This window comes from Nicotiana tabacum, chromosome 4 (genome assembly GCF_000715075.1).
Source record: "Nicotiana tabacum cultivar K326 chromosome 4, ASM71507v2, whole genome shotgun sequence".
In the NCBI taxonomy this organism is placed as follows: Eukaryota; Viridiplantae; Streptophyta; class Magnoliopsida; order Solanales; family Solanaceae; genus Nicotiana; species Nicotiana tabacum.
The window spans coordinates 109,190,864-109,262,952 of NC_134083.1; the positions used below are offsets into that span (position 1 = coordinate 109,190,864).

Below are 72,089 nucleotides of genomic sequence, written 5' to 3' on the forward strand. Positions count from 1 at the left end.
CGGTTGAGCACCGGTCGCGCTCCCCTTGTTCGAGGCGTGACAAACTTGGTATCAGAGCCTAAGGTTTTAAAGTGTCCTAGGATGTCTTGGAGCCGTGTCTAGTAGAGTCCTTCTTATCAGTGTGTTATCGACCACATCTATAATTAGAATGCTAGTTGGGCATTTAAGAATAACACCCTTCTTTCATGTTCTCGATCGTGCGATAAAGCTGATTGTAAGATTGTTCCTCCTTTAACTCATGCTTTGCTCTAACTTTCAGCAAAAGGCACCTAAGAAGAAGGCAAGAACTGGCCAAGGAGCCAATGTCACCCCAGGAGTGGCAGTTGATTATATATTTGATGATACGGGTGAGCACCCGAGGGGTGAGGATATTCCCCCAATTACTACACTGCCTGATTTTACTACAACTGATCAGACCGCACTTGTCCCTACACCTACCGAGGGTGCAACGGTCCCTCCAACTGATATTCCAGTTCTACCTCCAGCTTTCGATTCTGGTGTTTCTGGTGGGGATCTTAGGGGAGCCATACAAATATTGGCTTAGATAGTGGCTTTCCAGACCCAGAGATCGAATGTTGCACCTACTTCTTCTAGTCCGCAAGGGGGTTCCACTAGTTCCAAAGTGAACATGTTCATTCAGTTAGATCCTCTGGTGTTCACGGGTACTAACCCCGAGGAGGATCCCCAGGACTTCATTGATGAGATGCACAAGACTCTCTGAGTTATGCATGCTACTGAGATGGAGGCAGTGGAGTTGGCCTCCTACCGCCTGAAAGAGGTGGCATATTCTTGGTTTGAGCTATGGGAGGAGTCACGTGAGGAGGGAAGTCCTCAGGCGAGGTAGAGTGAGTTTACCGATGCTTTCATTAACCATTTCTTGCCTGTCAAGACTAAGGTGGCCCATGCCGCTGAGTTTGAGAGCCTGAGGCAAGGTAGCCTGAGCGTGTGGGAGTATCATATGAGGTTTGCGCACCTGTCCAAATATGTTATTTATATGTTGCCCACTATGGAGGCTAGAGTGCACCATTTTGTGAAAGGCCTTAGCCCCTTGGTTATTAATGGGGCCGCTACGGCTGCCTTGAATTATGGAAGAATGGTGGCGTTCTCTCAAGCTATGGAGGATCGAAAATTAAAAAGAAAGACGGGGCAAGATAATAACAAAAAGACATGATCTGCGGGCAATCTTAGTGGCTCATACAGTGGGGGTAATGGTGGAAAGGCATTACATAGGAGAGTGTCATCCGGACCCATGCAGTTAGTTGCTCAGTCTTCAGCTAGAGCACTACCATCAGGGCCTGATCAGTAGCGGTGGGGCCATAGTAACCAAGGCAACCATGGATCTAATCAGCATGTCTAGTCAAACGGGGATTATCAGCTACAGCAGAGGCACCCATGTCCCAAGTGTAGGACGCATCATTTTGGGGTGTTCCGATGTGGCACTGATGAATGTTTCGGGTACGGAGTCAAGTGCCATCAGCTAAGGCATTGCCCCAACAGCCAAGGGACAGCAAGTAAGTCCCTCAACCCCCTTTTCCCTTGTTTCATAATGTGTGTGAATGTGTGTGACCATAGCGTTTTTTGCCATGTATGCTTGATCATGGGATGGTACTTCCTTATATGTTTGGACATTCAACCACGGTAAGTTTAACTCATACAGTAATGATGATGTGCGATGGCAATAGGTTTTAGTAGAGAGGGGATTAAAGGTGTTAACCCAAGGTTATAACGCGACTTAAGTGATCAGAAAGGATGTCTAACATGGGGTGATCATATAAGAGAAAGATGTGGGTGAAGGTGTATGCCCTTAGTCACTCTATAGGCGTATGTGCATAAGCTTTCACATATAATAAAATGCGATTTGGTTGTCATATTTCAATATCTAAGTGTGGGAAGACGTGTTCAGAATATTGCACGAATATTGCATGAGGCTAAAGGTCGATGCTAGAAATTTGAAGATCATGTTTCGTATTATCTCTTAAAAGTAGTGATTCAGGAAGAGCAAGAAAAGTTTTGAGGTTCCCACAAGGATGTACTCTATTATGTCGAATCATGACTAGGTCAAGGAGTGGCTACAAGAATGTATTTTTAGGAGTATAGGGCAAAGGAAGGCCGTGATTGTCATGTATTGGGTTATTATTCCACTGGGTGGTGTGTCGTGTGGCGGGAGATGAAAGTTGCCCATGGATGGTCCAAAGTTGGTGTGGCAGAGTTGATAGGGACCAGAACGCGTTCACTAATTTATGAAAAAAGTCAACATCACCACGGAATTGTTGTGTTAAAAGAATGCTAGGAGTTTACTTTCTACGAGTGGCGTCCAAACTTGTACAGTAAATGCAATGCTCTAACTGATAATATAATGCCTAGGATGTCACGGTTGGTATTGTTTTCAAGTCTGTGGTACAATGTGGTGTTATCTATATATTGTTAGGATTGGTTTTTGGGATTCTCTGATAGGTGGATAGGCCCAGTTACATGGGTGCTCTGGAAAAAATTTTGGGAATTTAGGGAGTTAGTCAAAAATTTGGAACTGCTGGTGTATGTTATAGCAGCTAAGTCACATTGAATGCAAATGACGGATTTTGACCCTCATTCGAGGACGAATGATTCTAAGTGGGGGAGAATGTAAGGCCCCGTAAAATTTCGTAAAGGAATTTAAGGTTTTGAGGTGCCGAGGTGGGTTTACGTGTTTGAGGATTGTAGAGGAAAATGTTTTGGCAGAAAAATACATTTTTGCGGCCCACTATGCGGTCGTAGAATCACTCTAGGGGCCGCAGAATGGCCGCATAGTGAAGCAGTAATTGGGCAAGTTTGGAGGAAAGTCTACGGTGCATTATGCGACTGCAGAACAGGTCTGCGGTGCATTATGCGACCGCAGAACAAGTCTGCGGGCCGCAAAACTACCACAGACCTAACCCGTATGTTCCAGTTCAGGGGCACCAATTATACAGCCGATTTGCGGACCGCATATCCATTCTATGGTCATTATGAGACCGCAGATTTGTGTTTTGAAGCTTCATTTTTCTTATTTTTATACCCGACCCCATTTTGATAAATAGCCTTTGGGGCTTGTTTTGGGGCATCCATCTAGTGATTTTAGAGAGAGGTATGAGTATTTTAGAGAGAGAAAGAGGAAACCTAATATTCTAATCATCCATTCTTGTCCCAATCTTCAAGAATCAAGGAAGCCAACCACAAAATCTTCATCTAAGAGGTAAGATTCAAACCCTAGTCTTCAATTTCGAGTTTAGGTACGAGATGGGTAATTTGGGAGTATGATTTTTGGGTATGGGAATTGTTATTTATCACATGCATGAGCTAGTAGGGAATGTGGGATAGTTGTTGAACAATCTTGGGTGGTTTTGGTGTTGAATTAGTTATGGTGTGAAGGAAATCTTGTGGATGAACCTTGTAGTGTAATTTGCACACCTAGTGTTTGATAAAATGCTCAAGTGAGTTGGAACTATGAACTGCTTCCTAATTTGGGTTAAATTTTGCTAGTGGCTAAGTTTTTCAGAATATTGTAGTAAATTAAAAGGCTCGAAGCAAGGTATGTTGGCTAAACTTCTCTTATAGAATCGAATCCATGATGTCCTCGTAAGTTGTAATTATGATTGGCTCAAGCTTTTATATCTCATGTTCCGAGTTGTTCTTTATAAGCTTGACTATTCCAAACAAACTCTATGTCAAAAGATATATGTTCAAAATGTGTTCTGAACGCTCTTATCCTATTGTCTTATCCTCCGAGATTGTATTTAAATGTGACCATGTGTCGAAATATTATGAATTCAATTATGTCTCAATTGCTAGATATCATGCCAAATTGTTGAAGAAAGCTCAATGTGCCTAAGATTTCTTATTTGCTCATATGTGAACTAAAAGTCATGATTTAGAGATGCTTTGTTGTTGATAATCCATGATGAAGTGTGAAAGTGAAAGGGGTGAACATGAAATATGAAATACGGCCGACGTACCAAGAATGATATTACCTTTGTGGCCACTAGTGCCAATGAAATGAAAAGATGCGTAAAAGACTATGAAACGAGCTGAAAGTCCTTTATATAATTATGTCATTAGTGTCATATGATCAACCGTGACTAGTACAAGTAAGTGGTAGTATGAACTTGAACTGTGGCCGTTGCCAAAACCAGAATCATGAACTTAGCTAGTGACCCAAGATGACAAAGAGGTATATAATGAGGTGTAAAAGAGACGCCATATGATTAATGATGATGAACCATAAGAAAGGAAATTGGGTCCATGTACCATTGAAATCTACTAATGATTTGGCATGCATGTGTTAATGTAAAGAAATATGTTTCTCCATGATGAGCATAAATATGAAGTGTTCCAATGATCCGGGAACTTACGACCTTAAAAGTAGCATTAGTCATGTCGCTTGAGTTTATATATAATTATGTGCATAATGATGTGTTATTGGAATCCTTTGGACGGTCTATGAAATGCATAGGTGCATTGTATATGAAACCCTATGGACGGTCTATGAAACGCATAGGTATATTGTGTTATGAACCCTATGGACGGTCTATGAAACTCATAGGTATATTGTGTTATGAACCCTATGAACAGTCTATGAAACGCATAGGTATATTGTGATATCAAATCCTGTGGACGGTCTATGAAACGCATAGGTGCATTGTATATGGAATCCTATGGACGGTCTATGAACACATAGGTGTATTGTGTATGAAATATATAGGTGTACGGTATGAATAAACACCATGGATGGTCTATGAAACGCATAGGTGTATAATATGATATGTGAACACTAAGGACGGTCTATAAAATATATGGGCGTAAAATAAGAGAGAGATATGGATGGTCTAGTGAGACGCATTATTAATGCAGACAATAGGTGCCACTTTTATTGGCCTTATTTGTACATGTTGTTTCAATTACATTATACTATGTATTCCACGTATGGTTCATATGGCTCAGTTGATCCTAAAAGAAGTTTAGAATGATGCAAGTATAATAAGGCTTGATATTTTATTTTATGGGACGTTTCGTAGTCTATTGGTGCACTTTAAATGCCTCTTATTTAAGTTACCGTATTTTCATATGTTGTTCTGTCTGCCTTGCATACGAGTACTATTCCACATGTACCCATGTCCCTTTTACCGGGGGCGCTGCATCTTTTAATAGATGCAGGTGGTTCCATAGCAGACGGCATCGATCAGTGACAGTAGTATACCCTCCTCTCAGCTTCTTGGTGAGCCCCATTTCATACCGGGGTCATGTACCTTTTGTTTTCTCATGTATTGTGTTTGAGGTATAGCCGGGGCCTTGTTGTCGGCATTATCCTTGTACTCTTTTGTACCCGTTAGAGGCTCCATAGACATGGTGTGGGTTGTACGTTGGTATTGGGAAGGTCAAACTAATGATGTTGTAAATGTATCACATGTTCCACTTCTAAACTATGGATGTGCAATGTAATATTTTGAGGACTTTAAAATGAAGTAACTAATGGTATTAAATTGGTATACACGTGATCTCTTTATTATCTAATTGACGAAAATATGTATTATCTTTATTCATAAGTGAGTTTGGGTAGAAAGTATCTAACAGGCTTGCTTGACTGGGTTCACTCAGTTGAGAGCCGGTCGCGCTCCCCGTGTTCGGGGCATGACACTTTGACAGGACCCATCCATTTTCTTTGCACTCTTTGGACCATGTTCTGTCAGCTGACGTGGGTCGGAACCCTAACCCAAAATTTTTCTCATTCACGACTGGGGAGATGGGCTCGGTAATGCCTTGTAGAGATGCCCCTAACCCTTTTCTTGGCTTATACCCGTTTCTGATCATTTGGGTGACAACCATCAATGAATCACTAGATAGATAAGGCTGAGGCAACGGGGCCCCTTCTTCGAATTGATCGGTGACCACAATTTCAAATGCCTGATATACAATGTGTTCACTGCCCTCTCTGGCTTCAAGACACGGGACTGAGGGGTCCCAATAAATAGATTGCTCATCTTCTTCGTGGACAAGAATTTCCTGATTGTCGTGTTCAAATTTGATCATCTAGTGAAGCGTGGAGGGAATAGCTCCAGCAGCATGAATCCAGGGCATGTCTAGAAGGAAATTATACGATGTTTCCATGTCCAAAACTTGGAAGGTCACCTCGAAATCCACAGGGCCAATAGTCAAGACCAGATCAATTTCTCCCATAGTTTCCTTCTTGATCCCATCAAAGACTCGCACGTAGACATTGTTGGCACGGATTCGTTCTGTACCAATCTCCATTCTCTGAAGTGTTGAAAGAAGACAAATATCTACTCTTGAACCTCCATCCAATATCACTCTTTTCACATCATAGCCTTCACACTTAAAAGTCAAGTGGAGGGCTTTGTTGTGTGCAGCTCCCTCTACGGGTAACTCACAGTTGCTAAACGAGATCTTATTGACTTTAAAATATCCTTCAGCCATTCTATCCAATTGTGCTACGCTTGTCTCATACAGGACGTAAGCTTCATTCAAAGTTTTGAGCAATACCTTTTGGTATTCATCCGAGCTCAACAACAGCAACAGAAGTGATATCTGGTAGGGAGTTTTCCGGAGTTGATCAACTATTGAGTACTCCAAAGTTTTCATTTTCTTGAAGAAATCCTCAGCTTCTTCATTGTTAACAGGTTTCTTCAGTGGTATTTGGTTGTCCCTATTTGCTTACCTTTCTTCAACTCGTCTGGGGTATAGTACCTCCCAGACTGGGCCATCTCGTTAACATATCCCACAATTTCTTTTCCCTTGTAGGTAACAACCATTTTTTTGTAGTTCCAAGGGACTATTTTAGGATCTTTCATTTGACTTTGTGGTGCGGGATGGATAACCACAGGCTCAGTCAGCCTTGGTGGTATTCTCGGCCCCCGCTCCACCTGTGGTCTCTTTGGTATGTACAACTTGGGTACATTCAGTGTAATCTTTCTTTCATCAACTCTCTTTGGGGTACAGAGGACAAGATGTTCTTTCCTTGGTGCTTTTGGAACATAAAGAACCAACTTCTTTTTAGGTGCCGGCTCAACTTTGGTTTCAATGGCCCGAGGGCCCGGGGTTACTTTCTTTTCAAGCTTTGCGACTGCTTTAGGTTTTGCCTCAGATGTGCGATAGCGACAATGGCCTTCAGTGCCGGATTGAACTCTCTATCATCATAGATTATATCAATGACGGGCCTACTATTATGGGCGGGCAATGGATTGTTGTTTACATTGGGTGCTTCTTCGTCTCTCAAAACTATTATTTTAGCTTTAATAAAATCTTTTACCGCCCTCTTGAGGATCCAGCAATCTTCTGTGTCGTGGCCTACCACGCTCGAGTGGTACTCGCATCTAGCATCGGCCCGGTATGATGGGGACTCAGGATTTGGCCGATTTGGGGCCACAGGTTGTAGCAAACCCAATCTGGTCAGCTTCTAAAATAAGCTCGAGTATGACTCACCAATGGGGGTGAATTGGTTCCTCCTGGGGGTTCCCTTGGACGGGGGTTGTATTGGGGTGCATTTTGTTGTGGCCGGGGATTATATGGAGCTTGGTAGGGACGGGCATTTCTGGGAGGTGGAGCTCGTTTTGTGTAGAATGTTGTGGTCGTGTGTAAGCTTGCGTATTCATCACCACATAGTGAGGCGGTGCCACGGCATATGCATCATCATGATGCGGGTAGTAATATTGTGGGTTATAGGGGGCATATATGATTGGTTAAATAATCTGCGGGGTCCCATTGAGCTCGAAGCCATATTGGCTCCCTCTTCTCTCTTTTACCTATTTGCCAGACCCCCCCGAGCCATTCTAGATGGCCTGTGAGGTGGCTTTGAGGGCAGCCTGACTCAGTATTCTTCCTATTTTCAAACCCTTTTCGACCATCTCTCCAATTTTAATGGCCTCAACGAACGACTTTCCCATGGCAGACATCATATTTTAGAAATAGTCTCACTTTTGAGCTTATAGAAATACCGTAACCATTTCCGCCTCATCCATTGGAGGCTTTACCCTGGCAGTCTGCTCCCTCCACCTGATGGCATATTCACGAAAACTTTCTGTGGGTTTCTTCTTCAAATTGAACAAAGAATTTCTATCAGGAGCAATGTCCACGTTGTATTGGAACTGGCGGACGAAATCCCGGGCTAGGTCATTCCATACATGCCAATAGGTGACCTCTTGATCTATGTACAACTTGGAAGTTATTCATGTATGACTTTCTCCAAAATAAGCCATTAATAGCTCCTCATTTCCACCAGCGCCCCTCAACTGGTTGCAATACCTTTTTAGATGAGCAATTGGGTCTCTGTGCTCATCGTATTTTTCAAACTTAGGGGTCTTAAACCTCGCTGGCAAGTGTACATGAGGAAACATACAAAGATCAGAGTATGAGACACTCTTTTGGCCGCTTAGGCCTTGCATATTTTTCAAGCTTTGTTCCAAAATCTTCATCTACCGAGCCATTTCCTCCTGCTCTGAAGTCTTGACCACTCTTTCTTGTTCAACTGGGAAGTCATATTGCTGGGGTTGAGTAAATGAATCTGGGGTGACATATGTGATCTCTGGTGGAAATTGTGTACCCTGAAAGGTGAAAGTTGGAGGCTCAACATACGGCTTGGGTATATTCGGTTGCGATGTGGTGAAGATGGTTGCTGCGGAGAAAATAACTGGCGGTGCTCTTGAAACCGCTGCTTAGGGGCGAACCAAAGAAGTATTCTGGGACCACTATTCGGCATAGGCGGGTATCCATATGGGATGAATGAGTTGGTCATAGGTATGTTAGTGGCCCCGCCCGATCTAGGAATCAACTCGGGAAATCTAGGTATGGAACTTGGCGTCTCTTTTCCATTAGTCCTCGTGTCCGGGATTTCCATCATGTGGAGGCGTAAAATTCTGTTCTCTTCAACTGCAGCTAACTCTGGCGGCAGAATAGCTAGTGTCGGACTATCCTCGGGATTAACAATCAGAAGATTACTCTCAGAGGCCATTGGAACCTTTCTCTTTGATTGGGTGAAGTATGGGTGAGAAGCCAGCATAGCACAAAACCAACCACCTAAAACAGAACCTAACTTTGGGCACACACAACAAAATTGTTAGTTCGAAGCATTTAATATATAGGAAATGGCACGTTGGGATGCAATGCACCTAGCAGTTAAACGCTTCTATCATGTGTTTGAATGGTTGCGTATTTCATCCCGGCTTTAACTATCCTTTTTCCACTCTGTACCTCTTTTCTTTCATTTCACGCTCTCATTTTGGATTTTATCGCTCTTGATTTTTCTCTTTTTGTTTTTGTTGCTCTTTTTTTTCTCTTTTTGTTTGTTTTTTTCTCAATTTATTTATGGTTTTGATCACATCCGATGGGGATTGGCTACGTATCATGACACCACATGAATCAGACCAATACGTAGCTCGGAGAAATAATATAAAAATAAAAGCACATAATTTTTTGGGTTTTCAATATTCATTAAATAAAATCTTTTCGGTTTTTTCATTACAATGACTCGAAATGACATTTAAACTGACTCTGAAAAAAACATATAGACTCAAAGCAAAAATAACAACAGACTCAAAATGGATAACAAACAACAGACTTGAAGTAAGAAAATAAACTACAGACTCGATAATCAAAAATGACTAATACAATAGAAAACACGACTCCAAAACTCTAATCAGGGTCCCGGGTGACATCAGTCAGATAAGGCGCGGGCCTGGTCACGATCTCATCATGAAGAGCTTCTACATCGGCCATGACCTTGCGAGCAAAAGACAGCATCGTGGCAAAGAATGTAGCCTTGGTCATATCTTCACATTCATGGCATTTCTTGGTAGTGTAGACGGCTATTTCTTTTATCCTAAACATGGTAACATTCCGGTCCCGGAGCAACTGTGTGATTTGTTGTTCTCGGGCTTCTAATACCCACACATCCCCGTCTTTTTGATTTTGCAAGTTCACCACATCCCCTTCCAACTTATTAAGCAATGCATAGCAATGTTCCCTTTCCTTCTTGAAATCTTTAACTTGTTGGCCCATTTCGTTTTCAAGAACGACCAACTCTTTCCTTAAACATGCGACCTCTTCGTCGTAGTTTTGCTTTGCTTGGCGGGCTAACATCATATATTCCTTCAAATCTTTTCCCAATTGGACAATCCTTTAACGAGCCTTTGCCAATTCTTTTTTGACCTTTGTTAGATCGGCCGCATGATCATACATTTTTTGCCTTAGGTTGACAATGATTCTTTGGTCTCTTTCACTCCTTACGGGCGTCTCGGCTGCTATTTTCATTTCTCGCCGTTGGGCTCAGAGGGTCTCATTTTCTTGAGCTAACCTTTTCTTTTTGCCCTCGTTCTTGGAAGCTTGCAAACTACTTTCAAATTTAAGGGCTCTTACTTGATCTTTTAGTTTGTTGATAGTGGCCCGAAACTCCTCCTCTTTGGCTGTCTAGGCCCACTGTTCTTTTGCCCAATCTATGAAATGTTGGACATGTGACCTTTTGGCGGGTCTTTCAGGCTCTTGATTTACCCAGACTCTTTTACCATACCATGTCGCGTAGCTAGACTCTACTTCCCCTCACGATAAATCGCGCACCTGCGTATGTGGCTCCAAAAACCTACATTTATGCCAAATCCGTTTCTTCAGGAAAAGCAACTCCTGGGCGTAACTCCACAACCTGTGTACTCAGATCTTCATTATAGGGGACCGTCTGATACCTTCCCAACTAGCGCAGAACCCGATGTGGGGCATAAGGCAAACACTTCGAAGACCCATTAATACCTGAAAGCAGACATCGGCAGACATGTACATAACCTCATTAACCGAGAGACAACTGAAAGTCCACTTAATTTGATTTGTATTTAACGAGCAAATATGCGTGAACCAAGCCTCAATACCTTCCGGCAACTCATAACCGCTTATACTGGTCCCATATTCCTCAGTGCAATTGAGCCTCGTTAGCCCATGGTTCATGTATCTGGGGTGGTGGCAAAGATGCTCTACCAGTCACATCTGCAACAATAGATTACACCCCTAAAAAAATCTCGCTTTAGCTCTACAAGATGTCAATGCATGATAAATATCTGCAAGAATCATCGGCACGAGACCAGGCTTATCCGAGAGGACAACTCGAGCCGGGGGGAGGGGGAAGGGGGCAGCGTACCTGAAATACATAAGTTTCACCGGCTTTGTAACAAATCCGATCCTCATTCTAAAATTAGGGGTGTGATACTCTAACAGAAAAGAGCCACGTGTACATGTGCTCCTAGAAGTAGAAGACTCAGAGAGAAAAAGGGTTGCATAACAATTTTATATACATTTCGCACAATATTAAAGCGGTAAAGAGCGGCAATTAGCACATTATGCTCAAACACATAAAATCGGACAATAAACAAAGAACCAAGTATAAAAGTCATCTAAACTCGAATTCTGAACCCTGAACCAGGAGTTCTGGGTTCGTGTCCCCAGCAGAGTCGCCATAGTTGTCATACCTCCTTTTTACGGGGAAAAGAGTGTTTCCACTTAAAGTGACATTATTGAAAAGGGATTATTTATTTAATTTTAAAAGTCACTGCCTGAAATAATTATTAAGTTGTTCCAAGTCAATGGTTTATTTTAAAATCCCAATTCAAGTAAATTTGACTCTGTATAAGTCTGCGAAACACATAGACCAGGTAATAAATTTTCTTAATCGGGAAAAGGTGTGAGACACTTTCGGATTCCGTAGTTTTAGCACAGTCACTTTACAATTACACTCATCTTAATTATATGATTATTACAAATTTTAGAACCTATGTGAATTTTAAACTTTTACCGCTTTATTGCATATTTAAACTACTTTCGGTATTTATGAAATTATTTTAAAACAAGTTACGATATCTTACACTTGTCGTTTTATACATACCGTAAATCGCGCCACGTGAAACACACCCTCAATTTACGACATGTTTAATTTTATTATTATTATTTTAAAGTTATAAGGTCAAGTTACGCGGACGTGCACTTGAATTTGGAATTATGTATTATGACTATGCCACGAGGACCGTATCCATAGTCACAATATTTTTACTAATCGCGCCTAAAGCAAACTACAGTGTTTATAAGTTGTTTAATTTTCCTAAGTTCGGAATTATTGTGAAGGTCCAAATTATGGAACGATTTATTGGGGACAAGATATAAAATTAGTTAAGCTAAGTTCGAGTTATTAATTAATTACTAATCACTGAAAATTTAGACTTAATCTGTGTATTTGATATTGATTAGGAATTACTTATCTTCCGAGAGTAATATCGTTTGGTAGTGAAAGGAAAAAACTTGGTTGAGGTGACTTATGTTTGGGCCTAGCATACTAATAGCATTGGCGGATCAAGTAAAAGGCGGATGAGCTCAAGTGTAAAGCCCAAAATATACTACCCCCTTTTAGAAAATGGTCAGCGTACCAGAAGGTGCCTGAAGACGTGAAACCTAGAGCTCATTTAACTCTAACCCCAAAACCATTGTATCTGGGCCGGCCCAATAGTTGTTGGAACTGGGATTCGCCAGTTCACCAATCCAAATTAAAGGTTCAAAGAGGATTAACATACAACATGATAGAGTGGGGATAATTACATACTTTTCAAAATGAACACATGATTTGTTTAAAATCAACTACAGAACTATTCTCAAAAATGTTAAAACATGATCAATTAAATTCAAAATTACAACTCTAATTTATTACATCCAAAGTGATTTGAAACTTTCACCAACAGTTGATCCTTAAACTAATGCCTTGCATTCTAAGATTTCATAGTGTTACAAGTATGGATGGCATGTGGGCCGGGGCCGGTCCTAAGTGGGCTTCGCGGGTCCGGTCCTAAGTGGTCTTCGCGGGTCCGGTCCTAAGTGGTCCGGTCCTAGGCGGGCCGGTCCTAAGCGGTCCCGGGCTTCGCGGGCTTCTCATTGGAACCGATCCGGGACCGGGACCACGAACTAGCGGTCTCGTGTTAAGCGGGCACAAACGGTCCTAAGCGGGCCCAAGTGGGCCCAACGGAAACTTTTTATTTTTTAAATTATTTTTATACAAGTTAGAGAAAAAAATGGTAATAAAAATATCTAAGGCAATTCCTAGTAAATTATATTATAAAATTGTCACCTAAATTTTTAATTCAAATTTAAAGACAAAAATATTGTAAAGAGATATTCAAAGCAATGCGTTATAATATATATACTATACTATACTATATATACATCTTAAGATATATAAGCTATATTCGATTTACTATATATACATCTTAAGATTTATACATTAATATTCGATTTATATACTATATATACATCTTAAGATATATATATATATATATATATATATATAGAGAGAGAGAGAGAGAGAGAGAGAGAGAGAGAGAGAGTATAGTATATACTATATTATACTATATGTATAGCTTAAGGTATATAAAAAGACAAAAATATTGTAAAGAGATATTCAAAGCAATGCGTTATATTTTTATTATAGCATTAAAAAATTATGGCAATATCTTTCTTAGTCTTCCTCCCCCCTATGGAATGAGCACAACAAGGTGCTAATACCACCATTGAGAAGAAAAAGAAACTAATCAAGATGTGCAAAAATACAAGTTACATATTAATTTACATGGTATATCTTACAAATTTTATAAATCCTTCAAGGTCCGGAGGAATTTCCGTTGGTGGTGGCGGAAATGAAGCTTGGTCATCACCGTTTCCAGGCGAAGCATCATCCTCCGCAAGTTCAGCTAGCATTTCTTCATAAGATTCGTCTACCTCTGGTTGTGATTCAGCAAATCCAAAATTTCTCCCTCATAGACACTCTATAATCACCGAGTTGAAGTCTTGTTTGACTGAAAGCGCTCTCTGATGCCACTGTTGAAGCTTGAATAGTTAAAATGTCTCGGGCCATCCTTGAAAGAATCGGAAAGTATTTTTTCTTTGTCCTTCCACCATTCCAAAATATTAAAGGAGCCGTCGGGATTCACTTCCTCAATTCTCTGTGACAAATAAACTTCAAGCTCATTTAGTTGTGAAAAATTACTAGTACTAGAACCTTGAGAACCGCTGAACCCTGCCCAAGCACTAAGTGCTCTTACTCCCGCAGTTCTTTTAGATGATTGAGAACTAGAAGAAGAAGGAATTGGAACATTTGGTCTAGAATGATCTAATGCAACTTGATAAGCATTATAAATAGTTTGAATATTTATTTTAATTGAGGCTATTGCGTCCGCAAGTATAGACAACTCCTCATCTTCAAGTGTTAAACCATTATAAACAGTTTCATACCAAAATTGAGGACCTCCTAATTTCATAGTAGGATTTAACAATGCAGCAACACCATAAATAAGGGGAATAGGGAAAAAATATTTTTTAATTTTTTTCTCATGGAATCAATAGCAAGTTGATAAATTTTCCCACCCTCTGAAAAATGATCAAACAAATTTGCAAGTTCTGCAATATAAACTAAACAGTTAGAAATAGTAGGATAATATTGCCCAGAAAATTTATTTGTAGCAATATGAAATTTTTCTAAAAAATCTACAAGCATTTTAACATTAGCCCAATCCGCATTTGTAAGGTGCTCATCATCATCACTTACATGAGCATTAAACGTTGAGTTTATGGGGTTTCTATATTCATATGCAACAACTAAACTTTCATACATGTAATTCCATCTAGTTGGACAAGGTTTAGGAACCTTTCTTTCTCTTAGGCCAAATTCATCGCATCTTTTAAAATATTCTCTAAGTCTACTTTTACGGTTTGAATAAAAAAGCCAATTAAGAGCCATTTTAACCTTTTCAATTTCAATATTTAAAATTCGCATACCATCACCCACAATTAAATGGTAAATATGACAAATACATCTAACATGAAAAATGTTACTAAATGCAGGACTTAGTGTAGTGGTAAGCAAGGCTACAGCATTTGTGTTACTAGTAGCATTATCCATTGAAACTGACATTATTTTATCACTAATGCAAAAATATCTATAAATATTCGTAATCGTGCTAGAAATAAACTGCCATGTGTGACGTGAATTAATTATTCTATAAGCAATAATGCGCTTTTGCATTATCCAATCCTCATCAATCCAATGACTAGTAACAGTAAGGTAATCACAGTCATTACCACTTCTACCAATATCAGTTGTAATAGCAACACGATAATTTATATGAGTAAATAAATAGCGCAAATATTGTTCATATTCATGTTTATATTTATAAATATCACTCTTTACGGTTGTGCGAGGAAAACCTTTATAAGTAGGATTATAAACTTTTCTAATATAATGCACAAAGTGAGGGTTAGAAGGAAAACTATAGGGTAAGCACATAACAGTAACCATTTTTGCCAATTCTTCCCGATCTTTTTTTGGATCATAATATAAAATACTACCGGTAACAGTGTTAATTCCCGATTGAAATTGATTTGACCCGGTACTAAGGTCAGTCTGACTAGGTGCACTTGTCCCCTCGGCCAAAGCTTTCATACGAAAATATCTAGCTTTATCTTGAGGGTGTAGCAATATGTGTCTAGTCAAACTTCCCGTCCCTCCCCGACTTCCAACATATTTAAAAACTAACTCTTTGCCACAAGTTTTATATTTAGCCTATTTTTTTCTCTTAGTTGAGTAAAAAATGGCCAAACAAGAAATATTTCTGCCCGTTTAGAAGGTTGTCTAGAAAAAGTAGGGGCAGTAACAGGAGGGTCAGACGGGGGCATCATTTGAATTATTATTAGTTGGGTTAACTTCAGGAGCAGGACTAGTGGGTGTATCGTCATTCGGTTGCGTTTCATCAAAATCTATTTCTTCATCATCATTTTCATCAATAGTTGGATTACCATAAAGAGCATTCATATATTCAAGGTTTAATTATTCACCGAGGGCAATATTATGGCAAAATTGACTCTCGGTAAATTATAATAAACTATTATCGCTATCAAGAATAGCAGGTGTAGGACGGGTAACAGGTTTCGGCCGGGGAGTCGGGGGAAGTGGAGGAGGAACAGATTGGCCGCTAGATTCACCACTCTTGGACTTTCCCTTATTTTTACTAAATATTTTTTTAGGGAATAAGCCATCTTAATTAATCAAGCAAAGTAAATAAAATAAACAAAACTATAATATTAAAACTTAAGAGTTGGAACGAGTTTACCGAATTGACGAATAACTTGTTGAAAAATAATTATCGTTGAAGACTTGAAGACTTCAATTCACCAACTTCACAATTTTGCACAAATTGTAACAATTAAGTAAGCAATTATAGAAGAATATTAGAGAGAGATTGAGAGAGATTGATGATTTTGTGAGAAAAATGAAAGAATGATGGGGTATTTATAGTTGAAAATAGGGAAAAAGTATAATTATAAAAAGTTTGGGGTTAAAACAAAATTTGAGGGGTTAAATGGCTATTTTGCAAATAGCCAACGACTATTTTGACAGACCAAACGGCTAGTTTTTAAATGGCCAAACGGTCAATTTTTTTTAATAAAAATTTATCCGTTGGGCCCGTTTAGGACCACTTGAACTGGCCCACTTCTGAATCGGTCCCGGTCCTAAACAGTCCCGGTCTCGCGGGCCTCGCCTATGAGACCGGCCCACTACCCGGCCCACCACCCCACGGTCCCGGTCCTATCCGGTTAGGACCGTTTAGGCCCACCGCCCATGTGGGCTTACGGTCCTGGGCCGGTCCCGGTCTTAACCGGCCCACATGCCACCCCTAGTTACAAGGTTTCAAAAAGATTAAAGTACTACCCCATGCTTCCAATTTACATGTCCATATTCTCATTCAGACCTCGACTTGAAACGTTAAATGGAAAATTCAGTAGTGAATAGCCCCGAGTCTAGTTCCTCATATATTGTTCAAACTTACAACCACGAGTAACATGAAGACACTGGTCTTAAGATTGCTAACACATTCCATGTTAAGTTAAAAACATATCAATTTGTATATGGTTAAGAACAAACGTTCATTTTAAACTCAAACACAAACATATCTTATCAGCCAATTGAGATTTGGAATTGAGTCACCAAACATGTCGAGCATGTTTCAATTTTTTACTCAAATCTACTAAGTAGTTTTTTTTTAAAATGTATCACATAGATTGAACATCCGAAAACATAATTCATTCAAAATTCCAGTCAATTTTATCAAGCAATGATACAAGTTTAAGGACATGTACCTAGGTATTTGATAATAGAACTTGAGATAGCCAAATAAAGGCAGAAACAGGTGAATTAGCATAATAGGAACAACAAAAACAGTAGCGGACAACAATTCTATAGTTTAAATAGCACTCGGATTCCCAGAAAATATGAAGCAAAGAAGCAAGAGTTGAAAATAGCCCTGAAATCCCTCTTTTGTTTCTATTTTTGTTTTGTTTTTAAAGCTTTTTTTGAATTCTTAGATCTGGATTTGAATTCCAGATTTTCATAGCTGCTAGTGTGTGAGTATGAATTGTGTTAGTAAGTGAGAATGAATGCACAAAGTGTGAGTGAAGGGTGCTTTTATAGAACAAAATTCTGTTTTAGGTATTTTTTTCCTTTCTTTTTCTTCTACCCCTTTTGTTTTTCTCATTTTATTCTATAGGGACTCCCATAACCGACTAGTTTCTTCTTTTTTATTGCTAAACAGTCCCTTCCCCTACTTCATAGAAGCTTCATAAGCAGTTACAAAATTATTCCCTAAGTAAATTCCCTTAATTACTCATTCACCCCATGTTATTATATTTGATCAACACAAATGCCTGGGCCTTTGGCCAACAGACCTATGACCCAAGTTCAAACCTTTCATGTTAATCCCTAAACATCAATGAGCCTACTTGTCAAGCAAGACATGTCTAATTTTTATGTCTTAGTATGCATATACAGAATCAACTTAATTATGAACAAGACAACTAACAATCCTAATCAAAAATACAATCTAGACTAAACTGAAAAACCATTGAACCATAAGTAAACAATCCACCAGCATAACTCGAATTCCAAATTAACAATGTAGTTCTTAACAGATTACTAGTGCAAAACTTATTCAACAAAACCAAACAAACAGAACAAGGAAAATAAGCAAAGAAACAAAACAGTTGGAGAAGCAAAGAGATAGGAAGTTACCAACTCCTAAGTAACAAGAAACAAGGAGAAGCCAGTGACGCCTGCTATATCGAAATTCGACCACCAAAGATCTTTTTCTCCAAGAGATCCGGCTCGAAATTGGATTCCGGCTGGATCTTAATGAAAAAAAAGACTCATGGGAGTCCGGCGAAGGAAATGAGGATGTATACAAGTCGATTTAATCGGTCAATGACAAGTTGACCGGTGTTGAAGATGATGGAATGACCAAATATCTACACCACTAGATGGATCTTTTTGAGACCTATCTAATGGGGGTAAGTATTGAGGTTTATTGTCTCAAGAAAGTTGGCGAAATCAAGGAAGGGCCAAACATATACGGTTTTGATGAAAGCGGTGATAAAGTAGGAATTTGGACTTAATCTTGTTAGGAGAGTGTAGAGGGAGAGGAGAGGAGAAGAAAAATGGTGATTTGAGGTCATTTGGTTGACTCTGGCCGGCGGAGACGATTTTCGGTTGGTGGTCAACGGGTGGTATATGGGCAGCGGATGACGGAAATGATTTTCAATGGTGGTTCATAGTGATGGCGGCAGAGAGGGACAAATAGTAAAAAGGGGTGACTTTAGGTCTTCAACCTAATTTTAGGACAATTATATCAAAATCAGGGATCAATTCTTAACCTTTGGATTAACAGGATTGGAGGATGGAGATGAAACATTGCCATTTGACTTGGGGTGGGGTCGTTTGTAGACGAAACAACGTCGTTTGTTTCCAGGAATTGAGATGGGGATCTGCATTGGGTAAAGGCGAGGATTTGGGCTGGATATTGGTAAACGTTGGGTTGTTGAGATGTTGGCCCAATTTGTTTTAAAATGTTCAAAAGTCCTCATTCCTCTTTGTTTCTTTCAAAATTAAACACCTATTCTAATTTGAATTACTTTTGCACAAATTACCTAATCATCTATTTATCTAACACTTTGACTAAAATTCAGCTAATCTTTTAACTGATTCACTAAACTAAAAAGCAAGAAAAATAACTAGTGCAATTATTTTATGATTTTTATTTTTTAAATATGCAACTTTAATGCGATTAAAAACTAACAATGCAACTGAGATCTAATTCAAACTAATTTGCAAAAATTACCCAAATTATCTATTTTAATCTAGCCGACGAGGAGAAGAGGTCGAATAGGGAGCATTATAAGTTGGCTAAGAAAAAGGCAAAGTTAGCAATTATGGCGGCCAAGACTGCAGCTTTTAGTCGTTTGTACGACGAACTCAAGGGTCGAGGTGGGGATAAGAGGTTGTTCAGGTTAGCCAAGGCGCGAGAAAGGAAGGCGCGTGATTTGGATCAAGTGAAGTGCATCAAGGACGAATAAGGTAGAGTCTTTTTGGATGAGGGGCTTATCCGTCGGAGATGGCAGACCTACTTCCATAGTCTCTTGAACGAGGAGGGGGACACGAGCATTGTACTGGGTGATTTGGAACTCTCCTGGTCGTTGTGACTTTGGGTATTATAGGCAAATTAGAGTTGATGAAGTTGAGGGGCTTTGCGTAAGATGAGCAGGAGTAAAGCGACCAGGCCGGATGAAATCCCAGTGGAGTTTTGGAAGAGTGCGGGCAAGGCAGGCTTGGAGTGGCTCACTAGGTTATTTAATGTCATTTTTAGAACGAAGAAGATGCCCGAAGAGTGGAGGTGGAGCACAATGGTTCCTGTATACAAGAACAAGGGTGATATCCAAAATTGCAATAACTATCGGGGTATCAAGCTGCTTAGCCATACTATGAAAGTCTAGGAGTGAGTGGTAGAGCTAAGAGTGAAGAGGAGTGTGTCTATTTTCGAGAACCAGTTTGGGTTTATGCCGGGGCATTCGACCACATAAGCCATCTACCTTGTTAGGATATTGATGGAGCAGTATAGGGAGAGAAAGAAGGACTTGCATATGGTGTTCATCGACTTAGAAAATGCGTACGATAAAGTTTCGAAGGAGGTTTTGTGGAGATGTTTGGAGGCTAGAGGTGTACCTGTTGCCTACGTTAGGTTGATTAAGAGCATGTATGATGGAGTAAAGACCCGAGTGAGGACAATGGGTGGGGACTCAAACTATTTTCCGGTTATGATGGGGTTGCATCACGGGTCGGCACTCAGCCCTTTTTTATTTGCTCTGGTGATGGACGTACTGACGCGCCATATCCAAGGAGAGGTAACGTGGTGCATGCTATTTGTAGATGATATTGTATTGATTGACAAGACGCGAGACAGTGTGGACGCGCAATTAGAGGTATGGAGGCAAACCCTGGAATCTAAAGGTTTCAAGTTGAGTAGGACCAAGACAGAATACTTGGAGTGTAAGTTCAGTGGCGAGGCTCAAGGAGGGGAAGGGGAGGTGAGGTTGGACGTGCAGGTTATCCCTAAGAGAGAGAGTTTTAAGTACCTTGGGTCTATTATTCAGGGGGATGAGGAGAGTGATGAAGATGTCATACATCGTATTGGGGCGAGATAGATGAAATGGAGACTTGCTTCTGGTATTTTGTGTGACAAGAAGGTGCCACCGAAATTTAAGGATAAATTTTACAGAGTGGTGGTCAGACCAACGATGTTGTATGGGGCTGAGTGTTAGCCAGTCAAGATCGCTCATGTCCAGAAGATGAAGGTAGCAGGGATGAGGATGTTGAGATGGATGTGCGGGCAAACTTGATTAGATAGGATCAGAAATGAGGCTATTCGCGACAAGGTAGGTATGACCCCTATTGAGGACAAGATGCGGGAAGCGCGACTTAGGTGGTTTGGTCAGGTGAGGAGGAGGAGCACAGACGCCCCGGTGAGGAGGTGTGAGAGGTTGACATTGGAGGGCCTACAGAGAGGTAGATGTAGGCCAAATAAGATGTGGGGAGAGGTGATTAGGCAAGACATGGCACAGCTTCAACTGACTGAGGGCATGGCCCTTGATAGGAAGGTATGAAGGTCGAGGATTAGGGTAGTAGAGTCGGTAGTCTAGAGTGTTTATAACAGTAGTATTGGCAAGGAGTCTCGCTTTCGGTTGGTAGTAGATTTTTATGACTAACCGTTGTTTTCTTTCATTGTTGATCACCTTACTATCTTGTTGTTTTTATTATGTTTTTATATGGTTTTTGGTACTGATCTTTCTTGTCTGTATTTTCATTAATGGGGTGCTTATTCTTTCCTGAGCCGAGGGTCTATTGGAAATAACCTCTCTATCCTCATAAGGTAGGGGTAAAGTGTGCGTACACACTACCCTCCCTAGACCCCACAGCGTGGGATAATACTGAGTATGTTATTGTTGTTGTAATTAACTAATTAATTAGTTTGACAAATCAAAGAAAGACACTAAAAAGAAAAATTAATATGCAAAGTGTCTAATGCCCTTTTGTTTTTAGATATTTGTATTTTTTAGAAATGCAATTAACATTGTAATTAAAATCTGAAAATGTAAAGAGTAAAAATACAAAATATTTTTGACATTTTTATTATCTAAAAATGCTACTAAAGATGCACCAAACACAATACACACAAAACAAATCAAATATACAAAAATTCCTAAAATTCTATAAAAATAATTAAAGGCTATTTTGGAACGTTTTAAGAGCAATTTTCATATCGGACAAAAATTACGTGCTCACAGGTATGGAAGTTGGGACTTTGGATAATAATTATTTGGTCACTTGTAGCCATTTTTATAATCACAAGACCCAAGAAAAAAAATTAATGCTTTGTTTGTTTTAAACTTAGTATCTAAAATATATTTTTTATATATAAATTTATTCGGTACATTTCGATATTTTTTGATTTAATTTTATAAAATTTAAAACTTAATCTATTATTTGATACGGTTATAAGTTTATATAAAATCTATGGTTTTATTTTAAAAAGAAAAACAAATAATTGGTTCGCACCGATCGGTTGGTTCGGTTTAACCCCACCGAGTAAAATAATGTAATTATTTACTACTACCCCTCCAGAGTTTTGCTCGATCTCCATCCTTTATACTCAACTCTCCTTCCATTTGGCCCCTTTTTCTCTTTTCATTTTTTATATTACGCGGCCGCCATGGAAGAAGGTTCGTCGCGACGTTCCAAACGCCCCTTCGTTGATGTTGAGGATGATGACTCCAACAAAGCTCCAGCGTAACTAACTATTTTCTCCTTTTCAATTTTATGTGATTTTGTGCCCTAACTTCTTATCAACATACATAGGGTTTCTGGACACTTATATTATTTTGTACTCCCTCCATAGAAGAGTTCGGAAATAAAATTTTAACTTCTATTAATTCATAATTGATATTTGGTATATGTTTGAAAACATCGTGGTGAAGAAAAAAATATTTATTTCACTATCGAAATTTTAAATTGAAGCAAGAGAGTATTTTTGAATCAACAGGAAGATAATAATAAATAAATAAATAAGGAAGCTCGTTGTTGTAAGAATCTAAGGAGCTTCGTGGAGGAATGCAGGAGCATGCACTGTTGCTTCGTTTCAGCTGCTACATATGTTTGCTTACAACATGATATCTGCAAATGCACCCAAATTCTATTAGCTTGGTTTGTTGTACTGCGAATTACTGTTGATTTCATATTGATTTGAACCTGCAGAAAATAGCTAGTAGGAATAAATGGATTGTGTTTGCTTAGTGCATGGATTATATCGAGAAATGAAGGGTGCTTTTGGCCTTGAGAGAACTATATACTGTAAGGAAAATACATTATTTATTCAAGACGTTACAGATGTAAGGAATTATACAACAACTATGCCTCATGCCCAAACTAATTGGGATTAGTCATATGTAATATCTATATCCATTTCCTCTGACTGTGATCATTTCATTCCAGTGCTCAAAAGTTCGTCTTTTACGACAAAGTAGGGATTTCTAAAAGTAGATTTTCTCTAAATCTCACACTTATCCCTACACTGACGTACACATGGTGGGAATATGATGTTGGAGAAGTGTCTCCATCTAATGTATGGCCACGATGAACAAATTATTTGGATGCCCTATTTGTTAATTTGTCAAATACCCAAAACTAATATCAAAATTATTTCTTCACTAGCTATTTGTAATCTGATCATGGATAAAGATAATTTATAAAAAGATTAGGCTGAAGTATATGTTTCTGCCTGAGTCAAGAAGGAATAAATTGTGATTCCAAATTTGACTGGTCAATTCCTTTCTGCTTGTTTCCACTTCAGTTAGGAAGTACAAACTGGAACTGCTTTCTTTTTCAGATCAGGGGTTGTATTTCGACGTCGAAACTGTAATGAGTTTAGTAGGAGAAATGTAAGAACAGATTAGTTTTACCTGTTGTAATTTGTCCTTGTAAGCCAGAGAGTAATACAACGTCAAATTATGGGCTTCTTCAATGTAATATTTGTTGCCAAGCACCGTTAGAGACATGTTGCATAGTTGAGCCGGTTTTCGTAGGAGAAGAAGACAAAAGGCATGGAAGCTTGCTCCGTTAGCACTCATGTGGGTCGTCTGGGGGAGAGAAATAGGAGAGCTTTTGAGGGGATAGAAAATAATTTTGCACATTTAAGGAATAGTCTTTTGTCTTAGATTGCTTTTTGATGCACCCATGTAGCCCCTACTTGTATAGAAGATTGAGTGTCTTTTGTAGAGTATCATGTTTTGATGTAGATTCTCTACCTTTTTGGTATACCTCTTGTATACGGGAGTTTCTCCCTTTTTATTAATACCATTTACCTTATCAAAAAAATATTGGTTGCCATGCTCTATCACAACATACAATGGTTTCACTTTGATGCTGGACTTTAAGGATGTTAGCATTGATATGTTGCTTTCTTCCTCAACCTTACAGGCAGAAGCGGGTAAGGTTTCCAAAGGGTAAGAAAGTAAAGCAGGGAGATAACACGATTGAGGGGCGGGAAGATTTGCCTAGTGGGTGGAGAGATCCTCGCCTTGCAGCCAAAGAGCGTTCGGTACGGAGGAATCAGATAACAGCGGAGCTCCTTGACGAAGAAAATGAAGGTGAAATAGCTGACATATCGCGGGCAGAAGTGGAATATGGGGTTTGTTTCTTCAAATATCTTTTATAATTGTTTGCTTGTGGTTAGATTTGTTGTGGATCTCTGATTTCTAGTTCATATATTGAGATAAGGAAGTGATATTAGGATAAATACAAACATACTCCATTTCAAAAAATAAATAAATAAACAGAGACATTTTTAGTGCTTGGCATTATTCGTGCTGCTTTTGTATCTAGAAGAGCTTAGATACTCATTTGTACAGTTAAAACCATAATTAATCTTGATTTTCCATATAACCGATACAAACTTGTAAAGTTAATGGCTTAGTCATTGTTGGTAAACTTATATTTATGTTTGGTGTAACACGAGTCCTTTAATTTCATTAGAGATTGTATGTCTATGTTGGGGATAAGCATGAGTTTGTGGAAATTCTAGTTTTATGATTCTATAAATATTCCCAAGATCAAATTATTGGAATGAAACGGGCCAAGATGGAGCGAAATGGATTGAGGATCAGTATTCAGATCCCCACTAGTTTGGCATTGAGGTGGGGTAGTTGTTGTTGCATTTTTCTACACTACCGCACTTTATTGTGCTTTTTAATCAATTGCGCAGCAAAACATGGCAATTTTCTTAGCTTTTCGCTTTTGACAAAATTGGGTTTAACATAGCAGGATGCTCTACTGGACTGAACAGATTAGCTACTGTATCTAGAGCATTTATATTTCTTACACGGGGAGGGAGTAGGGTGCTGGAGGGAGAGTTATTTGGGGTGGGATGGGTGGGTGGGGGTTTAAGGGAGGATAGTGGCACATGTTAATAGATTCATATTTATTCAAGAATTGGTTTGTCAAGCAATAGTACAATAGTTATTTTATCCCTTCTAGAAATTGTTGATTTTTGGTCTTTCATTGGGTATTGAAGAAAATCAATTAATTTGAGTTGTACTTGTACAATAATGTCGTGATTTTTGGAGAAAAATGTTGGCATTATTTGTTGTTTATTTGTCCAATAGAATTGTCTCATGTTGTCTTATGTGGTGTCCTTGGACTTCATGAATAGTGTGTTTTTGAAGAGTAGAAAGAGAAAAAGGGAAAAACAAGAGTTAGATTTTGCATACACCTTGATTTGCATAGAGGAGACAAAAAGAAAACAAAGAAGAGAAGAATTATCTTCTGACTTCCCTTGAATAAATTTTTCCTGCCCTCAATGCTTCCCTAGCCAACGAAACAATGGAACGAAAAATTTGTGGCATGTACTTCCTTCATTTACTTCTGTTTTGTTTTCCTTGTGTTTCCTTTCTTTTATTTAAACTCTCCAAACATAAATGATAATTATATTGCATTTGTGATGCTTCATGTGCAGTCACATTAAGTTCATGCAATTATATTGTTATTTGTTATTTGGATCTACTTATAAAACAGACTAAGAGCCCGTTTGGTTTAGCTTATTATAAATAACCGATAAGTTTTAAGTGTTGAAAAATATTTTTAAATGTTAAAACTGATTCTATAAATAAGCAGATACATGTTTAGATAGAAATGCTGAAACTGCTAACAAGTTGATGTGTTTTGGCAAAAAGGGTTGATAAGCTGTTCGTTTGTTAATAACTAAAATATTGTTAAAATTTTGGCACAGTATATAAATTTCAAAGTATCTTTATAAAGAAAAAGGAGAACCGGGGAATATGGAATAGAGAGGAAGTTAGGAGTCGTTCTGGGATAGATATTTTGAGAATTTAAAAAAATATTAAGGATAAACTAGTAAAATTCTTGGTCAAACTAGAAGTGCTTATAAGCTGAAAAACTATAAATTGGCAGGTGACAACTTATGGCTTTTGGCTGATTTTAGTTACTAGTCTTCGGGTACGCGCGTAGCGCGTGTACCCTATATTAATAAGTATATAACTTTTATGAATTACATAAATTTAATAATGTGTTTTATGAAAAAATGTATATTCTGAAAATGATGAATGTCGATCCCATTTAGCTAGCTCAATTAAGGAAAATATTCTACCACATAGAAAGTCATCAAATGTCTTATTGTGATTTCTGAGGACTTCTTTGTGAATATCTTATGAAAATTATTGCTATTGTGCGAGTTAATACTAAAAATAAAAGTATTGTAATCCAAAGAACCCGTAGATTTATAGAAACTTATAGATTAAATTTAAGGATTCATAGATGTTAAATTTTGATCCAAAGGTTACAATTTCAAATAACACAAATAAGAAATTGACTCAGTTTCAATTTGCTAGTATGTAGGTGCACAGTGCGTGTATATTCATATTAATGAGTATACAATTTTAAAAAATTACATAAATGTTACCTTATAGTATGTTTGTGTTATGAGATAAAAATTATATTAAAATCATGTTTCTGAAATGTTAAATGTTGCTCCTAAAGCTAGTTAAAGAAGAAAGAAATCTGAAGGTCAAACAACGAATAAAGGAAATATACTTTTTCTTTTTAAAATTAATTATAATCACAATCGACATAAAATGCAACTACAAATTATCAAGAACAAATTATATTTTGTTCAAAGTAAAAAAGAAACATTCCTTAAATTCTTAATGTAAACAAAAAAGGTAAAATAGTGGTAAAATTCCTAACATAAATAAAAGAGGAAATACATTTTCAAGAAATTTGTTTAGATTTTTATTCACGTAAATAAATGAGGAAGTGTATTTTATTTCGGAGTAGTGTATATAATATTGTTGGTTTTTAAAATGCTGAGCCAAAAGGACTTCGTGAGTTTTTGATTTGAATTAGATCATTTTTTCTTAATTATTTGAATTGAAAAGGATCATCTTTCCATAATTTTAACTCCAAATCTTCTAAAAATCTTTACTTGCGTATTAAACCATTCTCTTTTCAAATCATTCTAATATAAGCTAAAATTTTAATGATTTTAAAGTCCTAAATATTAGGTCTTCCTACCTAATTCAATAAGGAAACATTTGATGGCCAAAATTTTAGTTAATTTCAAGTAACTTAAATTACAGTTTTGTCAAATATAAAACTTATTTTTAAAGGGCAAAAAAGACGAATGACATTTCGCTAAGGGCCTTCGTGCTTTTAATATAACTAGTTTCTCGGCACGTACGTTTGCACGCGTATGCCAAGTCATGTCATACTCATGTGATTTAATGAATATAATATTATTAAAATAATATTTTGATATTTTCTTGAATGAATATGTATTTATATGTAAATATAGATAGATAATCTGTGAAAATAAATAAGAATAAAAGTATTAGAAGAATTATGGATCAAAATGATAAAGGGAAGAGTATAAATCAAATTTTGGAAATGTAGCTTTAGTAGCACAAGTTACTTTTATATAAGAGAATACTAAAATTGATATTTATATTGACTCCCAACAAATATCTAAATTTGATATTTATATATGACACCCAACAATAATATTTTTTTTGAGAAATACCACGTTCGAAATATATATATATATATATATATATATATATATATATATATATATATATATATATATATATACTCCCTCTGTTTCAATTTATGTGAACCTATTTGACTGGGAGTTTAAGAAAAGAGAGACGACTTTTGAACTTGTGGTGTAAAATGAGGCACATATTTTTTGTTTGGCTATAAATCATAGCATAAAGGTAAATTGTTTCCAAATATGAAAATGGGTCATTCTTTTTGGCACGGACTAAAAAGGAAATAGGTTCACATAAATTGAAACGGAGGGAGTATATATATTTTTGGTTGGGAGATCATTAGTACCGATATAGATATGCCACCGTGTATTTTATCCACACATGCAAGTAAATTGTTTATAGCACCGGGCTATCTTCACTTCTTTGGCTTTTTTTATCAGCTTACTTGGTATTAGTGTGATTTTCTTATTCTCTACTTTTACGGTACATCTGCGTTTATTTTACTTTATTTCTCTACACGAAACTCATTCAAATTAGCAAAGATTGGACACTTAAAAGTTGAGAGGATATTATACGTTAACATGAGTCTTTATATACTCGCTAATTGTATATAAAAAGTGAGTCTTTGTCCAAAGTCCTAAATTTTTGGATAGGATAAAAATTTTGAGAGAGAAAAAATACACTTTTCACACAAGTTTTTTCGTTCTATTATTTCTTACTTATCTGCTATCTCCAATCTTTACTTTGTAATGTAGGGGGTGTTTGTTTAGGCAAGATGACTGTGAGGATGATCTGAAGAAGAAAAGCCAGACTATGGAAAAGCAGATATTTCATCTAAAGAACAAAATTGGTGATCTGATGAGAGATATTGATTTTGTTTTTTTAAAGCAAAAATATACTACTAGGCCGGTTACCTAATAGCTAGTTTTATTAATAATAAAAGAAAACCACAAAGGAAAGGTAAGGCTATATGATCATCCCTATGCGCCTCCAACGCCTCATGATGGCAAAGTCTCACGAGGACGAATGATCTCATAACCATTTGGATACATTCCCAAAGGCATAGGACGTATAGCAACAATCACTGAGCTAGACTTTACCTTACAATTCCTATTGAGGCATGAACAACCTCATCTACTAGCAAGCATGCAAGAAATAAGAACTTGAACGAACTAAATACTCTATGATCATCACAGAGTTTATAACACACTCTGTGATGATATTATATATGATAATGCTAAAAAAATGATAAAATAAAATAAGGTAGAAATAAGAACTTGCCCCTTCTTCAAACTTGTGAGTTCTTCAACTTGTAGCTCCTTGTCTACCTCTTCAACTATCTTCAACAATTCTTCAAACTTCATCATTTCTTCTTGGATCTATTGGACCTTGTGGATGTGGTAGGGGCAGCCCCTTTTTGCTTTGCAACTCTCATTGGAAGTTGCCTAATGACAACCTCTTGTGTTACTTTGCCATCCCAACTATGTTGCCTCTCATGTGCCTTCTTCTTGCCTGCGATGGATTGAAACTGTTGCTGTCCAGTAGGAACAAACACGGCTGCACATGGGCTTAGTTTTGTCTTGCTTTGCACACTAGGTGATGGATGAGAAACCTGTTCATCCTTGTTTTACACGGCTACTGCCCCTTCCTTCGATTTACCACATGGTTTTGTTGACGATCCAGTTTCTTGAGTTTTTAACTCCTGGGAATCATCAACGTAATTTTCTTCATCCTCTTCAGCCTCTTCTACTTGGTCAGCCCAGGTTACGCTTAGACGTAAGTGCCTCCTCTAGCTCTTGTAACTTCTGGACATTTGTCTCATTGCTATCCTCCTTCCTAGTTCGATTGTAGAAGCAGAAGATATCATGGAAAAAGCCTCACGATTGTGTGTTGGGTGCACTGAATCTTCTGAAAAACTAATAGCATCATTGGAGGGGATATCATGATTAGAGGTGTTGAGTCAAACCTTATAAACAGTAGCATTATTAGCAGCACCATTGTAATGTTGGACTCAACCTTATAACTAATGCTGCTGTTTATAAGGTTAGACTCAATACCTCTAATCATGATATCCCCTCCAATGATGCTATTAGTTTTTCAAAAGATTCAGTGCACCCAACACACAATCGTGAGGCCTTTTCCATGATATCTTCTGCTTCTAAAAATTGATAGGAAAGAGGATAGCAATGAGACAAATATCCAGAATTTACAAGAGCTAGAGGAGGCTGTTATGTGTAAAAAGCAAGACAAAACTAAGCCCAAATGTAGCCGTGTTTGTTCCTACTGGACAACAACAGTTTCAATCCATCGCAACAGCAAGTTTGAAGAATTTTGAACATTCAGGTGAGATTTCTAAGGCTAATTTAATCTAAAAATCCTCTGGAAAGTTAGCTAGCACAACTGGAGTGGCTGCTAAATATAATCTGACACCTACAAATATACTCCAAGCTCTTGTTTCTCATGACATGGAGACTTCGAAAGCAGTTGATAATCCGGGCAAGGCAGGAGCTTTAGTGTCCGGATATAATTCTACTGAAGCTTTTAGTGTTGATATGGGTCAAAGTTTCTATGAAGAAGGGGAAGAGGAACTTCTAGATGCATGCTTTGACAGTGTAGCAATGGTTGGAGATCTTTCACCTAGACATGTCAGAAGTAGATCCAACAAAGGCAAGAAGACACATGAGAGGCAATATAGTTGGGATAGCAAAGTAACACAAGAGGTTGTCATTAGGCAACTTCCAATGAGAGTTGCAAAACAAAAAAGGGCTGCCCCTACCACATCCGCAAGGTCCAATAGATCCAAGAAGAAATGATGAAATTTGAAGAATTGTTGAAGATAGTTGAAGAGGAAGACAAGGAGCTACAAGTTGAAGAACTCACAAGTTTGAAGAAGATGGGGCAAGATTCTTATTTTATTTTATTATTTTTTGAGCATTATCATATGTAATATCATCACAAAGTGTGTTATAAACTCTGATGATCATAGAGTATTTATTTTTTTCAAGTTCTTATTTCTTGCATGCTTGCTAGTAAATAAGGTTGTCCACGCCTGAATAGGAATTGTAAGATAAGGTCTAGCTCAGTGAGTGTTGCTATACGTCCTATGCCTTTGGGAATGTATCCAAATGGCTATGAGATCATTCGTCCTCGTGAGACTTTGCCATCATGAGGCGTTGGAGGCGCATAGGGATGATCATATAGCCAAGGCAATAGAGGCAACACTACTGTAGCTTTTGCCCCCCTTACTTGTACCTTTCCTTTGTGGTTTTCTTTTATTGTTAATAAAACTAGCTACTAGGCAACCTGCCCAGTAGTATATTTTGCTATAAAAAAACCAAAAATCAATCTCTCATTCAGATTACCAATTTTGTTCTTTAGATGAAATATCTGCTTTTCCATAGTCTGGCTTTTCTTATTCAGATCATCCTCACAATTGTCCTGCATAAACAAACATCCCCTGCATTTAGTGATATTCAAGCAAAACAAGTAAAAAAGCAAGAAACAAAAAAAATATCAGCTCACATCACTGCTGATGTCTATAGTGACATCTGCTCCTGAAGACTGTGAATGCTCTGTGCATTCTTTTTCTTTCCCCACATAGTGGCATGCAGAAGATCCAGATGCAGTTTCCTGAAAACTACATTAATCAGAAGAGAGATTTTGCATTCTATATGCCACACTGCTACTTTCACTTTTTGATTCAATTTCCAGGTCAACGATAAAATGATCCATCAAATGATACCATTTTTCACAGTGTGGTCCTGTCAATTGAAAGGATTTAATCTCCAAAAAGAATTCAACTATCTAGCAAAAAATGGATCACTATCGTAGCGTAGCTTAGTTGGATAAAAAAGCTCGAAGCACAAAAAGATATGTCAAAAGAGAAAGGAAGACTTGCAATTTGAGAGGAAGTATCTTCTGAAGATTGATGGTTCATGTCAGGGCATGCTTTTCTCTTTTCTGCCTCTATAAACTCTTTGATTATGTCAGTGTTGGATTCATCAGAAGTCTGTTGAAGGCTCCAGATTATCTGTAGAGAAAGCGAGAGTGGCTAGAAGTTAATTTTCAGAATTGCACTTGATGTGTTTGAGAAGCTATGAATGTAATATAAGGATAACAACAGAAAGAAAAGGAAAAAGAAAAAGAATATATTGAAGAAGAAATATCAGAAAACCTCTCCTTCATATTCCCAACTTTCCTTTTATTTACTGCTGTCTGTGAAATAGGTAGTTACTAACTCTAAATCTTATTGTACACCAGCGAGTCCTCTTTAATTTTCCTCTCTTCTTGCATTTGAAACTATGGGCTAGCAGGCATACACCCAAATGAACGATCGTTTTTGATTTTATATCTGAGCAAAAATAGCCAAGGAAATTTATGTTGTTCTTCAAGACTTTATTACCTGATTACTCTCCAGTTTATTGAATTTGTTACTGAGCCCTTCACTTGGTGGAGCTCTACCACTTCCATCCCATTTGCAGACACGGGGGAACTTACAGTAGCTACCCAACAAACTTGGACGAACAATGTCAATGTGTTCATAACACCATATCTATTCAAAAACAAATAAATAAAAATAACTTGAGCTTTCAGTTTGGAGTTAACAGAGTGGATACAATGTATATTTGTCATAAATACTTCTCGTCATATACTATCAAATGAAACACAGTTGTTCTATAGGTAATACTAAATTAGTTGAGGTTTCAAAAACAGAAATTAGAGATTGTTGAATTTACTTGAAGAAAAAGAAGACAACCTCCAACCTAAGTTGCTCTGACATGGTAGTTTAGGTGCCGCACCCGTGTCGACACGACACTAGTATGGGTGTGGGTATGGGATCCGTACCGGATTTGGTCAAACAATTTTGGGTACTTTGGCCACGACGGACAGAAAAATTCGAGACGAGATACAATTTGATTCCCGAAATAAGAACCAAAAATAGGGTAAATTTGAAGAAAATAGCATACCTTATCTAGGAAATCAATTCTTTACTTATCTGCAACTTGAGAATAAAAACGAAATCTACACTTTACAAGCTACATGTAAGTATTCCACAAAATTTCTCATAATTTAGAGATATTTTAATTTTTTTGAATTATTTTTAGTCGGATCCCCGTACCCGTATCCTTTCTAGGACCCGTATCCCTGAATCTTAGAATTTACATCTCGAAAGATCCAACCTCTAGATCCGCATCCGTGTCAGACACCTGCACCCGTGTCCGAGCAACTTAGCCTCCAACATATGCCACGTTTTCCTTCTTTCTCTTCTCCAACCACTGAAATACATCTTTCTCTACAGCTGCCCCCCAAGCAAATTCCTTCACTTTATCAAGGTCTTGGAGATAATAAAGGTACCATTAATCAACATTACCGTTTGAGCTTGGGAAGAGAAAGGTACCAAACATGTACAACAAGAATGCCCTGACAAAATCTGCATTGGTAATCCCAAAATCAACGCAACATCCAGGAGAGTTATGGTTATTTCACTCCGAGGAAGTACAAAAGCACGCTTGTCGTAGTCTCATATCACGACCCAGCCTAGGGCCGCGACGGATAACCAACACTAAGTGCCGATCATCACTAAACTTGTTGATAATCTACTAATCATGAATATAAACAGATGAACTGAACAAGCATAAGCATAGCTGATAAGAACTGTACAATTTGGAAAGCTGACAAGGCTAACACAAACTGACATATAAAAACATACTAACTGCACAAGTGCATATCTACCGGCTTCTAGGAGTGCTGAACTGAACAAGTACTGGATGGATTAGGGCCCCGTCATACCCAAACTAGCTGACTGTACACATACCAAAAGATAAGTAACTCCGGGAGTAAGCGGAGTGACTCCAACGGCTGGTGGATGTCCTACTGATGTGGCTCAAACGCTAAATGTGGCTCAAACGCTAATCTTTCTATACCTGCGCGACATGAAACACAGCGCCCCGGAAGGGATGTTAGTACGATATGTACAAAGTATGTCGGGTGGAAAGCATATGTAAAGCATACTAAAGTATGACTGTAAGATGGAAATCTGAATATAAGCTGAAAGCTAAACAATAGTTTGAACTAGCAACTGATCTGGAACTGAATCGAAGTTTAAGCTGAAACTGTGCTAAAACTGAACAACTATCTGAACTGCTACCTGTCTAGTGTTATGGGCTATATCCCCCAATCAGGTAACTGTAAAACTGAACTAGCCTCATGTATAGTCATGTAATGTAAACTGTAGCTATATACGCGTACATAACATGCCTGACTGGCGTAATGGGCTATACCCCCAAGCAGGTAAATATATAATCAATAAGCCCGGCTGGTGTTATGGGCTATCTCCCCCAACATATAATCAATAGGCCTCGATGGCGTTATGGGCTATATCCCCCAGTATAATCAATTTAAGCATGTATGAGGCATAACACATGTGGCAACATCATATGGACTCAAGAGATCATGAAGGAAACCATAAACGGAATAACAAACGTAATATGACGCTCGTTGACCATAAGTTGGACGGAGGAGCCTATCCCCACTTTAGGGAGAAACTGAGTATGTACATGAGATACTAAGTCTAATTAACTCGTTAGGATTCCTCTAGAATCAATTTAGAACCAAGAAACTCAAAATTTGTCCAACTCTTCGAATTTTCAAAAATTTCGGCAGAGTTACAGCTAGCACCACAATATACACGGGAATTGATACCTGAGGAAAATCTTTCCTCTTTAGTGCAAAAAAACTAATAGCTAAACATATCATTAGATGGTGTTACTCCTTACATTTACCTTTGAGTAAGAATCAAGTTTAATTTCAATTCCATATTACACAAAAACTAACTTTTGTTTGGTCTAACAATTTTATTAATGCGAAAGTATGACACTTATAATTTCTTTCAGATAATGCATCTATATATTATATTGATATAGTGTTGATATTATGCATCTTGAGAACACATGAAAAAGAATAAAATCGGAGAGATCAAAAAGATTTTTACCTTCTTGAAATAGTGTCAACCTCTTGGATTGTTCGAGCAAGGTTGAAGACAAAAAATAAAGTTTTTAAAAATGAATCCACCACCCAATAAAATCATAGCTCAAATATTGTTGCTTAGGAATCCACTTGAAGATGCCAATATGTATGCATATTACGATTTTGATGATTGTTTAGTATTGAAGATAAGTTAATTGCAGTTAATAGAAAATAAGTTTGTGAACCTGGTTGTGATAAAAGAGTATGAAGGTTGGTTGGGGAGTGATTTTTTTTCTTTACAAGTAAGGTATTTAAATTATAGGCAAAATACATAAGTTACCCCATGAACTGTGACCCAAATCCCTGTTACACACTTTCTGGGAACGAATATTACTTTACACACCCAACCTTTCCAAAGTGTATCTAAGACACACTACTTTGCCCACGTGGACAATGCATGTTTTTCCCAACGAATGAGTCGCGTGAACAGGAGAATTTTGTGTCAGATGTCAATTTTTTTTAGTTTTTTAATATTTTAAATTGAGTCATCTTCTTCCTTTTTTAAAATTCTGCCATGGCTACTCCTTGAGCTCCACCACCCGATCTCCTTTCTTCTCAAATAGACATACTACGATTTCTCATATCTCTTCTCGTTGATTAGTTTTTAGTTTTTTTTTTTCCAGATCTTTTGTCGAGAAATTTTGATTAGATTCAGCAGTTAAAGTTTTTTTGTAGCTCCGCCAAAAGCTTGTCTCAACCTTTTGCATAGAAGATCTTTTTTTTTTTTGCAGAGAAGCTTAACTTGAGCTTTACCCATGGCGAAGTCGAATTTTCCGGAAGCAAGAATTTTCCGAATTTTTTTCCAACCATTAAAGCTTGATTCAATTTCAGCGGAAAAGGTGGAGTTTTGGGTGTATTTTCTGGTGATTTTTGTTAGTTAATGGTGGCTTTGTTATTAAGTAAAAGGTGGAGGAAGAGGCTATGGTGTTTGATGGTGAAGAGAGAAGGAAGACAACCATGGTAGTTTAGATGGGGAAGATGATAGGTATAACTGTAATTTTAATTATTTTATTTTTTAAATGACACGTGTCACTGTTTGATTGGTGCGTGATATTACACATATTTTAAAAAACTGGTTAAGAAAAAAGTAATGTGTCTTAGATACACTTTGGAAAGGTTGGGTGTGTAAAGTAATATTCGTTCCCAGAAAGTGTGTAACAGGGATTTGGGCCATAGGTCAGGTGGCAACTTATGTATTTTGCCTTTAAATTATTTAAGAGGATATTTTGGTAATTTAACATTTGACTAAAGGGCTTCCTACTTTTAATATAATATATATGTAGATATTGATAAGCATTTTGGGTGTTTACCAAGCGTATTGATAAGCCAAAAGGTGCTTATAAGCCAGTTTGACCAGCTTATAAGCTTAGCCAAACATCCTCTAAAGCACTCAGGAGTTATTATCAATGTCAAATTTTGCATATTCTATTGCTCTATGGCTAAAGTTCCATATTCCTTTGTTGTTTATATTTCTATCCGGTGTAAATAATGGATTTGGTTGCAGGAAAATGAAACATTCATTGATGATGGAATTGCAATAGAGCCTTTTAATCTGGATAAAGAGAGAGAAGAAGGTTATTTTGATGCAGCAGGAAATTATGTTGAATATTTAAATGAAAATGAGATCAAGGTGCTAGTCTTTCATGAAGCATTTTCTATCCCCAGCCCCCAATCCTTGCATCATTTGCTGATCTAGTGAAGTGCGCAGGATGCATGGCTTGATAGTGTTGATACCGAGAAAAGATTTTCTGGGAAGAGTGCTATCAGGATATCAAATGAGGATGAGATTCAAGACCTTACGGCAGAAGAACTAGGAATGATGAAGAGGCGCATTGCTGATGTGCTCGAGCCCGGAGAAACAGTAAGTATTTCCACCTTGTGATATCTAGTTTATTATTATTGTTGTTGTTGTTGTTGCTGCTTGTAGTCTTCACAATTTTTTTCTTTTGTTTTTTTGAGATTGTAACATTTGTATATGTTAAAGAATAGTACATAGGTTGTACTGAAACCATATTTACATGAGAACCAAAAATAGAAGAAAACTGTTCTAAAATCCTAGCAGGAGCCTAGATTATCTATGATTGAAACAGTATCTTCAGTGTAAACCTGTTTACACCACAAACAAAACAGCCTAATACAATTCAGTTTGATCTTTTGTACTATGCTCTCACTTTATGTTTCCTAATAAACAGTCTTCACAAAATTTTATATGCTCCTCTTTATGTTTCTTCTGGTGGTTTGAATATGAACTGCATCTGTCTTTATCATATGTTTTTTTTGTGATAGGTAATGATTACATGTTGGTTGTTACCTTCTGTCTTTTGCTACAGTTGCTGCTTGCAATTCCAGTTTCTTCATTGTACAAGCAAAAATTCTTGGTGGCTTTTTGCTGCTTTTTTTAAAAGGGGATAGCAATGTAGAGGCTTCTTTCCTGGTTGATCTTTTAAAATTTAATTGTTATTTAAGGTTTTTTTTTCTTGATTCTTGGTTGAACAGAAAAAAATGAGGCAAGGCAAGTTACTGAAGGAGTTAGAACAGCACAAGGTGGATTTTATGGGGGTTATTCCCACGTTATTGAATTTAAGAGTCGTGCCCATGTTAGAATCATTACCAGAAACATGTAGGTTAAAACTTTATAATGACCGCAATGTAGTAATTGCCTTATTGGCTTTTTAAAGCTATGTTGCTAGGACTCGGATGCGGGTATCCGACATGGGTGCGGATCTAGAAGTCGGATTCTTCGTCACATAAATTTTAGGATTCGGGGGTATGGATCTGAATGCGGATACGGCCAATAAATATATATTACGATATAGAAAGTATAGATTTTTATTAATTAAAGTTATTAAACTGAAACTAATAAAATTTAAATCTTTAAAAGCTCTTAATATTTTATTCATAAGATATTTCGCGTTATAGCAAAGCATTCTCATACTTTATATATATACCCAAACATCAAATCAAATACCCAATTAATCTATACTTCTCGATCATAGATGTAGTCAAAGCACCCAACATAAGTTGGCCAAATCCGGTGTGGATCCTACAACCACACCTATGTTGTGTCGCATGGGTGCGGCAGGGATTTTGAAGAGTCCGAGAAACTTAGTTTTCAACCAAAACTTTTGTACCAGTTAGAATAGCACGTCCTGTCGAAAATTTCGCATCCTACAGGAGCTATTTCATCACTAATTGCATCATGTTAGCACATTCACACTAGCAATTTTGCATCTGATAATTGGGTAATTCTTCTTGATTCCTCTGCAAATACTTTCTAAACACTCATTGCTACCCATGCAATAACAAGTAAATTTAGCATATTGTTTGCTGTAGTTGGTCAGTCAGTTACCTGCTTGTTTCCTGACACCTTTCCTGTTTCCAAGTTAATGACAAAATGCTATACATTAAGTCAGCATGCTTGGAAAAGTTGGCGCCGCACCATTTTATTCTCCCCCCCATTTGGTCATCTACCCTTGTCAACCAGAATATTCCTCCAATGTAAGGTGGTAGTATCTGGTGCCTAAGCCTTTACCTAAGGTTCCTGGTGCCTGCAGGCAGAGGTGTGCCATCTGGAATGCTAGTCCATTGTCTTGTTGGCAGGCCACATTCTCTATTCTCTATAATAAACCTGTTAGATTCATCGGTTGCTTTGAAGGTACATGTTGTTATTCAATTTAAGGAAGACGATAGAAGATTTTGTACGAGAGATTGTTTTATTTATTTGCTTGAAAGGTTAATATCTTAAAAAAAATCTGGTGTTTGACTGTTTGAGAACAACAGAAAACTCATCCCTTCTCTTTTACTTTCAAGATGCATAGCTCGTTTTTTTGTTCTTATACCATATCTGCACCTGGGGTATCAGCGCTGTGATCATTCATCTTGTTTTTGATAATTCCTTGAACTGTGGAATGTTTATGAAAGCAGGACGCTGAGATTGCTTTCTAGAAGCTGGTTTTTTTTAAAATTCATCTTTCAAACTAAATAAATCAGCTGCCTATTTGCATTTGCTTACACAGAATTTTTGCATCGCAACCAGTTCTGTCAACATTACTGTTAATTTTACACTATACAAGTTGGTCATTTGATTTTCATTCCTGTATTAATTGCTCATATAAATTTGGCAGGCTGTGTAAGATAATGATATCCACTTGTTATGTTTGAGTACTTCTATCAAGAATCTTTGTGCTATCAACTTGATATTCTTTATTGCTTTAGAACTCATGGACAGAACTTTGATTCTTTCAACAGGTTTTGCAAGCTTTAAGGAGATTGAAAGGTACCTCAAACAATAAAAAATGCAAAATGTCTGTAGAAACTAAGCAGCTATTTGATCAGCTAACGGAAGATGCTATGAAGCTGATGGAGAATGGAGACCACAGTAAGTGTTTGCGTTATAACTAAATTGCAAGGTAATCTTTGAATATACTAACAAGGGCTGTTTTAACTTATGTTTTAATCTATTTTCTGTTTCACAGATGTGTATGATGAAAAGCAAGAGAGTTTCCAGCGGGAAGCAGGTACTTGTCATTGTGTTGTTCCCTCCTCCTCCTCTGCATTTCCTTACCTTAATCATACTTTGGAAGTGGAAAATATATGTTGGAAGTCCTGTCTCCTCCCCATTCCATTATTTTTGTGAGAATGTACGGGAGAAAAATCTGTTTATTAACAATGATACAATGAGCCCTATAGATAATACATATTCTACTCCTACTACGTATGGGACTAGGACATATTCACATAACTATCTAACACTCCCCCTCAAGGTGATGCATACAAATCATATGTAACGAGCTTGTTACATATGTAACTAATACGAGGACTAGTGAGGGACTTGGTGAAAATATCTGCAAGCTGATCATTTGACATACAAGGTCACTAGACTCCCCCTGAGCAACACAACTAGGTGGTTGCTGATAAACAGAAGTTGGCCAAAAGGTCGCTGAAAACATTTGAAAATAGTGACACTAAGCCGAATTCCACACTACAAAATAGGTTCTAAAATACCATCAGAAAATAGAAACTTTTCTGGAAATTATTGTTCACGCCGGGAAAACACTGTTTACACCGGAAAAGTGACCCGTTCACACTGGAAAAAATAAAAGTTGTCCGAATTTGATATAATTTATATGGGTAGGCTCGAAATCACTGGACGAGCAAGTTGGTTTCAAGAAGTTTTGTCAAAAAGTGGCTGGAATGGCTCACACGCGCCGGAAAAGTTACTGTAGCTCACAAGAACCCTAGTTCTGGCGGTTCTGGCGGCGTGTGAGGAACTTTCTGCCGGAGAGATTGACTGGGGTTTTGTCGCCTGATTTTTTTAGAACAAGATGGTAGTGTTGGTTTTCGCACAACACTTACCGATGAGGAGATAATGCAAATTAATCTTGAGTCGTCAACCGGAAAGACGCACGGTGACTGACTTTTCTGTTCCGATGGGACTGGAATTTCTGGGGTTTGGTCGCACAAGGGTTTCGGATCTGATGGTGGTACTGGTTATATGCACAATACCACTATAGCAGTGATTAACCTTGAAAACAAGGCGAAGTTGCTGGAAAATTGCACGACTACGAGATCTTTCTTCCCGGATGTCGCTGGAATGACGCACAATGATAATTTTCTCACTGAAGCTCTAATACAATGTGAGAATGCACGGGAGAAAAATCTGTTTATTAACAATGATACAATGAGCCCTATATATAATACATATTCTACTCCTACTACATATGAGACTAGCACATATTCACATAACTATCTAACACTTTTATTTTCCCTAGTCAAACTGGTTAAGCCCCCCCCTTCCCCCGGCGAAGAGGGTGGAGGGATGAGGATGCAAAGAAAAAAAAAGGTATGCTAGATTTCCCCCCTGGTTGCTGGCATTGCCTTTTAGCTACTATAAGGATGATTTGGTGGCTGTAAATTTTATATTAAGTTTTTGAAGTAACAATTGATGCTTCACTTAGGTGCACTTACATTTCTCTTGAGCTGCATGAGTAAGGGCATTTCCTAATTTGCATTTTTATTGCTGCAGAGGGGTATGAGAAGTTAGCTCAGGCAAGACAGGGTAAATCTATTGACTCGATGCAGCCTAAGCCCGATAATGTTCTCGATGAACATTTCCTTCCCAGTGGGTCAACTGCAACAGCAGGAGGACATTCTATGCATAATGCAGATGTGGCTTCGTCGAATTTATATAACTCAGCTAATAAGAGTGATGATGCATATGACATGTTTGGTGAAGACGATGAAAATATTCCAGCTAATCCTGCCTCTAATGGAGGTAATTTGATCCCTAAATACATTCAGAGTTCACATTATTGACAAATTTAGTCCATTATACTATCGTAAGATAAGATGACAAGTTTTTTTAGTTTTTTTTCCATTTCCACATATGTGACTCCTGCTCAATGTAAACTGTAGGTGATCAGCATGGCGATTATGTCTTTGATGAGTCCTCTGGGTATGTTTTCTACCTTTTAGCTCATTGCACTACCTTTTCCCTCCAGTGTGCAGATGTCATGGTAATTAAGAGATCAAACTGTATCACTTTGAAATTCGAGTATTGTAGGGATCACCGTTGTTTAATCAAAGAGCTATTCAACGTTGTAGTTAGGAAGAAGATCCCATTAAATCTATTTGAACTTGATTTTTTCCGGAGTTCACTAAATTCCAATAATGGCATAGTTTTTCCTTAGTCCCCCGTATACTGTGTCTACATTCTTTTCAAGTTAATATTGGCAGAAGTATTCCTTTTAGGTTCCCATTCCATTCGTCAGTTTCTGGCCACAAAACTCTTGTTTCAAAACATGTTAATATTTGTTATGGATGTTCATGGTAGTATGCATAGTTCTTTGCATGATATGGTATCCATCTTTGTTTTAGCAGTGGCAAGGACTACCAAAATAAGTAGGAGTTACCTGCTTGTCTAATCTTTCCTATTGACTTGATAAGAGCAGATAGAAGATATCAATAGCGATAAGAATGCTTCATGTTTTTCAATCTGTATTGGAACTTCAATTCCATTGTTTAAGAAACTGCCAAGTCTCGATAGTTGGAATGTGCCATTAATTACCATAGTGCATTTTTTGGTATTGTTCTCTCTCAAACTTAAACTTTTTTTTTCTTTTCTTCTTTTTGTCGACCAAATCCCTGTTACACACTTTCTGTGGGCGAAAATAATATTACACACTCAACCTTTTGAAAGTGTATCTAAGACACACCGCTTTTTTCTTGACTACTTTACCTAAATATGGGTAGTGTCACGCACCAATAAGGTCGTGACACGTGTCATTAACATAAATAAAAAAAAAAATATAAAATTACACATACACCCTCATCTTCTTCAATTCTATCTCTTCCACCTCAATCTCCTTCTCCATGGACCACCCAAAAAATCAGAACACACAATTCAATCCGAAAATTAGGAGCCCAAGTGATTTAATCCCAGAAAGAAATAAAAGCATCAAAAGCCAATAAGCCATGGCTCACACCACCGTATCACCACCACAACAAGGCCATTCTTAAAAAAAAAAAACGCAACAATGGCAAATGTAGATCGAAAATAGAAAAAGAACGGCCTTCTCTCTACAACTCCTTGGGTACCATATTTACTGAGGCTTATCTACATCAACAAAGATATAAACTGGCTATTTTCATTTATAGCTCTCTCCCAAAGTTTTGTTTGTCATCCCCATGGTTGCCGCCACCACCACCAATTTTCAGAATAAAAAATTCAGCCTCCTCTTCAACGTCAGAAGCTAAGAATTCTAAATCTGAGATAGATAACCGCAAAATTAAAGGAAAAAGCAGATGCACGCGATAGATGTAGCCGAAATTACTCACAAGAAAAAAAATCTATACTAATAGCAAAATTTGCGATGATGAAATTTTTTTGTTAAATGTGAATGAAATCAAACATATAAAAAAGGAGGCTAGAGAAGGAAAGAGATTGGAAGTCTGATATTAACGCAAAATATTTATTTAAGAGGAAATAAGAGGTTTTGAGAAAGAAAAAGAAGAGAAGGGATGTGGGAGGGGGGGTTGGCTGGCGGAAGAGAAAGACAGAGGAAGGGTGGGGAAGATGAGGGATTTGGTGACACGTGGCATTAAATAAATAATTACAGTATTTATATTGGTAGACGTGCTTCTATCACGGTGTTGTACACATGCTTAGTCCTGGTCAAAGGAGGTGTGTATTAGACACACTTTTAAAAGGTTAAGTGTGTAATATTATTTTCGCTCACAGAAAATGTGTAACAAGGATTTGGTTCATAGTTGAGGTGCCAACTTATGTATTTTGCCGTGCATTTTTTGGTATTGTTCTCTCTCAAACTTAAACTTTTTCTTTTCCTTTTTTCTTTTTGTCGACCAGTTATTACTACAGCAGCAGTTTGGGCCACTATTATGATCCATCATCTGGACTGTATTGTCATGCAGCATCAGGACAATGGTAATGACATTCAACTGTTTTAGCTGACAGGAAATCTGGATGCAATCTTTCTAATTTTGATTGGTCATCCACAATTTGTGAAGACAATACTAGCGTCTTCCTCAACTGTTTTGGCTTGATCAATGTAGGTACTCATATAATGATGAATCGGGCATATACGAAGAGGTGCCGCAAGGTACATCCAACGCAAGTTGAAAGGGGCCTAGATCTTGTACAGGACTGGTGGTAGTTTTGTTCGGCAGAGGTTAAGAAGTTGATATTTCCTGTTGGAAAACCTGAGTAAGCTGTTGGCTCTGCTGCATGTATCGAACTTACTGAATCTCAACCCTCTGTGAAACAGCAGTCTATAAACTGTGCTGATGTCAAAAATGCTTTTGTACTCTGCCCACTGTAACAGCAAATTTTCACATTTCCTTACAGTGAATTCATAGCATGTTATAGGTTTGTTTCTTGGATCTTGTGACAATCTCGTAGTTCTCTTGTTTTTTGTGACCGCAAGATGCTGCTAGTTTCCAGTACCTCTCATACGGTAAAGGTTCTCTAGTTTCTCCATTTCTGCTTACGAACGATTAGAGCATCTCGATATTTGGAAAGTCCTCGTCATGGCTTCATCAATATTTATATATTCCGTATGGCATTACAATTTTTAGTTATTGAGCAAATATTGCTGTATTTTCGACTCAGTTGCCTAAAATTAGTAGAACTGAACCTTTTTTTTTTTTTTTTAAAAATTCTTACTATTTGAGGAGATTTCTTTTCACGGAAAAAATACAAGGGGATATTTCACACATGGTCACTCAACTTTTTTTTATTGCACCATATTTCCTTACAAAAAATAATACTTTTTGTTTTGTAAAATAATTTACTCAACTTTGCCTAACTGTCACAGAAAATTATTAAATAATTCTTTTTTGTAATAAAAAAATCATTCAACTTGGTTTATGCATTATATGAAATATATTTTCTTATTTTCTCCTAATGACTTTGTGATACATAAGTAAAATTGAGTGACTTTTCGGTTATGAAAAATAGTTAGTCATTTTTGTGGTACTTTGGTAAAGTTGAGTGCGTTTTTTGTTAAGATTATATAGTTTAAAGATCTTAATACAATAAAGTAAAAATTGAGTGATCATCTATGAAATTAAATATTTAAAAAATCAACGACTTTAGTGGTAAGAACATAAACAATAAAATAGCTAGTTTCCTTGTAATAGTTAAAGGTATTGTGCTATGATCATAGATGCAGGGTCTTATCTTACTCTTTAGTTGACCTACAAGCTTGGAATAGTATCAAGTTATCAAAAAGAACCAAGAATCTTGCGATCCATATGAATGCATTCTTTTTTAGGGAAAATTGAGCAATACCTACAAGACCCAAAAATATTATCTGCCTTGTCACGATCCAAAATTCGTCTAGTCGTGATGGCATCTAACCCAACTCGCTAGGTAAGCTAAGTAACATACAACACAACTCAAATGAGAATAATAAAAGTAAATGAATAAAATAACTGAATTTCTATACAATTTCCCAAGGATTGGTAGTACAAGTCATGAGCTTCTAAGACTTAGAATTTACAAAGCTAGTACGAAATAAATACATCATCTGTTCGAAATATACATAAACATATTTGCAAATCTAAAGCTACCAAGGACAAGTGACAGCTATAACCGGAACACATGTACATCTTCAATGCCAGTTCCCGCCATACACAGCAACATTAGCTCCAAGATCCGCACGCAAGGTGCAGAAGTGTAGTATGAGTACAACCGACCCCATTTACTCAATAAGTAACAAATCTAACCTCAGGTTGAAAGCAGTGACGAGCTCGGAAGACTGTCAGAGTCCAACGCCAATAGCCAATAACAGCTCGTTTTTATATAATGAGAACAGTAAAGGTAAGTGACTCAAGAGATATACGCTCAGCTCGTACACAATTGCGGAAAAGTAGGCATGCTTTTCAAGTAAAACAGTCAATTCCAAATCTTAACACCGAAAAACAACTAAATGTGAGTTTCTAAAAAAGAACTGTATTCCCAATTCACAACACCAGATAAGAGGTTCCGTTTACCAATTAGCATGAGTAAAGTACATCTTTATGCCTATATGTCAATATATATGTCAAGTCATCAATTATCATATACCGTCTAGCATGAGGAAAATGCATCTCTATGCCTACATGCCAAGTATGCATGTCAAATGAATGATTTCACGGTGATATCATCAGGTACTCTCACCCCCAACATACTCAAGCTGTCTGTCTCAAATGCCCGCTTCATCACGCACACACAATCACTCAGTGTTGTACGGGTGCCTGGCATCAATGCCCCTCACTAAAGCACGTGTATCTATATCACTGTGCCTGCGCTCACTGCTGGTATGTCAGACTTCGGAAGGGCGGATCCTTCCCAAGCGCTAATCAAAAGCTAATATGACTTGCTGCGGCGTGCATCCCGATCCACAATAATAATAAAGCCAATAAGGCCTGCTGCGGCGTGCAGTCCGATCCAAAATAATAATAATAATAATAATAATAATAATAATAATAATAATAATAATAATAATAATAATAATAATAATAATAATAAAGCCAATATGGCCTGCTACGGCTTACAACTCGATCCACAACAATACTCTCAACACGGCTCTAAGGCTCACCTCAGTCATCAACCTCTCAAGTCTCAAGGGCTCACAATGTCATACCACTCAGCATAACAACTCCACATATGGAAAAAAATGATAACATGCGATGTAACAATGAATGATGAATAAAGACTGAGATATGATATGCAAATAAAGAACCATGACTGGGTGTATATTATTACAGTTAAATCAGATAACTCAAAATAACATAAATAGCCTCATTAGGTCTCAATCGAATAAGCACATAGCCTAAACATGTTTCCTAACATGAATCACAACTTAAATAATCAAACAAGTAGGAAAAACACGGATATAACATGATATGATAGAAGAACAAGTCTGGTACTAGTCTAAAAGTCAACTTGAATCATGATTTCCCCGGTGCACGCCCACACGCCCGTCACCTAGCATGTACGTCGCCTCAACACATCATAAATAACATGGTTCCCAGGGATAATTACCCTCAATTCCAAGTTTAGAAATGCTACTTACATCGAACAAGTCGAATCCAATATCGAGCAAGCTAAACGACACTCTAGAAATGCCATCCCATGCAAATCAACCTCCAAACTAGCCAAAAGCAACTCAAAATCATCAAATAATGCCAAAGAAAATAAACCCAAACGATAAAGGTCGAATCTTTAATCAAAAGCTCAAAGTCAACCAAAAGGTCAACCCCGAGATGTCACCTCGGAACCCGACAAAACTTACAAAATCCGATAACTCATTCAATTACGAGTCCAACCATACTAATTTCACTAAAATCCGACTCCGAATCGATGTTCAAAACTCAATTATTCACTTTAGGAAAATTTAGACAAAACCCCCCAATTTATCCTCTTTAAATCCTTGATTTAGGTGTAATAATCTACGGAAAAAAAAATATATAATCAAAACAAAGATAGAATTACTTATCCTCAAGAATTGGGTATTTATCTCATCCAAAATCGCCTTACTTGTGCTCCAAGAACTCAAAAAGTGAAGAAAATAAACTCAAAATTCCGAAATTGGTTATTTTAATACACTGCCAGTCGTCCTTCTTCGCGATCACGGTCACCAACCTCGCAATCATGATTCCAAAAAATGTACAACATAATTTTCACCTTTCGCGATCGCGGGAAAACGATGAACAAATTTCATTAATCCTTCCCAAACTCTTCCCAGATAGCCTATAGTTTATTAGCAATAACTTTTTGTACAGAACTCCAAATGACAAACGGTTTAATTTTCTGAAACTTAGAAACAAAGGGCTACAATTTTTATTTTTGGATCATCTCCAAATTCTTTATATATTGCAAGATATAAGCTTCCAAAATCAACTCAGTGACAGTAGAATTTCTTCTTCGCGAACGCGAAGCTTCCTCCGCGAACGCTATTCACAGGTCCTATTTTTCCATTTTACTCTTTGCGATCACGACCAATACTCTGCAAATCGCGATGTACACCCCTGTAGCCAAAAACCAACAGTTGAAAATGACCTAAAAATAGTCTGAAACCACCCCGAAACTCACTCGAGCCCCTCTAAACTCTGTCCGAACATACCAATAAGTCTCCAAACATAACACGATCAAGGCCTCAAATCACACATCACAACATCATAACCACGAATCGTCGATAAAGATCAATCTCTTAAGTTCATAAACTTCAAACTTCGAACCAAACGTCTGATTTAAGCCTAACCAATCCGGAATCCAACCATAATTTGCACACAAGACCTAAATGACAAAACAGACATATTCCAACTTCTGAAACAATAATCCGAACCCGATAACATCGAAGTCAACTCCCGGTAAAACCTATAAACTTTCCAAACCTTCAAATTGCCAACTTTTGCCAAATAGTGCCGACACCTTCTAGAAACATCCAAATGCAAATCCGGGCATGCGCCTAAGTCCAAAATCACCATCCGGACCTAATGGAATCATCAAAACTCCGATCCGAGGTCAAATACATAAAATTCAAACTTGGTAAACTTTTCCAACGTAAAGCTTCTTAGTTAGGAGTCGTTCTTCCAAATCAATCTGGAATCACTCAAAAATCAAAACTGACGATACGCGCAAGTCATAATACACCATATGAAGATACTCAAGACCTCAAACAATCGAACGGGATGCAAACTCTCAAAATGACTGGTCGGGTCATTACATTCTCCTCTACTTAAACATACGTTCGTCCTTGAACGTGCTAAGAATTGTTCCAAAGCCGTCAAATCACTCTATAAACTGACCATGCACATACTCGTGGGTGATCCCACATCACCCCAATCCATATAAGCCTAACAACACAACCTACTGAAGATCCTTACTTCAACCTTAGCCCATAAACCTTAGAATCAAATTTCCAATATTCGAAATCCATTACAAGACCCGATTCTCACATATATATACTGTATAAGTCTAAAAAAGCATAATCAAGCCATAACCATAACCCAAGATGTAATCACATGGTATGCCACATAACTGAGATACTCATAGCAATAGCTTTCGACCATAATAGCTGCTCAATAACAAACGCCGTACCGGTAACAAACCTCATATCAAACAAAACCTTGTTCTAAACCTTCGCACACCGTCGATGATGAAAGAAACACACAGAAACTTATAGCCACCCATCAGTTCAAAAAGTCGTGGAGATCTCTTGGCCGCCAAGAACCATAGCCAAATTCTGAGCTGACTAATGACGTTACTCTTCCAAACATACCTTAATCAAATCCGATGGCACTTATTCCAGGTCCAATATCATCTCATCCAGTACAATCTGCTCGACCGACATGCCACACGAGCACCACCTCGAGCCATATACCATGCAATTCGTGCATCAAAAAAACACAACTTGAATGCAACCAAAGATGGAAGAAGAACCAAATAAGAGAACCGTCCCGCAAGCTCGAGAAATACCACCATAAAGCGCAATGCCATGAACCCATCTCACATAGAAGAAACAAACACTCGAATTAAACACAAGGATCATGTTCCAACACAACTTCGCTCCCACATGGAATACCTCGAGCCATGATGCTAAAAATCAATAACCATATGCACATGGACAACAAACTCGTAAAGTGCATGACCATAAAATGGAGAAATGAATAGCACAATGTACCACTGACAGGAAGACCATAACCAAGGCGCAATCCATCATTTAACACCCTAAGAACCATCCCACTGTAATTTCACCACAAGGTCTAACAGAGCCGCATCAAGTGTGTAAATAGTCAGCAGTCTCACAATCTATTGCAACATAGAGGAGCAATACACAGAACATCTCATAACACAAATAAGATTAACTCGAACCGATGACACACCCCTCAACAATAGATGTGGGAGTAAATAAATCCGACCCGATATAGAATACATAATCTCGATAGGCCCACCACTGAAAGAGTAGATAACCATCCCAAATATCCACTGAAACCTATCCATAACACATACCATCAACTGACTAACTCTGGCCATATCTTCATAGTGCACAACCAAGGAATAGTCCACTTCTAAGACTCCCAGTCTCCAAATCACAAGAATACAAAAAATCTCCATATCCGATCCAGATTCGACCACCCAAATAACTGACACGTCTCTCATGCACAATCACCTCACGAGAAATACTTCCTTAATTCTTCCATGCCATATAGATAAATCTGAACATCAACAGTCGCCCAACCAAGCGATTACCACAATACCAATGAAGCACTCGTAAGTCAAAATACAATGCGCCTTCTGAATTGTGCACCCTTCTCAGGTAATACCAAGTAGTAATAGCATTCATCTAAACATCTGAGACCATCCATGATGTCTAAAATTCATGACCTTCCCTTCAAAACTGAATCGCAACCTTGTATATGCAAACCTCAATCCCACACGCCGCACTGCATCTATCATGCCATCATATGAAAAGTATGAGAATCTCATTAACAACTCTAAAGCAGTAGTAGGATACATACTCCATAGCCAGAAACCTACCACTAGACCCCATCCGCGAGAAAAATCACCACACACAACATACCCCACATACCTGTAGAAAATATCCATCTCAAGCCGAGGTCGACACCGCCAAAAACTCTTCGAAACTATATGCACATAACCAAGTCATCAGAACTGAATCCCTCTAACTCAACCAAGTCACGCAGGTTGCCAACCCAAGAGTATTGCCACAAAATACCGACAAAGCCTCACCACATCATAAGAACCAAAAGTATCCATCATATCCATTATCATGCTAATTCAACCTACTACCAATCTGGCCTATTTCTCTAAGTTCCTTCTGAATTACTCTCAAGTTGACACTTCCTATTGCTAGTACACCACTATCCTTAACAAAAGCTCATCACAAGAGATCCTAGCATAAAACCATGCTGCCCTAAAGCCCATAAGCCATTGTATTCCCTCTTAATTACCTAAAAATACCGCATCCGAGATACCCACTTTGAAGAGACCTTATGTGAATCTAAAACTGTTTCCTTAACCCCTATGATGCATAAATATAGAATCCATAATGATATAGAAATACCTCAAGTCCCGACGCCATCTACTTCAAATCTCAGATCTTAGTCTTTTACAAATTTGAAAATTTGTCAAATACCGCGTATGAATCTTGAACTCATTGGAACTTTCTCGATAGTCATCCACCCTATTATAATCTCAAATGCACCACCAAAATGAGCTGAACGACTTGTGCTCCGTTAGCACACCAACACCTAAAGAAGTAATCCTCACCTTAACGCAACCGAGTGACTCCCTTTTCTTAGCACATTAAATCCATGACGCATAACAAACCCAAATCATTCCAAGATTTCCATATCTCCATAAAGTGTAATACATCATGCATCCAGAAATTTCCTTGATCAAGTTATCCTAGATGCCCTGTTGCCTCTCGAAGATAGGTATGGACGACATCATACTAATCTACAAGACTCTACTAGACACTTGCTCATGAATCATAGAACCTATGAACCTAGAGCTTTGATACCAACTTGTCACGACCCAAAATCCATCTAGTCGTGATGGCATCTAACCCAACTCGCTAGGTAAGTCAAGTAACAGACAACACAACTCAAATGAGAATAATAAAAGTAAATGAGTAAAATAACTAAATTTCTATAAAATCTCCCAAGGATTGGTAGTACAAGTCATGAGCTTTTAAGACTTAGAATTTACAAAGCTAGTATGAAATAAATACATCATCTGTTCGAAATATACATAAACATATTTGCAAATCTAAAGCTACCAAGGACAAGTGACAGCTATAACCAGAACACAGGTACGTTTTCAATACCAGCTCCCACCATACACAACAACATTAGCTCCAAGATCTGCACGTAAGTTGCAGAAGTGTAATATGAGTACAACCGACCACATTTACCCAATAAGTAACAAACCTAACCTCAGGTTGAAAGCAGTGACGAGCTCAGAAGACGATCAGAGTCCAACACCAATAGCCAATAACAACTCGTATTAATATAGTGAGAACAGTAAAGGTAAATGACTCAAGAGATATACGCTCAGCTCCTACACAGTTACGGAAAAGTAGGCATGCTTTTCAAGTAAAACAGTCAATTCCAAATTTCACCATTGAATAATAACTAAATGTGAGTTTATCAAAAAGAACTGTATTCCTAATTCACAACACCAGATAAGAGGTTCTGTTTACCAATAAGAATGAGAAAAATACGTCTCTATGCCTTCACGACAATATACATGTCAAGTCATCAATTACCATATACCATCTAGCATGAGGAATATACATCTCTATGCCTACATGTCAAATGTACATGTCAAATCATGAATGTCACAATACCATCTAGCATGGGGAAAAATACATCTCTATGCCTTCATGCCAAGTATGCATGTCAAATGAATAATTTCACGGTGATATCCTCAGGTACTTTCACCCTGAACATACTCGAGCTGTCTGTCTCAAATACCACTTCATCACACGCACACAATCACTCAGCACTGTACGGGTGCCCGACATCAATGCCCCTCACTAAAGCATGTGTATGTATATCAATGTGCCTGCACTCACTGTTGGTATGTCAGACTCCGGAGGGGCGGATCCTACCCAAGTGCTAAGCAAAAGCCAATATGGCCTACGCATGCAGCCCGATCCATAATGATAATAAAGCTAATAAGGTCTGCTGCGGTGTGTAGCCCGATCCACAATAATAATAATAATAATAATAATAATAATAATAATAATAATAATAATAATAATAATAATAATAATAATAATAATAATAATATTAATAATAATAAAGAATCCAATATGGCCTGCTGCATCTTGCAACCCGATCCACAACAACACTCTCAACACGGCTCTAAGGACCACCTCAGTTATCAACCTCTCAAGTCTCAAGGGCTCACAATCTCATACCACTCAGCCCAACAACTCCACATATGAAAAAATAATGATAACATGCAATGTAACAATGAATGATGAATAGAGACTGAGATATGATATGCAAATAAAGAACCATGACTGAGTGTATAATTATAGTTAAATCAGATAACTTAAAACAACAGAAATAGCCTCATTAGGTCTCAATCGAATAAGCACATAGCCTAAATATGATTCCTAACATGAATCACAGCTCAAATAATCAAACAAGTAGGCAAAACATAGATATAATAGGATATGATAGCAGAACAAGTCTGGTACTAGTCTAAAAGTTAACTTGAATTATGATTTTTCCGGTGCACGCCGACACGCCCATCACCTAGCATGTGCGTCACCTCAACACATCACAAATAACATGGTTCCCAAGGATAATTACCCTAAATTACAAGTTTAGAGATGTTACTTAACTCGATCAAGCCAAATCCAATATCGAGCAAGCCAAACAACACTCTAGAAATGCCATCCCGTGCGAATCAACTTCTAAATGACTCAAAACTAGGCAAAAGCAACTCAGAATCATCCAATAATGCCAAAGGAAACAAACCCAAACGATAAAGGTCGAATCTTTATTCAAAAGCTCAAAGTCAACCAAAAACTCAACCCCAGGACCGTATCTCGTAACCCGACAAAACTCACAAAATTCGATAACCCATTCAATTACGAGTCCAACCATACTAATTTCACTCAAATCCGGTTCCAAATTGATGTTCAAAACTCAATTATCCACTTTAGGAAAATCAAACAAAATTCCCCAATTTTTCCTCTTCAAATCTTTGATTTCGGTGTAATAATCTATGAAAAAATAAAATATATAATAAAAAAAGGATAAAATTACTTACCCTCAAGAATTGGGTGTTTATCTCCTCCAAAATCGCCTTACTTGTGCTCCAAGAACTCAAAAAGTAAAGAAAATGAACTCAAAATCCCTAAATAAAATGTTTTAATGCAATGCTAGTCATCCTTCTTCGCGATCGCGGTCACCAACCTTGCGACGTGATTCCAAAAATGTATTGCACAGTTTTTACCTTTCGCGATAGCAGCCTTTTCCCCGCGTTCGCGATGAACAAATTTTATTAATCCTTCCCAAACTCTTCCCAGATAGCTTGTAGTATATCAACCATAACTTTTGTACAGAGCTCCAAATAACAAACAGTTTAAGATTCTGATACCTACAAACAAAGGGCTACAACTTTTATTTTTGGATTATCTCCAAATTTTTTATAGATTGCAAGATATAAGCTTCCAAAATCAGCTTAGTGACAATAGAATTTCTTCTTCGCGAACACAAAGCTTCCTCCGCGAACGCTATTCACAGGTCCAATTTTTTCATTTTACTGTTCGCGATCGCGAACAATGCTCCACAATCACGATGTACACCCTTGTAGCCAAAAACTAGCAGTTGCAAATGGCCTAAAAATAGTCCGAAACCACCTCGAAATTCACCCGAGCCCCTCGGAACACCGCTCGAACATACTATCAAGTCCCAAAATATAACACGGGCCTATTCGAAGCCTCAAATCACACATAACAATATCATAACCACGAATCGTCGATCAAGATCAACCTCTTAAGTTCATAGAATTCAAACTTCCAATCAAGCGTCCGATTCAAGCCTAACCAATCCGGAATCTAACCAAACTTTGCACACAAGTCCCATATGACAAAACAAACATATTCCAACTTCTGAAACAACAATCCCAACCCAATAACATCGAAGTTAACTCCCGGTCAAACCTATGAACTTTTCAAACCTTTAAATTGCCAACTTTTGCCAAATAGTTTCGAAACCTTATAGAAACATCCAAATTCAAATCCGGGCATATGTCCAAATTCAATATGACCATTCGGACCTAACAGAACAATCAAAACTCCGATCCGAGCTCAAATATACAAAATTCAAATTTGGTCAACTCTTCCAATGTAAAGCTTCCTAGTTAGGAATCCTTCTTCCAAATCAATGCGGAATCACTCAAAAACCAAAACCGACGATTACACGCAAGTCATAATATACCATATGAAGCTACTCAAGACCTCAAATAACCAAACGGGATGCAAATGCTCAAAATGACTGATCGGATCGTTACACGCCTCTACCCATTAAGAATTCTATCCACTAACTATTGAAAATATGCCCTCAAGCCAATCACATAGAGATGTAATATGGATATTTTTGTAACAGATCTATCATTGTATATATGATTATAATAAAAGAAATCTTCATCAACTTACTGTGTCTTGGTTATACAATTCAAAGACGGTGATGAAATCTTTGGGTTAGGGCAATGGATTTGAGGATTATGATAGAGATCATACTAACGAGACCTCGATTCTCCGAAAACCCTGATCTTAAATATCCCTAGTTATTATGGTTTATCGTGAAAGGGTATTGGTAAGCTGGCTAGACTGACACATTCTATGCACGCTCAATGGACAGGGTGGTTGATCTCATAACCACTTGTGTGTGTGACATTAATGCAAGAATATGGGTGCCCATTAGAGAATTAGTTCACTGGGTTGACCCATATGAGGAAACCTTAATGGATGCCCTACTAGCTTGCCATTAAGGAAGTACTCATGTGGAGGTTGTGCAAGTGATCCTTATACCTGATATCACTATAGTATCTTATATGTACCAACCTATGGTTTGATTCACCTTAGACACATCATATAGAGATGCTAATTGGGTGTCTTGCAAGTAGGAAGTTGTATATTAAAGGTAATGAGTGGATCAAGATGGAATCGATTGCTCTTAGTATGGGGAGTACACAACCTATTTTATCTCGTGAGATTATGACTTGAGAATCTCTAGCCAGAGTTGGACAAGTATAGAAAAGAGTTTCTAGGATCTTTTCATTAAGTCATACATCCATAGATCGCACACATAAAGATGAGAATTTGGGATTGACAACATCCATTCCCTTAGATCATCCGGGATGCACGACACGAGGGATTGAATTGCATGCTAACCTACCATATAAAGGATTCTGGTATCTCCACTATGTCCCAGGGCACTGAGGGTCTTGACCTGTTGCTAGAGGTAATTTAGATCATTGAACTGCCCCGATAAAAGAAAGAGTTCTTCTAATCAGTTAATCAACTAAATGGTTATTTGATTAATTGAAGCAAATAATTATGTCAAAAAGTTAACAAATTATTTGTATTGACTATTAGTCAAAATATTGACCGGATATTTGTCCATGTCCAGCTTTACCGGGATCCCAAAGGGTCACACCATATAAGATTCAGTTGGATATTATCTAAAAGACTTGGAGAAGTTTTGAAAAATAATTTATTTGTCTAGCACCTAATTAATATTTCTTATGCACTTAGAATGAAAAAATGAACTTTGAAATATTTTAGAATATTTCATTGGCTACTTCTAGTGTAATTTCACAAGTGGACTTATTGATCCATTGAAATGGGCTAGATGAACCAAGTGGAAGATTACTACAAAGAGAGTAAAATAATGTAATATAAAATATATTACAAGTGTCTAGAAGACTACACACTTGTGTTTGTAGAAGACACTTGTCTTGAAAGCTAAGAACACATGTCTTTGCAAAAGACACATGTTCTTTAAGGCTTAACACTTGTCTCTTTGCATGGGATACATTGAGAACCATATAAGAAAGCCTTTGTAGAGAAATACTAAAAAAAAATCTTTCTTGAGCTTCTCTTCTCTTGTATGAAGATACAAGATACTCTCTCTACTTAGCCATAGTCTTCTTTCATAGTGGTGCAAGAGATATCCAAAGGATCTTGGTGGACTAGCTTAGGAGGGAGTAGACTTGAACTCCTTGGAGATAGAGGAAGCATCTATATCATCAACCTTAAGGAGTAAAGGAGTTGTTTGGTAACCTTTTCTTCTTCTTTACAATTATATGTAATCTTACGAGAAATGTTCTTGGTTGGAAAGTTGGTTCGTTATTGTCACGACCCAATTCTCACTATAGGCCATGATGGCACCCAACTTAGCCGTTAGGCAAACCAACAGTGATCTATCAACTTAATTATTTATTTTATTGCTTTTGAAATTATAGTTTTTATTAAGTAAAGGAAATTAAGCGTAGAAAGCCATGGAGATATTAAGCATAAATAAAACATAAAATAAAATGGTAACAATATTAGGCAAAACCATAAACATCTACTAGAAATTCTCAAAACTCGGTGTCACAAGTGCACGAGCAATCTATTAGAATATACAAACTACTATAGCTACTGTTTGAAATGAAACAGACAGAAATGAAATTACACCAGGAAGGAGACTCCGGGTGCTACGGATCGGAGCATGGAGAACAGCTCACCACTAAGTCTCCGAATAATGAGGATGCGTGCCCGAATGGCCACCAGATGTACCTGCCTCAGTACCTGCACAATTAGTGCAAAAGTATAATATGGGTACGTAAATCAACATATACCCAGTAAGTATCTAGTTTAATCTCGAAGAAGTAGTGACGAGAGGTCGACATCGATACTTACTAGTGGTTAATAAATAAAGTACATAAATTATAAATAGGCATGAAGTACAACATAAATAATGGAATAAGAAAGACTGTAAGTAACATGATCCCTCAACATATTATTAGTATAAAATCTCCAAATATCACGTGCTATCTCAAATAGATAATAACCATCAAGTAAAGATCAAATCTCAAATGAAGAAGGAATATCATGTATATTCTAACTCCTAGCAATATTACGCACGAATTATGCTGAGATCGTACGGTCTGATCCCTAATAATCGTGAACACTACCGAGGTCGACCGACGTGCATCTCAAATATACTGTCGTGGTCGTACGACCCGATCCATAATGGTATTTCATAGCACTGCCGAGGCGTACGACCCGATCCACAGGAATAGAGAAACTCTTCGAACTACGGGTCTAAAAATTACAACACAAGGATGAGCACATATGGAAATCATGATTTCACCAACAATCAAGTATCCCACCAAAACTCAAGGTAATGAAGCTCGACCCAAAAAATTTCCTAATCAAATTTTAATTATAAATTTAAATAACTAAACTAACAAGTTGAGTTCAAGTAGTACAAATATTACACGGTTAGTCTACCCGGACATAAGCATGCTTTAGCTACTTACAGACTCTTGTCATCTCATGCGTACGTAGCACCCACAACAAGTAGCACATAACAATTAAAGCACCTACGAGAAAAATTCCCTCTTACAAGATTAGGCAAGCGACTTACCTCGCTTTCAAGTTCACTACTCGGCTCTCCAACTTCACTAATTGCCTTAAATAGATGCCGAGCTATCCGAAACTAGCCAAAGGTCATACAAACTAATCAATATATGCCAAAAGTTTATAATTTAACTATGACAAAATACATAAGTTGCCACCTGATCTATGGACCAAATTCCTGTTACACACTTTCTGACTGGAAAAATTATTTTACACACTCAACCTTTCAAAAGTGTGTCAAATACACACTTTGTTTTACAAGGACAAGTAAAAAATCTATCTGTGTAATGCACGCATTTGACTTTAGTCCGTTTATAATTATTAAACCCGACCCACGTGTTTTTAACTTAACCCTTATATTTAATTTAACCCGACCCATCCGTCTCTTTTATTCCCCAACCCCACATGTCCCCTCCTCTCACCATATTTACCATTCTTTCTTCTTCAATTATGACCCCTAAATATCATGCTACTATTAAAAGAATATCAGAATAATGGCTGAAAATGGATACAGAGATTTTGATTTGGTACTTCGTGATGGGTCTCCTAATGTTGGTGGTGTTTGGGCTAAAGAAGCTACTAGTCAGATTTTTGCTTATGGTAAAATTGTGCAATGATTCCTCCTCTAAAGCTCAGCAGCCATGGCAAATAGAACTCACAAGAAAATACTCATCAAAAAATATTTGGCGACATACCCAAACTTTTCACAGGTTGGAGTTTCAATTTTCGACCAGCAAAAGAAGAAAGAAGAGGGTCTCACTGAAAATCCATGTCGTTGGAAGCATAGGGTGAAAATGTGAAAGACCGAGGTGCATAGGAGTCAATCTCTTGCTCAAGCCTTCCGGTTGGTCTAGCTTGCCGGAAGAGGGGTTGGGGACGATGGTATTAATGTGTAAGTTATTTTGTCTTTTCTTTTTGTATTTTGTTGCAATGGTAAAAGATAGAAAAGTATAAAAAAGAAAAAAGAATTATTTAGGACATTGAAACAATTTAGTCAAATCTACACCGTTCAAATAAAGCTGTAGATTCTCATCTTTTACCTCTTCACGCGCTCCTTTTGCGTGCAACTTACTTGGTCAAAAGTAGTGTGTATTAGACACACTTATGAAAGGTTGAGTCTGCAAGATGATTTTCGTCGTCAAAAAGTATGTAACATGGATTTGGTCCATAATTCAGGTGTCAACTTATGTATTTTGCCTTTAACTATTAGAGTAATTTTCTAAACCAATTTGGAAAGTTCATAAAAGTGACCACCGGGCCAACGTGCTCAGATTTCGGAAATTTTCATAGATAAATATTAAAAATGACCTTACGAACTCAAATATATAATTTATACTCAATTCCATAATCAATTTCTTGGTCAAATTCCACTTTTACCAAACTCTAGATTTTTCAACATAATCCCATAATTTTCACAAATTCTATGTTAAAATCTACCCATAAAGTATGTATTAAACTCACATTAAGTAGAAATCACTTACCTTCAAATGCTCGGTGAAAATCCCTCTCCAAGAAGCTACAATGTTGGCCAATAAAAGTGAGAAATGAAGAAAAATATCCTAAGTCCCGATTTTGAAAACGATTTCTGCCAAGTGATCCTTCTTCGCGATCGCTGAAAGCTCCTCGCGATCACCCCAGAAATTCCCTTTGCGAACTCGGCCAGGTCCTAGCGATCACAAAGGCTAGCCCGTCCAACGCTTCGCAAAGGTGAGCCTCCATTCATGAACGCGAAGGGTAATGATATGCTGACCCCTATACCTAGTTCCTTCTATGCAAACGCGATGGCCACTGGTCCCTAAGCCTTTGCGAAAGTGACCAAACAGTCGCAAACGCGAAGCACACAAATGCCTCTACCCCAAATCCTTCATCACGAATGCGAGACACCCTCCGCGTTCGTGAAGAAGGAAACAAGTACCAGCAAAATCTGCCAATTTGACTTAGCTCCGGGTGGTCCAAAATACACCCGAGCCACCCAGGACCCCGGGTGGTCCTAAACATAGTCTAGACCTTCTCAATGTCTCAGAACATATAAAACAAATCAAAACCAAGAATCGCACCCTCAAACCAAATTAATCAACTTTTGAACTTCAAACTTCTTCAACTAGCTTCGAACGCGACGAATCATACTTAGACAACTCGGAATGATGCCAAATTTTACGCACAAGTCACAAATCACATACAAACCTATTCCAATGCTCGGAATCCCAAACGGACATTGATAAGACTAAAGTCTACTTCAAACCAAACTTAGAAAACTCTAAAACCTTCAAGACGCCAACTTTCAACAATAAGCGCCGAAACACTCTCCGATCACCCGAAACTCGATCCGAACACACGCCCAAGTCCAAAATTATCATACAAACCTATTGGAACCTTCAAATACCGATTCCAAGGTCGTTTATTCAAAGTGTTGACTCAAGTCAAACTTGGCCACCTTAGGCCACTATTATAGAACTAAGTGTTTCGAATTCAACCCGAACTCTTCAAAAACAAAACTATTCAGCCCCGCAAGTCATAAAATAGTACAAGCACATATATAAAGTCTTAAATAGGGTAATGAGGATCTTAAAAGAAAAATGAGTGGTTGGGTCATTACATTCTCCACCTTTTAAACAAATGTTCCTCCTCAAACAGGTCCAGAATCATACCTGGAGTGCCAAATATAAGTGTGGATATCTGCTCCATTGGACCTTTACCACTGAAATATTTTTAGACCTCAACTTGCAGACCTACCTGTCAATAATAACAACTGGCTCCACCTAATAACCCAAGCTCTCATCCAGCTGAACTGTGTTGTAATCCAACACATGGGACCTGTCCGCATGGTACCTCTAGAGCATAGACACGTGGAGAACCGGATGAACTCTTGATAGACTGGGAGGAAAAGCAAGCCTATATACAACCTCTATACTCTCTCCAACACCCCGAATTGACCGATAAACCTTGGACTCAACTTTGCCCTATTTGTGAACTTCATGATACCCTTCATTGGCGGGACTTTAAAGAGAACCTTCTCGCCCACCATGAATGATAAATCACGCGCTTTTTGCTCTTCTGCCTGGACTGAGCTGTGTGGAGTCGCTCCTGAATCAACTTTACCTTATCCAAGAATTCCTTAACAAAATTAGTACAATATAATCTAGCCTCGCGGGGCTCAAATCAACCGATGGGGGAATGGCTTTGCCGACCATACAAGGCCTTAAATGGAGCCATCTCGATGCTGGACTCATGACTGTTGTTATAAGCAAACTCGGCCAAAGGTAGGAATCGATCCCACTGCCATCCGAAGTGAATCACATATGCTCTGAGCATATCCTCCAAAATCTAAACTGTCAGCTCTGACTGCCAGTCGGTTTACGGATGAAAGGCCATGCTGATCTCTACTCGGGTACCCAACTCACTATGTACTGCTCTCCAAAAATGTGAAGTGAATTGAGGGCCTCTATCTGAAATGATGGAAATCTGCACGCCATGCAACCAGACGATCTCCTGAATATAAATCTGGGCCAACCTCTCTGAAGTGTATGTAGTCACCACCAAAATAAAGTGTGTAGACTTGGTCAACCTGTCAAAAATGACCCAAACAACATCAAATTTCCTCATATACATTAACTCGCCCCTCCTACATCAATAAACAACCCAAACCAACACGTGAAGTGTAGCAATACACAATGTACATCCCCGAACCGGAGGGCAAAACCAACACTTGTGCTGTAGTCAATGCGGTCTTCAGCTTCAAAAATCTCACCTCACAATCATCGAACCATCTGAACTGAGCACCCTTCTGGGTTGATCTAGTCAAAAGAGGTGTAATAGATGAGAAGACCTCCACAAACCAACAATAATAGCTTGCTAGCCCCAAGAAACTCCTAATCTCGGTCGCCGTGGTGGGACGAGGCCAACTATGAACTGCCTCGACCTTCCTGAGATCCACCTTAATACCCTCACCTGATACAACATGCCCCAAGAAATCCACAAAATCTAACCAGAACTCACACTTGGAGAACTTAGCATATAGCTTTTGTTCCCGCAAGGTCTGAAGCATTATCCTCAAATGCTGCTCGTGCTCCTACATACTACGCGAGTAGATCAATATGTCATCAATGAAGACAATGACAAAAGAGTCAAGATATGGCCCGAACACCCGATTCATCAAATGAATAAACACTTCCGGAGCGTTAGTCAAGCCGAAGGACATCACTAGAAACTCATAGTGCCCATATCTAGTCGAGAAAGCTGTCTTCGGAACATCCGAAGCACAATCCTTAGCTGATGATACCCAGACCTCCAGTCGTTCTTATAGAACACTCTATCACCTTGTAACTGATCAAACAAATCATCAATGTGCGGCAACGGGTACTTATTCTTGATAGTGGCTTTGTTCAGCTGGCGGTAATCAATGCACATCCGCATACTCCCATCCTTCTTCTTCACAAACAATATTGGTGCACCCCAAGGCGACACACTCGACCCGATGAAACCCTTCTCGAGCAACTCCTCAAGCTGTTCCTTCAACTAGATCAACTCCTTTGGAGCCATACGATAAGGCAAAATAGAGATAGGCTAGGTGCCTAGCACCAAATCAATGGCGAAATTGATATCACAATTCGGTGGCATGCCTGGTAGATCAACATGAGATACATCAAAAAACTCCCGCACCGTAGCCACTAAATCTATCATGGGAGTCCGCAATAGTATCTCGAACATAAGCCAGATAGGCCAAACAACACTTCTCAACCATATGTCGAGCCAATCAAGAAGATATAACCTGACTAGATATACTGATAGATGAGCCCCTACACTCCAATCTAGGAAACTCTGGCATCGCCAAGGTAACAGTCTTGGCATGGCAATCAAGAATGGCATAGTACGGAGACAATAATTTCATGCCCAGGATGGCCTCATAGTCAGTCAAATCAAGCAACAGAAGATCCACTCTAGTCTCATAACCACATAAAGTCACTACACAAGATCGGTAAACCCGATCCACAATAACAAAATTACTCACTAGCACGAACACATATAGAGGAACACCCAAGGACTCAAAAGATGCATCAAGGTTGTTACACCCCATATTTTCGTACGTGAAAGTACGCCATAAATAAATTGATGAAAGTTCGAAAATGAGATTATTTTGAGATTATAAGCATTATACTATTTCAAACAAGTGATGAATAAATTCGTGAAGGTGAGAGGGTAAGCAAATAAAAAAAAAATTTCGTCGAAGTTTGACATTTTGAGATAAAATACGGTCGAAGCTACAATACCCCATATTTATGGACTAGTGCCATACAAGGTACCACATGACCATGATAGTAAGGTGTATATGAAGTGTGTTAAAAGTGAGTAGTATTTTAAGTAATTTGAGATAATTCTTAATTATGTGGATAATTGATTAATGGAGAAATTAACAAGTTAATTAAGAATTAGTGGGTGATTAATTAGGGCTTTGGATAGGCCTTAAACGTGGCAGCCAACTTATGATTCTTAAAGTCCATGTTATAAGGTGTCACATGAAGAAAGATTGTTGGCTAAGTCATCAAAAGTGTGGGGCCCACTCCTAAATACTTAAAAGCCATTCAAATTCATTTTGTATCTCTACAAAACAATGGAAAGCTTTAGCTGTTATGCAACGACACAAATCCAATGTTGCTGAAGTTGGAAAAACTTAACTTCTATATAATTCAAGCCACACACAAATAGGATCTCAAACACGTATTAAGATGGTGGAGGAATCTTTCCATAGTTGAAGATTTTAGATTGACAAGGGATCAGATGAGATTTGCTAAGATTCCTTTTTTTATACTACAACAAATTCATAAGAGACTTCATAAGGTAATAGCAATGGGAATTGCCATTCTAAGAGAGTACGGTACAATTTTTCTCAAGAATATTACATAGAATTTTAACTACTTCGATCCGCCGTTACGTGTTTTATTGCAATTGACGTGTGTTAGAGGGATTGTCAAGAGAATCGACTCAGGTATGTTAAGGCTATCCCCTCTTTCTTTTTGGCACAATCTATACGACACGAACGAAATGAGCAAATGCACAACTTCTATAAATGACTCTATTCATAGAAATACTAGGGGTGTCTATATTCTTGATTCCCTATGTGAATTATTATTATATCTTCTGTTCATGGCTCTCAGAAAAATATGTATTTGATAAAGTTTATCCGACATGCATATTATTTTTATGACATTTCGAGAAATCTTATTAACGTATTTCTTATGCATTTTATGCATTTATAGATGTACATTGACCCATGACCAGATGGCGTTATATACGCGTATATATGTATATGGGATATGGGAAAAGGTTACGGTGTTATATACGCACCACCACCTGATCAACTGGTATACTTTGATGATTTACCCACCGTGGCCGAAATGATATGATGGGATGCCCTCAGTGGCTTGATGATGTTATGAACACATATACCTATGAGATTTATATGCATATGCATGACATTATAAAAATGAAATGATTCACAGAGCTATGCAAACGTACATGTCGAGTCTTTTACTCCATGTTTCTCCCATGTCTATTATTTACTGATTTTTATTCCTTACATACTCGGTACATTATTTGTACTGACGTCCCTTTTACCGGGGATACTGCGTTTCATGCCCGCAGGTCTTGATAGACAGGTTGAGAATCCTCCAAGTAGGCGATCAGCTCAGCGGAAGATGTTGGTGCACTCCATTTGCTCCGTAGTTGCTTGTTTTGTCAGTATGACTTAGATGTGTATTGTTTGGTATGGCGGGGCTCTGTCCCGACCTTTATGACAATTATGTATTCTTAGAGGCTTGTAGAAAGATGTCATATACGTAAAAGATTGTATGGCCTTGTCGGCTTATGTTTAGTATGTGAGTGATCATTTTTGTCTTATAGACCCGTATGTCTAATGTATAAGTTGGTATTACATGTTTTATTCTAGTCATCCTACGACAGCCTCTCTGGCTCAGTTATCTATGATAGTATGATACGAAAAAATATGTTATGTTAGTACTCAGTTGAGTAGGGTACTGGGTGCCCATAGCGGCCCATCGGTTTGGGTCGTGACAAAAGTGGTATCAGAGTAGTTCTGTCCTAGGGAGTCTACAAGCCGTGTCTAGTAGTGTCTTATTTATGGGTGTGTTGTACACCAAACTTATAAGTAGGAGGCTACAGGTCATTTAGGACTATCACTCTTTCTTCTTACTCTAGATCGTGTGGTAGAGCTCAGTCATAGAAATTCAAATTCCTAAATTCTATTATATTCGTAATACAATGATACCGACATCTAGAAAGATGGTTGGTAAGGGATTGAATATGGCTGTGGAAGAATGAGTCAGAGGAACTCGATTTTGCATCATGCTTATGATGGATAAATATGAGGTATTCAGCAGATCATATGTATACTAAGATGTGTAAGCTTCTTGATAAGGATCCCTAAGGCAAGAATATCTATCCACTCTTACGGTAAAAAGGAATAAGAGAATAAAAAGGTAGACACAAGTTTCGGCAAGTAAAAGAAGGAAGATGAAAAAGGATACGAGCTACCCAGCTAATGAAGATTATCGCAAAGGAATATAAGCCTTTTGAGTTACCTTCAACAATAATTTAGGTATGTACAATTGGCCACACCCATCTCATTTATGCCCTATGAGGGCTAACATAATTAGTATAAGAGAAGGCAAGATACCAGGATCTAGCTGGGGTTAGGGTAACCCAAAATGGTGAATGGATTGTTTGCGTTAGTTGACATTTCCGAAGGATATTGTAAATATTCTAATAGATCTCCTTGTGAGACACTCAAATGGTGCACTCTAGAATAGTACAGCTAGATATGAATACTAGAATGTTCAAAGATAGGAACTGGAATCCCGAAGGGATAAATATTACCTTAGTATGGCTCCCGTCCCTAGTAAAGAGAGAATGTTAGGCAACCCAAAGAGACAATGGATGGAGCAAGGGGAGTTAAAAGCAAAAGAATATCTTGTTCGAGTTTTCAGAATAAAGTGATAGACAGAAATGTTAGCAGGGGAATAAGAAGAGAGATAATGAAGCATTATGAGTAAGATGTGATACATGGATGACAACGGTAGATAAAAAAAATGACAGTATTACCGACTCTATATTCAAGTAAAGGAAAAGACGAGAGGTGATAGGCCTTGAGGCAACAAAAGAGTATAGGCCATAAAGTCATATCCTCATTTCGAGAAATAAGTTCGTGACTACAACACGACTACCAAAAGGAAAAGTTAGACCCCAGAATAATAGAAATCAGTATGGGCTGGTGAACAAGATAAACTAAGCATAAATTAAGTACTGAGTGATTTGATAATAGTCAGTATCATGAGAATTTTAGAGATTGCGTCTCGACGATAATAGAATGGACGACAAAAGAATACCCTTTTAAGGTCATTCAGGAAGGCGCTTCCCTAAAGCAAGCAAGGTGGGTAAAGTTAAGCTTAAGGGACTGTAGGTGCCAGTTACACTAGGTGTTTCCCTCGTGAGTAAGGAAATTTGTTACCCTTGGTACAGAAGGATTACCGCAAGGCGAATGAGGGTGATCGATGATGTGAAAGGATGCCAAAGATGAGAAGGTAAAACATCTATACGTAGATCATCGTAACACTAAATCTTAGTGCTCCCCTAAAGGAGGGAATATGGAGTGATGTGGCATTAAGTCAGAATTGAGTGGTTCTAGTAACTATGGATTAATAAAGGAAGAATGTGATAAGAATGAGAAAGAGATAAGATTTCACTTATTCAAATCCTACAATTATGCTACGATTCCAGAACATTATGCAAACACGACGTCAAGGAGAGGAGGTAAGGATTCCTGCATGAGATGTTATTGATAGATAAGGAGCCAGTGCAGGACATAAGTAAGATAAAGGAAATGACCCATGAAAGATTACGCAGAATATTGATATAAGAATGAGACAATGAGTAGTTAGTAGTTGATTCAGGAAGAGCCTAGTTATGGCTAGACAAGAGGATACAGGCGAAGTAGCGGATCGTTCATGATAAACATAGTAAACTCCAATATAGTGAATTCAGCCTCGTAGTTATGACAAGGTAATCCTTGAGAACTATTCAGATAGGAGTTGGGGTAGTTAAAGGTGCCGTATGAGTGGTACGGAAATAAAAGAGAGTTTCACTGGGAAGACAGTCAAAACTTCAATTCAAAAGAAACCGTACGAGCATATGAGTATGGAGGTAAGTAACTAAGGGTAATTACAAGTGAGCACGAACATCAAAAATTCTATCGGGAAAACGATGTAATAAGCTCCCAGCTTTACAAGAGTCAGAGGATCCTCCCTAAGTACTACAATGAAAGACTAGATGAGGAAATAAGAAAGAAGTCTTCAATCTAAGCACAGTGACTTAAAGAGGAAATAGTCTTATAACAATAGTTTCACAACAACATTGTATGCACTCCATAATAAAGTGACACATATTGTGGATAAGAATGGGAAGAAAAATCAAAAGTAATATTCGAGATCATATGAGTTGCATGAAAATTTTGGCATACGTGGGAACTAAGATAAGCTAAGTATGCATGCAACAAGTGGAAAAGAAAAACGACCAAGAAAAGTAATTGCTTGCAGTTAAAGAAAGTTGAGAAGGAACGAAAGGAATTATTTGATCAATAATCCAGAGTTAGTTACGTTATGAACGCACCTAAGAGTTCAGAGTTTTATATATGCAGCATATATGTTGACAATCATACAGACGTAGAAGACTCCGGTATAAGTTAAAAGAAAGAATTGAGCCCAGGGCATAGACAAAGGATTGAATTCTTAGAAGATTGAATCATGGATATTCCATAGCGCCCATGAAAGGCTAAAGTAATAACTAATACTAAGAGCCACAGATCGGAAGATAGCTTAAGCCTACACGAAGGTTGATCATAAGGAAGAGGAAACTAAAGATTTATATCAACTAAGTAAATAAGGAGTCTGATTATTGGACCCAGAAAATTATAGACTTCGTGATTGAGAACATTGCAAGATCATTCTTAATATCAGACGTACAAGAGAGATGGTACAGTAGCCATATTTTATAATGGTCTATGATAAAGTCAGTTAGAAGAGTACCGGCCTTAAAAGAAGTCAATATGAAGCTCCCACTGGAGTGTGTATACACCAAAGGTGCAAGTATTATAATAGAGTTTCAAGTCGCGGATGTGAATTATACCTATGTGGAAGGGAGGTCATGAAAGAGATAGAAGATGTGATGTGATATTTTAAGGTAAGTAAGGTAAAGGTGAACAACATACGAGATACTCTAATGCATAAGATTATGAATAGTCCATACTTCGGATAGAAGTCTAGAAGCACTGGGATTCATTATCCAAGAATGGTAGCGGCGCTGTCAGTGGCGTATCTTCCAGCCTATGGGTTCTAGGTATCGAGAGGCCTAGTCAAGATAGTAAAGAAGAGTTAGAGACGATGTGATGTCTCGCTTGATGTTCCAAAATAACATAAGGAAATCTGTGGTTCAAGCAAGTTGAAGGAAGGTTGTGAGTAGTATAAATAAATATGTGTAGGTCGCAAGCTAAAGTATGGTAAATCGACAAGGTTTTAGGAAGGCAGGAGTAAGGATAAGAAAGGGCAAGTGAGAAGGTGACGAGAATGGATAAGTCCTCAGGATTAAGCCCATGAAAACAAGGGACCTAATGGTCTCTCTAAGTTATAGAAAGCTCAGTATAGCCTGAGTGAACTCAAAGGAGTCTAAGACTAGTAGCATTTAGAAGAGATGGAATGCTGCCCTAGTAGTAGAATGAGGGTGTAATTGTGATAAATGAAGGATGGTGTTTGGACCTTCGATTGAGTAATAATTTCATGAATTGTACAGGATTAAAATACTCACGTGAGGAAAATCACATTGGGATGCTATGAAATATGGTTATGGAAGTATAGTATCGCCCCTAGGTGGATCAGAAAAATCACTTCAAATGTTCCACAATGCAGCGTAAGCCCTAGTGGCAAAGTATTACGTAAAAAGGTTTAAGTTATCCGTGGTATATTGTAGAACAATATTGAGGTAAATCAACAATGGATGGGTAAAAGCTGAAAAGTACGAGATGAGATTAGGCCATCAGTCTTAAGATGAATAGTAATGAAGAAGCATTAAAAGACTTAGCTTTATGCATATAGGATACGCAACGAGAGTAACCTGGAGTTTGGTAGCAGACCTCAGTAACGATAAATCGAAGTAAGAATTATGGTATAGTATTGCCTACTTACATGAAGTAAAGCTAATGACGCCGAAAGGGACAACTTGACATAATTTTATGTATGAACACAAAGTGAAGCCTAGAGATTGGCTAAAAGCTGGAGGAAAGAGAAGAGAAGAGTCACATAGGCGCACATACAAAGTTAGAGTCAAGAGAAGAGTCACATAGGCGCACATACAAAGTTAGAGTCGTACATGCTGCATGATAGAAGGTAGCAACAATTACGAGATTAGAAGGATTCCGACTACAAGTCGTGGTGTGAGAAAGAGGCTTAAAGGGGGGAATGCCCTCGCCTTTGGATTTATTCAAAGAACAGTTTCCTAAATGAAAAGGAGAATATTAAAGTATTCGGAAGATATAAGTTATGAAAATGATAAGTGCATCAGTCAACATTCGAGGATGAATGTTCCAAAGGGGGGAATGATGTTACACCCCATGTTTTCGTACGTGAAAGTACGCCATAAATAAATTGATGGAAGTTCGAAAATGAGATTATTTTGAGATTATAAGCATTATACTATTTCAATCAAGTGATGAATAAATTCGTGAAGGTGAGAGGGTAAGCAAATAAATTTTTTTTTTTGTCGAAGTTTGACATTTTGAGATAAAATACGGTCGAAGCTACAATACCCCGTATTTATGGACTAGTGCCATACAAGGTACCACATGACCATGATAGTAAGGTGTATATGAAGTGTGTTAAAAGTGAGTAGTATTTTAAGTAATTTGAGATAATTCTTAATTATGTGAACAATTGGTTAATGGGGGAATTAACAAGTTAATTAAGAATTAGTGGGTGATTAATTAAGGCTTTGGATAAGCCTTAAACGTGGCAGCCAACTTATGATTCTTAAAGTCCATGTTATAAAGTGTCACATGAAGAAAGATTGTTGGCTAAGTCATCAAAAGTGTGGGGCCCACTCCTAAATACTTAAAAGCCATTCAAATTCATTTTGTATCTCTACAAAACAATGGAAAGCTTTAGCTGTTATGCAACGACACAAATCCAATGTTGCCGAAGTTGGCAAAACTTAACTTCTATATAATTCAAGCCACGCACAAATAGGATCTCAAACACGTATTAAGATGGTGGAGGAATCTTTCCATAGTTGAAGATTTGAGATTGACAAGGGATCAGATGAGATTTGCTAAGATTCCTTTTTTTATACTACAACAAATTCATACGAGACTTCATAAGGTAATAGCAATGGGAATTGCCATTCTAAGAGAGCACGGTAGAATTTTTCTCAAGAATATTACACAGAATTTTCACTACTTCGATCCGCCATTATGTGTTTTATCGCAATTGACGTGTGTTAGAGGGATTGTCAAGAGAATCGACTCAGGTATGTTAAGGCTATCCCCTCTTTTCTTTTGGCACGATCTATACGACACGAACGAAATGAGCAAATGCACAACTTCCATAAATGACTCTATTCATAGAAATACTAGGGGTGTCTATATTCTTGATTCCCTATGTGAATTATTATTATATCTTCTGTTCATGGGTCTCAGAAAAATACGTATTTGATAATAGTTTATCTAAAAGGCATATTGATTTTTAGGGCATACCGAGAAAATCTTATTAACGTATTTCTTATGCATTTCATGCATTTATACATATACATTGACCCATGACCAGATGGCGTTATATACGCGTATATATGTATATGGGATATGGGAAAAGGTTATGGTGTTATATACGCACCACCACCTGATCAGCTGGTATACATTGATGATTTGCCCACAGTGGTCGAAAGGATATGATGGGATGCCCTCAGTGGCTTGATGATGTTATGAACACATATGCCTATGAAATTTATATGCATATGCATGACATTATAAAAATAAAATGATTCACAGAGCTATGCAAACGTACATGTCGAGTCTTTTACTCCATGTTTCTCTCATGTCTATTATTTACTGATTTTCATTCCTTACATACTCAGTACATTATTTGTAATAACATCCCTTTTTCCTGGGGACGCTGCGTTTCATGCCCGCATGTCTCGATAGACAGGTCGAGAATCCTTCAAGTAGGCGATCAGCTCAGCGGGAGATGTTGGTGCACTCCATTTGTTCCGGAGTTGCTTGTTTGGTCAGTATGACTTAGATGTGTATTGTTTGGTATGGCGGGGCTATGTCCCGACCTTTATGACAATTATGTATTCTTAGAGGCTTGTAGAAAGATGTCATATACGTAAAAGATTGTATGGCCTTGTCGGCTTATGTTTAGTATATGAGTGATCGTTTTTGTCTTATAGACCCGTATGTCTAATGTATAAGTTGGTATTACATGTTTTATTCTAGTCATCCTACGACAGCCTCTCTGGCTCAGTTATCTATGATAGTATGATACGAAAAAATATGTTATGTTGGTACTCGGTTGAGTAAGGTATCGGGTGCCCGTCGCGGCCCATCGGTTTTGGTCGTGACAAAGGTAAGGAGCAAGTAGAGAAGAGACATAGGAATAAGTAAACCCTAGACCGAATAGTACCAAAGAATCCCTACTGCAAATAGAAATAATACATGTGATCATGGCGTTTGAGGCTATTGCATCTGGTTTGGCTGGGAAAGCATAAAATCTAGTGAAGCACCACCTGGATGGTCTCCACCTCTGAGGCGACCCCTACCCACATTCCCTCCGCCTCTGACCGGCCGGACGGGTGATGCAGCAGCTGGTGCGATAATCATGGGCTGATGGCCCTGCCATAATGCCTTTCCCTGAAGCCTGGGGCAAAACCTCCTCATGTGACCAAGATTCCTGCACTCGTAGAAACCTTTCTGTGTGGAAGACTGTTGACCCTGGTTCTGACCCTGGTGCCTAAATACCCACTCGAAGAATGCTGAATAGCCGGTGGACGGTAGGTGCTCTCTGGAATGGTTATGAAGTAGGGTCGTGCTGAAGTACTCCGTGCAGGCGGTGGTGCTGACTACTTAGGCATGCTAGACTGGCCCTTATGAACTGACCTATTCCCCCAGACGGGGAGCCACTGAATATACTAGAATATCGAGGCCGCTTGTCCCTCGATATATACTCTCGGCCTTGGCTACTAATACACTCGATCCTCTGAGCTATATCCACAACCTACTCGTACGGAGTCCCCATCTCCGCCTCTCAGGCCTTAGAAACCTGGATACCATAGTGCAAGCTCATAATACACCTCCGCACTCTCTCTGTATCTGTAGGGAGTACCATAAGTACATGGCTAGACAACTTAGAGAATCTGGCCTCATAGTAAGTCACAAATATCTGACCCTGCTGGAGCCACTCAAATTGACCTCGTAACTCTTCCCTCTGTTAGGGTGGAAGATATCTCTCCAAAAGAGACATGTGAACTGATCCCAAGTCAAGGGAGGTGAACTTGCTATCCTCCTATAGAGATAAGACTACCACCATCTACTGGCCTTGCCCTCTAGCTGAAATGTCGTGAAGTCCACTCCGTTGGACTCTAATACTCCCATATTATGTAGCCTCTCCTTGCAACGATCAATGAAATCCTGTGGGTCCTATGACCACTCACCGCCAAAGAATAGATGACGAAGCCTAGTCCATCTGTCCAGCCAATTCTGCTTATTAACGGTCGCTATCGGTTTGGTCTCTAGTATAACTGCTGCAACCGGCTGAGCCCTACCCACAGGTAGTGCACCTGAGGTCTGATAAATGGTAG

The 72,089-nt window shown here is 38.1% G+C and overlaps 1 protein-coding gene across 1 annotated transcript; it reads left to right on the forward strand.

Moving 5' to 3' along the window:
- The first annotated feature begins 22,049 nt into the window (after window positions 1-22,049).
- Window positions 22,050-43,464, forward strand: LOC107759438 (uncharacterized). The gene is made up of 10 exons (XM_016577381.2): window positions 22,050-22,207; window positions 23,894-24,104; window positions 36,008-36,133; window positions 36,212-36,364; window positions 38,752-38,881; window positions 38,979-39,020; window positions 40,529-40,777; window positions 40,918-40,957; window positions 42,869-42,946; window positions 43,075-43,464. The coding sequence occupies exons 1-10, from the start codon at window positions 22,131-22,133 to the stop codon at window positions 43,139-43,141; spliced, it is 1,173 nt and encodes a 390-aa protein (XP_016432867.1). The 5' UTR covers window positions 22,050-22,130; the 3' UTR covers window positions 43,142-43,464.
- Window positions 43,465-72,089: the final 28,625 nt, after the last annotated feature.

Excerpts from the sequence above, each read along its gene's own strand:
- LOC107759438 (XM_016577381.2), top strand. The coding sequence starts at position 22,131 with ATGGAAGAAGGTTCGTCGCGACGTTCCAAACGCCCCTTCGTTGATGTT. Across the intron at positions 39,021-40,528 it reads GAGTTTCCAGCGGGAAGCAG|AGGGGTATGAGAAGTTAGCT; the intron begins GTACTTGTCATT and ends TTATTGCTGCAG. Across the intron at positions 40,958-42,868 it reads GTCTTTGATGAGTCCTCTGG|TTATTACTACAGCAGCAGTT; the intron begins GTATGTTTTCTA and ends TTTGTCGACCAG.